Consider the following 72,089-nt stretch of genomic DNA (forward strand, 5'->3'; position numbering starts at 1 on the left):
ATAGAAAAAATCTGGAGCGCTGGATGACTTCATTAATTGACGTGGCAACATCCAATGGATTAGAAGCGCGCGCGTACCATTGTTACTAGTCAATGCGTCACATGCTGAATTAAAAAAAGTCATAACACGCAATGGTCAAGATTAGATATGGGAAGCTTGATCCAAAGGCCAAGATTCAAACGCATGGGAATGGTGGTGGAAACCATCGTCTTCTACGGTGAGAAGGCCAGTTCCGGCCACCAGTTGCAGGTTTTCAAACCTCAACCATAACACGCGATCTATACATCATTCGAAGAAATATGAGATAGAAAAATATGGTGTTCAATCTGAACTTGTTCAATTCACAAAATTAAGATCACAAATCAATTTCCTCTCACATGAGGACTTCAGAGATGCCAACCAATACAAATAATGTTCAATATCCAAAGAGATTCGAAGGAAAACAGTTGGAGTGAAAACCTTTGAAGTGCAGTTTGTGTGAGCTTGGTCCAATCCAAATCTTCAGTGCAGCTTGACCTTGAAGTAACAAGGAAGCAAGGCTAAGGAATTTAGAAGCCAAAGATCAACCAATGAAGTTGAAATTTGAGCTTGAAAAATGGAGAAAAAATTCAGAATTCCTTTAATGGAGGGTTGGGGAATTAGTTGTGCAGAGCTTCAGGCGCCTTTAGGTTAGTTTTCAAATGAAGCAAGCATGTCTATTTAAAGCCAAGGCTGATGCAATGTGTGGGAAACTCGTGTGTGCATGAACTTGGGTCCTCCATGCATGGGCCTGTACAGGCGCATGTGAGGCCCAAACTCAATTGCATTTGAGTGCTGATGATAAAACAAATGGATTTGGACGTGCAAATGGCAATGCATTGGCTTGTGCATGGAATTTTAACATGTTATGCATAATTGAACCTAAAACTTCACCTCTTCGAAAATGCCATTTGCAAAATTGAAACATAGGCATGTAGGTAATGGTTGGAAAGGTTTTGACATAAGGAACAAATGTTATGTTGAACAAAAATTCATTTGGATTTTGGAAAATATTGAAAAATGGCCATGAAGTTCAAGGTACAATACATGTATATGAGAATTTTGCCTAAATGGACCAACTTTAAGCCCTTTTGTTTCAATGATGCAAGCCTCAAATGAAAAAACCTCCAACATCAAAGTTGTATATGTTTTCCAGAAAATCAATTTGGACTTAAATTTTGCATCATTTGGACTTTTTATGAGAAAGTTATGGGCACTTGAAGTTGGACTTTTTCAAGATTCAATGGCTTTGGTCCAAATTGACCTATAATGTTTTGTATTATCACATGTATTTATTTTAGGATTATGAAACTTTTTCCAACATAACAATTTAATTAGACATCTTAAAATTTCCAATGCACTTGGTATCACCTCAAAATCATAAAAAATGAAAGAGTTAGGTCCTTGGGAAGTTGATCCAAAATTAGGGTTTCAGTCAAAATGACCTATAATGTTTTGAAATGAATGATGACCTTAAAAGTTTCAAATGGATTTTTGATGAACTTTAAAGTTGTTCATATGATTCTTAAGAACATATTTTCTCTTGGGGTAATCTTCATTTGACAAATATATCAAAAGTTAGGTCTCAGTGGATTTCAAAATAGTCAGATGAATTGACTGATCAACTTCTCAAGTCCAAACTTCAAATATTGATGAATAAATGATTGAGGATACTCACATGGGCTCATATAAGCATAAAATTATGAATGAAAGAACTTCCCTTGATTGTATTTGATCATAGGTTGAGGTTGCTTCATGAGCAAGGCACAATCAATGCACAGTTGAATTAGGGTTTCCTTGGGAAACAATCCTCAAGCCCTTTGGTTTATCTTGATCAAATTGACAAATTGAGATACTTGGGAGGAATATATGATGATTTAGAGCTTTGTGAACCATTGTCATGCTTTCTTTTACTTTCATCTAGCCACTTCAATGGGCATAGGAGCCTCCTAGGAGCCTTGGATCACATAACTGTTTAAACTTCAAAACAAACAAAGTTAGTGACATATTTTTGTGCTTTTGGTTAGTAAACAAAATAGGAAAATCAATAATATACAATTCAAGCATGCTTGGTAGTCCCAAACCACTCACACAAGTCCCAACCCAAGGGTAAGGAGCCAAAATGCTATGATCCTTGAGGAATATGCAATGAGCAATGATATGATGCCATGAGGGATCTTAGGGTCAAAATGAGGGTCTTACATTTACCTCTAAGAGTCTTAAATTCCTTTTGTAGCTCAAGGAACTGCTCCTTCATCTCATCCATCTTCTCATAAACATTAGGGCCCTCAAAGGGCTTGGAATGGTAGATGGTGTCCTCAACACGAGGCATAGTTGAACAATTGGAGGAGGGATGGACATGACTGTGCTAGATGCCGGCATAGAAGCAAATTTGGGTGCAAACCCTTCAGACATGAAATTCGGTGGAAAACCCCACGGGAATCCGGCAGGCATAGTCGGACCACATTGAGTAGTAGTAATGGGAACGGTTGAAGTAGCAACCTCTGAGATGACAGTCCTATAAGGAGGAGGAGTTGCAGGAATTGGAGAAGACTGATTCTGAGCAGCTAGAACTGACTCCACCATAGAAGTTAGATGAGAAATCTTGTCCTTTAACTCTCGATTCTCTTGCTCCAAATGTTCCATAAATCTTGGTTGATTGGCACGAGTGTTATATCGGTGAGTCAGCTTGGCTGAAGCACAGAAGAATAACCAATAAGACATGTGGCAGAAGAAACCTGCGATGTAAATTATGCATGAGATGCAATGTTTTGATTATTTTTATTTCCAATAAACATACTATTTTATTTGCAAATATATAATAACAATAGTAACAATTTGATTGACCATGAAAATCTCTTTTATTCATATAATTTGGAAGGATTACACTGAGTACAGTTTCAGAAACCAAAATACAAAATACAATAGGAAAGGAAACTAATCATTATAATGATCCCCTAACAACAGTGTCAGATGATCTGCTGCAAGCGCATACTTCCTTCAGATGTATCGAATCTCAGACTCAAAAGAAGTCTTCATCTGAGCCTTCTCGAGGACAAGCTGATCAACAATCTTCTTCCAAGCACTGGAAGGCTGAGGAATACTATAGGAAGATGGACCCTCTGGATATCTATGCCTCTTCATTGCTCGGTCTTCAAGAAGTTCAATAAGCGCATATTTGTCCTTAGACTCAAGTTACATTTCCTCATGCTTTCGGCTGAAAGCATGGAACCGCTCTTCCCACATATCTTTCTCTTACTTCATCTTGGCGAGTTCGTGTTCCAACTCCTCTATATCTTGGTTAGGGAGAGTTTATAGCTCAGCCACGACCATAGACATAGGTCTCTCACAAGCATACGACATCTTCAATTCCAAAGCTCTCTTCTTCACCCAAGAAGTGTAAGCTTCCAAAGCTACAGAGTTGCATGGACCAAGCTCGGATCTTCCTTTCCTATGCACATTATGCCAAGCATGTACCATATTTTGTTTCAAATGTTGGGGATCTTTACCCTCTTGATAGAAAATACCTTCTATCTGAGTGTTATTAGGTTTGTCTCTCAAGGGGAACCCAAGTTGACCACGAGCCAAAGCAGGGTTGTAGTTGGTTCCTCCTTATTTACCAATGAGAGGCATATTAGAGAATTCACCACAAATATCAATAATATCCAATCTACTTAATGAATAATCATACCAAACTATATGGTCATTAGTGAGAGACACGAGTCTCTGAGACCACCGTAGACATTGTTTGTTCTCCACAAAAGCAGGTGTCTGGGGAAAGTGCGAAATCAACCATTTGTACAGAAGAGGAACACAACACACAATAGTTCCACCACCTTTAGAATTCCTTAAATGCAATAAGAATTACACATCACCCAACAGAGTAGGCACAGGATTTCCAACCAAGAAGATTCTAATGGCATTAACATCAACAAAATTGTCAATGTTAGGGAATAAAGCCAAACCATAGATGAGCAACACAAAGATGGATTCAAAAGCATCCACACTACCGTCTTGATCAAAGGCAGTAGCTTTCCCAATAAGGAACTCAGAAGTCAGCACATATATTCCTCCTTTCTTTACCCAATAAGCCCCAATCTCAGACTTCTTCAAATGAAGAGCTTCACCTATAATATGAGGTCTGGGGATCTCCTCCAATCCACTAAAAGGCACCTTGTTAGACACAGGTATTCCCAAGAGATGGGTGTACTCCTCTAACATAGGCATAAGCTGATGATCGGGAAAAGTGAAGCAACGGTAGAGAGGATCATAGAATTGAACCAACACACTTAAGAATCCTTCTACTACATCAACAGACAACACAGATAGAAGCTTCCCATGACGTTGTTTGAAGTCCAAGGGGTCTAATACAAAAGAAGATAACTTCCTTATCTCTTTCAAGTCGGGACATCTAAAACTGTACTTCTTAGTGTTTCTTCGTCCATAATCCATGGTCTAAAAATATTTGTAAATAAAACAACAGTTCCTTTAAGTTATTCTTCATGTGATGAATGTTATGATGCGCATGAATGCATGAATGCAACAATCACAAATAAGGGATCACAAAAAAGGTAAACAAACAAAGGTCAAGGGATGAATCAAGTCATTGTCAAGATCAATCATCCATTTTGGTGGATTATGGTTTTCACCTTATCAACACCCAAGATCCATTGATATTGACAAGACTTGATTGGATCAACCAAGAATCAAGGGTTTGTTGTGAGTCACGAGCATTGAGTCGGGCTAAGAACCATCCCAAAGGAGAATAGTAAGGATAAAACTTGTAGATCATGTTCTAAAAAGTTCCCAGAGTCTTAATTCCATCTATCGGATATTATACGTTAGGATGACTGACTCATCAACCCATAATATTCTCAAGAGAAACTCGTCTAAGTGTAGTATCACGTAACAATGTTATCAAGTCTACACTTGAACAGTCTCCACACTACATCCTAAATAGGCGAAGTTGGGTTAAATGTTCTACGGTCCTCAGCTTCTCGGACCCCAAATCAGAGAAAGTAATGCCTAACCACAAATAACTTGTGTGACATCAATAGCTCCAAAAGGGTCTCCACTGAGTAGATGGGTCTCAAACAAACTTGTTAAGGACTACTCCAAACAATTCGAACATGATTATACCATCCTCCTATCTTAATTTCACTCAAGTTCAGGTTAGAACTTATCTCACCACTCAGAGATCACCAAGCACAACAAGCAGATTATATCATAAAAACAAATATACAGACATCAAATACACAATTATATACACATAAAAAGTAGGATAAACCTATTGAGGACTACTCCCCAGCAGAGTCGCCACTTAATTTCTATAGCGGTAAATTCATGACCATTAAGCTATGGGTAAACTTAACGTCAATAAAACTAGAGTTGCCACCGCGCTTTTATTGTTTCCAAAGGAAAAGGGAAAAGTACAAACAAAACCCAAAGATAAGAAGTTTTCAAATCAAAAATAATAAAATTCCAGAGATTACAGGTAAGGGGGTTGGTTACACAGAGGGAAGGTGTTAGCACCCAAAGTGTCCTAGGTACTCCTAGGGAGCCTTTTTTTATGTGTGTATGTGTTTTGGTATAAAATAGGTTTGCAATAAATAGAGTGTGGGGATGAGGAAAGAATTCATTAGTTATATTTTTGTGTTTGACAAGACCTTCGGACTTGTGCCTATGTACCAACATAAAAATGAGGGATCAAAACCTCATAGTTCGTGGTAACAATTTCAAAATGAGTGAGTTGTTTTTAACAAAAGTTTTAAATTTAAAAGAGGCACAAAGTGGTCTAAAAGAGTTTGAATGAGTGTTAGTTCTTTTTGTCTTTTGAAATTTTAAGTCAAATATGGTTAAGTTCATTTACAAGTTTGATTTAAGAATAAAGTTCAAAAATGCAATGGCATAAGGCCAAATTTTCTAATTTGCAAGAGAATCTAAGTTAGAAATCACAAGCAAAAAAGATTTTGAAAAGAGGAAGAGATTTAAAATTTTAGAAGTGGGAAGAGGTGAAGAGACTAATCCTAAGCAAAAAGTAAAAGTTAAGAGTTGAAAAGATTTGACCAATGGGATGCAATCCAATAGACAAGAATGTCATATAGAAACTCACTTTTCCTTTGGACTTTAGAATCAAGCAAATACCAATAAACAAGCAAGATGAAGAGTAAGGCATCAAATAAAGATATCCACATCCAAGCTAGCAACTTCATAGTCTTCTTCCATAATCCTCCCCATGTATCAGATGAGATACTCCTTGAATGGCTCAGAATAAGGCATTAGACACAGGTTCAAAATAAATTTTGCATTAAGACCATGTAGCAGATGAACTCCAAAGGATCTTAATATTTCCATCAGATGAAAGCTCACTTCACAATGACTTGGTTTCAGAGATGTTGGCATTGACCAAGTCCTTTTGCATAGGGAATATTGTCTAATTCTAAGTCCAAAGCTCAGATCAAATCCAACAGTCCACACAAACATTTTTTAGGGTTTTTTATTTATTTATTAGCTATTTTAAGGTCCTAATACCACAAGCACAATCAAAATAATAAAAACAAATATATACAATCACAATACGTGGCTCAAGTGAGCAAAGGGAAAATGACCTTAAACTAAAAATGTTAAATGATATGTATAATGGCAAATGATAAATGGCTTGAATTTAAATGGCATAAAGTAAATGACTTTAACGTTAAAGAAATTATAATAGAATGTTAGTGAAAGGTTAGTTGATTAGATGTTAGTGGAGTTTAGCTTTTCAATTGTTTAAGTCATTCTTTGGGGAACATCAACCCTCTATTCACAAGCATGGATCCTTGAACCAAGACATCTTCCAAAGGAAGGAAAAAATGCCAAGTTTCCACATAATACCATGAAAGGGGGGAGACTTACAATCTCACTTACTAGAATGTTATGCCTTTGGGTCAAAATTTAGCGGTATGTTAAGCAATCGTAATTGGACTTATGTAGAAGTCACAACTATCTGAGGTCGGGCAATAACATTTTGGTGTTAATACATGTTAGAGATATGGTATAATGAACCATACTCCTAAGACATACCACACACAAAAAGAAAATGATCATTGGCCATACTCCTATTCTCATCCATACTCATATTCTCATCCATACTTGTATTAGTTCATCTAACACAAAGTTATTGATGAACCAATTAGCCTTAGGATATGGAGACTTCATTGGCCAATGATAGGAATGGGATAGAAAGGGATTGAAGATGAAAAGGGAAGGGAAATGAGACAAACACAAATTGGTCATGGGAGGAATTTTGTCAAATTAAGATCATTCATTCATTTTGGGAGATGAAATGCACATTTCATCAATCCCCTAAATCCAATTATTTTAATCCAACAAAAGTCAAATCAACCTTGACCAAGGGTCAAACACATAGTCAAACATCACAAGTCAATAAAAATGGCTCAACTCAATTTTATTTCAATTAAACAAATTAAAAATCAATTAAAAATGCATAAAATTAAATTATGTTTTATCAAAAACCTAAAACCTCCTCCAAACACCATATAAATGGCCAAGAGATTTATCATAGGTCAAACAAGGTCAAAGGACCTTTGAGAAAAAATTTCATTATTTTTGAAAAGTCAGAAGTATTTTCAAACAATTAAAAATATGCACAAGTACAATTAAATCATGAAAAATATCAATATTGATCCAAAAACTGATTTTAATTTAGAAAATGAAAGAGAAAAATATTTGAATTTTTTTGGTGAAAGTCCCATATTTTTTTGATCAATAATGAAATTAATATGGATTAATGAAAATAATGCAAATAAATGAAATTACCAGAAATTCAAAAATACGTGGACCATCTGATCTCCCTCATTAATTGAGGTGGCAGATCAGATGGTTCAGCGCACGCATTCCACATGGTCCCTAGTCAACTGAGAAACATGCGTGGTAATCAGAACCAATGCACAAGATTAAAACAATTTAAAAGGATCCTATGGTTGAGATGCTTCCAACACATCGCCGGAGCCAGAGCTCCGGTCTTCCTCTCCGGTGGACCTCACCGGACTGGTCCACCTTCAACCATTACCAAAATGAAAAAGTAAGACATGGATTTAAAGAAAAATGCTTAGGAGCTCGAATCTGGCCTCGATTTTGTCCAATTCCAAGTATATGAAAAGATACAGGGAGTTGAATTTTGAGGATCATGAACTAAGTTGCTTCGATTTGACCTCAAAGCAACTCAATCTTGTTTCTTACATTGGTAGGACTTCAGAAAACCAAAAATCAACAAGAATAATGGATAATTGAGAGAGAATCGAAGAGGAGAAGTTTCTGAAAAAGCACCTTCGAGTTGATCCAATTTCACTTGATCTTGATCTGGATTTGATTGCTTTCTCCTCCTCATGCTTGCAGAAACCAAATGGAATGAAAATGGAAGTGAATTTCTGGAGTTTGAACTTCAAAATAGATGCTGAAGTTCAAGCTCGATTTTAAGAGAAATCTCAGAAAATTCTATGGCAGCGAGGGTTTGCAGTGGTCTAGCAAAGCTTGGGCAAGTTATTCCCCTTGAATATGAAGCCTTAAGCTTGTTTAAATAGGCAATTCATTTGATATTTACACCACCTGAAAATTGGACAAAATTAACAACTTCCTTGCATGGGTGCATGGGAAATCATTTGGGCCTTGAGGATGATGCAATCCACTTCCAAATTGTGTACAAAGTCTGTTGAAATCATCATATGCAAGCATGCAAAAGGAAGTGATCATATGAAGTTCAAACTTTCCAAAACATTTCCCATAATGAAGACATGCGCAAGTCCCTTAAATTTAGTCCAAATGAGATAATCTTGGATGTTTTGGAAAGGTGATAAAGGGGAACAACTTTAATGTTGAACACTTTTTGATTTGAAGCTTACATCATGATGAATTTTGAGGTGGAATTTTGAGGTGGAAACATATTTGAAAATTTTCTAAGTCCTAAGTCAAATGTTCACTTCTTCCACCTTGAATAACTTTTTCTATGGACTTCAAATGAGAAAAGTTCCTTCATCAAAGTTGTGGCTCTTTCAAATCTCTTTAATTTGGTCACCAATATGACCTCATTTTCATTTATCATGAAGGAGTTATGCATTTTATAAGTTGAGGAAAATCACCTGTTCAATGTTATTGGCCTAAAATGACCTATAATGTTTTCACTTGGCACATGCATTTTCAAGTTGAATTTGAACTTCCTCCAAACATAAAAGTTGAATTAGACCTCTTTAAATTGATCATGCAATTTTAATGGATTTCATCTTGTAGCGGTGTATTCGTCGCTATATGATTTATCGATTAAATCATAAGCAAGAGATACAATGAAATTTCGAGTCGCCACCGCACTTTTATTTATCCAAAGGACTGGCTAAAAAGCGAACAAAAGCCTAAGAAGTTTTACACGTAGAAAACTAATAAAAAGATCAGAGATTCTGGGTAAGGGGTAAATTACGCAATGGGAAGGTGTTAGGCACCCATCACGTCCTAGGTACTCCTAGGGAGCCCTTTTCACACTTGTTGTACTAAATTGTTATTTGTTATGATATAAAGATTGTGCAAACATGATTGGGATGATGAGAAAAGAATATACAAGTTAATTATTTTTGTGTTCGAACAGATGAACCCGCTGCCTACGTACCTTCCATCAAAGGTAAGGATCAAAACGCCGTAGTTCGGCTAAAAGATTTCCAAAAGTTGGTGGATTCAGTTTTAAACACAAGCACTGAGGCTTTTCATTATCAATGGGAGAACACTCGACCAAAAACAACATCCACCATGCGAGGATAGCTTCGACGTACTAGAGGGGTTAGCCCTGTTTTCAGTACGGAAGTCTTACTGTCAACTCACTAAGGATAGGCAAGATTTACATCAAACACAAAGATAATTGAAACCTATGGCTAATGTGAAAAGATTAATAATGGACAGAGCCAAAACAAGTGAATGAGTGAAGTTAATTGATTGTGATTATGAAAATGGAGTCAAAGTATGATTAAGATTGATTCAAAGAAGTATTATGAAATGGAGTTTGAAAAAAAAAAAAAAAAGGTCAAGGACTTGGGTCCAGGTTTTTAGTTAGAAAACATGAAGATGTTTGCACAATATCTATGTCAAGTTTGAAATCAAAGTGTGAAAAGGTCTAGGACACAATGGGGATGAATGGATGAAAATGGATTGTAAAACTTCTTAGAAGGTTCACTTCTTGAAATCATATAGGGGATGATTCAAGTGTGTCCTTTGGAATAGCAATGGATAATAACAAACAAACAAAGAAAGAAAGCGGATATCGGATGCCAATCACTGGGCTTATACCAATCTCCTAAAATAAAACTGGATGTCAGATGCCACTCAATGGTCTTACACTAATCTCCTCAAACAAAGAAATAAAAGGTGGATACCGGATACCAATAGATGGATTTATACCAGTCTCCTAAAACAGAAATGGATATCAGATGCCACTCAATGGACTTACACTAATCTCCTAAAACAAAATGAAACTTGGATACCGGATGCCAATCTGTCTGGACTTATACCAATATCCAACATATGATCATAGGAAAGCAAATGCCAACTTACAGGGACTTACAATTGCAACCTCACATAAACAAAGAAAAACAAAACATGGAAGTCAGATGCCAATCTGTCTGGGCTTATTCTAACCTCCATAGTATGGTCCTAGGAGTACAAATGCCAACTTGCAGGGACTTACAGTTGTATCCTCACATACAAACAAACAAAGCAACATGTGATCATAGGAAAGCAAATGCCAACTTACAGGGACTTACAATTGCAACCTCACATACAATCAACAAATGCATCAGGCAAAGATAAGATGAGTGGCCAAGGTGATGGTCTTATACTCACTTCCATATCATAGGAGCAATGGCCAATGAATGGTCTTACAATTGTCCTCAATTGGCAAACAACAATGATAAGTCACAAAGACAAATGATGATTATGCATTGATGAGCAATAAATGATGATAAATGCATAGAGCATACAAGCAAGCATGTGCATATGAAACAACAATCAATCAATGAAAGCAACCAGCACACACTATAACCAAACAAGGAGGCTCATACAAAAGGGTTAGGCATTGAAGCCAACTGGAATAGGGTTACAGGTGCTCTTAACCTTGCCATTGAGAGGCTAAGGTGAAGCAGATGAAAGGAGATGAGGGGTGTGCCTCATTGCTCTTATCCCTGGTCAGGGAGAGCATTTGAATATCAGAAGGTGTGGGAGTTCAGAAAGTAGGAACTCTCTCCACATATTATTGACTCGATTGATCTTGGGCTTGGATCTCAATGCTACAACCATGTAATGGGAGCAAGGAGAAGACTCACAGAATAGTAGGAGATAGGTTGCTTATCTCTTTGATCTACCAATTGCCTTATTTAAAGGACTTTTCCTGCTTGGGACAATTTTAAACACACACAAGCATTGCCTCTTAAGGAGGACTTCAGACAGTTTGCCCGGCCAAATAACAGACCGGGTCTCCAGACTACATGAAGAAGAAGTAATTATACCTCAAAAGCAAATTGCTAAATAGCAAAGCAAGCAAGTTCAAAGAACTTAAGCAACTAAAAGGGTACCTGAAATAGTCTAACTAATCAGTAAACAGTCCAACAGTTTAAATCAAAAGGAAATAGAATCAAACAGTTAAATCAGAGGGACCAATGTGCAAAGCACAAGACTCAAGTCACATGAGTCACACCTACAAAACAAAGGTTAGCACATGATATATAATCAAACTCAACCAAATTTGTATGGTTTCTTTGAAGCATTGATGCTTAACCTGAAACAATGAACTCAACATAAGTCCAAAAGACCACTAGGGCAAGCCTAGGGTCAAAAATAAAAGGAAAAAGTCAAAACAGCAAACAAATAGTCAACCAAAGTCAAGTTCAAGCATTTAAGAAACAAGCACAATTGGTTTCAAACTCAAATCATGCATCATTGTCATTTCATAGACCAAAGAAGTCAAAACATGGCAAATAAGAGCACACAAAAGGTCAACAGCAAGACCAAGCTCAAAAGCAAACATAATCAATCCCAAAAATTATGAAATAATTCAGGGTCAATCACAATCCATAAAATGACATGCATATAAATTTTCAACTCAATTGGATCATGGGAAGATAGTCAATTAAAATCAGGAAGTCAACACACATTCAAGTATGCACCAAGAAGTCAACAAAACATGTGTCATCTTCAAAAAATCATAACAAAATGAAAACAGATGAGAAATGGATGGGATTAACACCAATGCAAAGCTCAAGATGTCTAGTATGCACATGTGAAATTTCATGATCATACAATAAGGTATGAGAATTTCCCAAATGAAATGGCCAGAAGTATCACACAAAGTCAACATTTGACTAGGCAGGGAAGAAAATTCACAAACAAATAGGAAATGGCATGATTAAATCAAAGAAAATTCATACACAAACTAGACACATAAGAGATGATTCATGCAAAAATTCAAGTTATTTGAAGGCCAAGAAGCATGTGAACAAAAATCATGAAATGGCATGGCATTGGTGTGACACAAATTGTCACACCCTACTTCAGAAAATCATATCTCACACACCACATATGGTAAATGCACAAACTCTACATCAAAACAAAGGTGAATGAGTCTAGTTTCACCACAAAAAATTTCAGAACCATTGGATACATCCTCATCATTTCACAAAAGGAATGGCAAAAGGTGTCAATTAGGCATACATGTTAAGAAACCTAATAGCATTTAAAATCCAGCCACACAAAAAATAATTAAAAATCATGATAAAAATGTAGACATTCAACAGGTCATAATGCAAAAAATCTCATGATTTTTGGGGTTGAAACGAGTGAAATATGAATTTTACAAGTTGAGTGATCATTTGGAACAAACATGAATGCATAGCATGGTTTAATGAGTCAAAGGCGTTGACTGAATGGCATTTAAGTAAATAAGCGCCTCATTAAGCAAAGCGCTGCGTTTTGGCATGGGGAATGAAATGTTCTCATTGGTTGATGGCCAATGGAACAGTGCAGAGGGCCAATCGATGCCCATGTTTTCTGAGTTCAAAAACCCTTAGGGTTTTAGCAGCAGCAAACCATATTCAACTTCATGATTCATCATCATCATGCGAAATCCAAACAGCATGGCAGTGGAAATGGTTCATGTAACCACAAACAACAAACAGCAGCCAACACTCATGCATACATGAAACAAGATTTCTGGAAAAATACAAGGGTTTATCACAACAGCATGCTTCATGTTCATCAACAATGTTCATCATCAAACAAACAATTTCAAACAGAATCACTCACACAGCATGGCAATTAACAATGTTCCTCATGCAACCACAACATAAACAACAAAACAACACAGTCATAAGTCCATGTTCTGGGTTCTCATGTAAGGTTTATGAACAACAGCATAGCTTCATCCCTCTCATGCAATCGAAAAAATTCAATGTGCCCAGAATCAAAAATCAAACACACCAATCGAACAAGTGAAACATGTACAAGCATAACCCAAGCATGGTTTTCAGTAAATCATCATCATTAGAGCAAATCGATTAAAAACCTATTTGAACACAAAAAATGAAGTCCAGATTTCTCAGCCATAACATAACCATTTCAAGTGAGGCAAGTTGCAGTGTGTTCAGCATACAAAAACCTATCTTAAACATGGCATGGCATAGTAAATGGTGAAGGTCGAAACCTTACTTGTTTTTTTGAAGAAAAATGAACACAGTGATGGATTGATGTTGTTGTGCTGATACAACTCGAAACAGATGCTCACAATGCTTTGTAATGAAGGAATCTTGAAGCCATTTGGCTCAGCAAAGCTTGGAACTCTTCAAATCTTGTTTCACCATTGAAGGTCCATGAAGAAGACAGAACACGATGCTGCACTACAGATGATGAATAGTGCTCGAAAACAACTCCAAATGATGTCTAAATGAAGAATCAATGAAGGTTGTTCGAGGGTTTTTTGAGATTTGGCAGAAAATGCAATATGTGCAAAAATGCAAAAGTGAGAGAATGAATGTTTTTTCTGCGTGTGGCTGTGTCCCTAGGGTTGTTTGTGCAGAAAATGACTTTATATTGGTCTGTTTAGTTTTGGTTAATCAAGTGCTAAGCAAGATTAGCTTAAATGAAGCATTTTTGCCATTTTGCTAATTTGCACATAAGTGGATATGGAGGTGTAGTGTTGCACGAATTGGGCCCTGAAACATGCTGTAAACAGACCTCATATTTGCTGTTTTAAGTCTGCCAATAGAGTGCTAAGTTTGTCTTACTTCAATGAAACCAAAATGCATTATTTGCCAATTGTGAGCCAAAGGTGCATATGGAGGTGGTATGATGGGATGCTGCTCGATTTGGGCCTTAGACAAGTCCCAAATGACATTTAAACCAAGTTCCAAATAGCAAAAATGAGTGGAAACACTTAATTCACAAAAGTCAAATATTGGTCAAACTTGATTTTTAATGAAACAAGTCAAAAAATGCCATTTTGATTGGCAAGGTTTTGGTTCATGAAATTTATATTTTTGGAAAGAGGGGATGAAATGTGGTTTGTAGGAAAAAACCCCACCAAATTTGGCCTTATGGTTCATGAGATATGGCTTGTTGAAGTTCACAAATTTTTGAAATTGAATTGATCATATCTTGCAAACCATGCATGGGATTTGGGTGTTCTTGGACTTTTTGAAAATGGGAGAACACGATCTTCAACTTTCATGTTGGGCAAAAATTCATTTGAAGCTTGTATCATGATGTAAGTTGAGGATCAAGAAGTTTCCATTTTTGGCAGTTGAAATTACAGGTCCACCTTCTATTTTGGGAAATTTTCTGTTTGACTTGATTTTCTTCCATGATGAGGTTGGACATGATATATGAGGTTTATATAAGCATGAATGAACTCCTTCAAATCAAATCCTATCCATCAAAACACTGATTAAATCAACAGTTGACCAAGTTTGACTTCCTGTTGACTTTTCTAGGGTTTTGGATGACTGAAGCACTTCTGATGAATTCCAAACCCTAATTCCTTGAGAACTTGATTTCAAATGATGTCCCAAGTTGTATGAGCTCTTGATTATTGATCATGGTGCCCAAATTCTGCAAGAATGGCCACCATCCATTGCTTTGACTGACTGTGACTGATTTTGACCTAATTGGCTGATGATTGCTTCAGCTGCAAGTAACAAGGTTAAACTGACAATATTTTTGTACTTTTTGGTTAGTAAACATATGAAAAGCAAAGATATACAAATGCAAAGTATGCTTGGTGATCAAGAAACAAACTCACAAAGCAATCTACCCATTAGGAGGGAAACTAGGGCATGCAGTGATCCTTGAGGCCATGACATGATATGATATGGGCCATGAGGGATCTTAGGGCCAAAATTGGGGTCTTACAGATGCCCCTATTTAAGGTCATTCTAGCCGGAGAAGTGAAGTTTAGAAATCTTCATCTCGACGCGGTAGAATGGGCTTAAATAACAGTAATGAGACAAATTTTGGTCCTAAGAGACCTCATGATGCAAATGTATGCATGCAAAAGACAAAATTCTGTGGGGAATATAATTCACACAGAAGAAAAGACGATCCATCGGAGTAATACACTCACCAGGAACAGAGACTCTAACAAGACTCTAGTTGGGGATAAACAAAATTGACGCAGCGTGAACAATACACGACTCTGATTAGAAGATAACAGAAAATAGACTGGGGAACTCACTGGGGAGTGAAGGACTCACACTGGGGAAAAGGAAAAATTCCAAAGGAAAATAAATCCTTTGGAGAGACACAAGCTGACTCCTGGGGAGAAGCAACAAGAAAACTCCACTGAGGAAGCACCAAAGAAAATGAGATGTTACCAAGCATAAGGGTAACAAACTCAGGAAGGAACACCAAGGATACCGGTTACTGGGTATATAATAGGTGATCTACCAAAGACGTGAATTGGTGTGTGTTCCAAAACACTCATCATCCTGAAGAGAGCGAAAGCAAACTTGTTTATAGGATGGATATTTGATTCTGTAAAGAATGCAAATCTTACTCAGTTGGGGAAACAAACAAAGTGTTCGACAAGAGAGTGCATGAGATATATTATTCATAGCCGTCAAAACGTGAATAATATACTCGCATGGAAAGTTATCCTGAACCGGGTTGTAGGTTGTTTATAGGATAAAATCCGAAATCGTGAATTGGTGTGTGTTCCAAAACACTCATCACCCTGAAGAAAGCTAGAACAGCAGACTTGTTTATAGGATGGAAAAAAAAACGTGAATTGGTGTGTGTTCCAAAACACTCATCACCCTGAAGAAAGCTAGAACAGCAGACTTGTTTAAGGATGGACAAAAAACGTGAATTGGTGTGTGTTCCAAAACACTCATCACCCTGAAGAAAGCTAGAACAGCAGACTTGTTTAAGGATGGACAAAAAACGTGAATTGGTGTGTGTTCCAAAACACTCATCACCCTGAAGAAAGCTAGAACAGCAGACTTGTTTAAGGATGGACAAAAAACGTGAATTGGTGTGTGTTCCAAAACACTCATCACCCTGAAGAAAGCTAGAACAGCAGACTTGTTTAAGGATGGACAAAAAAGCGTGAATTGGTGTGTGTTCCAAAACACTCATCACCCTGAAGAAAGCTAGAACAGCAGACTTGTTTAAGGATGGACAAAAAACGTGAATTGGTGTGTGTTCCAAAACACTCATCATCCAAAACACAAACTGGTTAAAGGATGGATATTCGATTCTACAAAGAATACGAATCTTGCTCAGTTGGGGAAAATCAACAAAGGATTCCAACTAAAGAGCGCATGAGATATATTATTCATTACCGGCAGACCGTGAATAATATACTCGCAAGGAAAATTATCCTGAACCGGTTACTGGGTTGTTTATAGGATAAGATCCGAAAAGAAAGGCATCGGGATACCAGAATAGGTATATAATGATGACCAATCAAAAGGAGCAACAGACATTACCAACAAAAGGGTAAATGAAAGGCGATCTGCTGAGGATAATTTGCAAGCATCCGGCAATTATCCACAGGGACTAGCTGGGGATGCATTGATATACAATCAATGATCCGGGGAACAAATCACTAGCAAACGGTGAAAGGACCCACTGGGGATAAAATTGCTAGCATACGGCAATTATCCACAAAAGACTTGCTAGGGATATAAGTGCTGATCTGAGCAACTTATCCAAGCAAAGGAAAATCAACATCAAAGACTAGATGAAGATAACCACAAAATTAGGGTTTACATCTACCGAATACGGGGTAGAAGACCAACAACTCCGCGTGGGGATAGAACAAATCACAAATCCGCACGGGAAACCAAAATAGGGTTTATAACAAACCACAAACTGCTGAAGAGCAGGAAAAATAGGATTTACAACTACCGGTATGAGGGTAGAAAACCAAACTCTGGCTGGAGAATAAAAGGTGTATAACCACAAATTCTGTTAAGAAAGCCAGGAAAAGTAGGACTTATAACTACCGGTTTGTAGGTAGAGGCCCAAAAACATTCCGCTGGGGGACAACCCGCTGGGAAGCACAAGACATTTGACAAATAGCCAATTCGGGAATGATCCGAAAAGACAGACTGAATCAAGACACGTCCTAATGAGGATATAACTCAAATAGGAACATCCATCCCAATATATGTGTTGGGAGGAAACGGAAGAAACCGTCATCCACGAGGATATATCTCAGTGGGGAACTGCAGAAGGAAATACAGCATTTTCTGCTTATGGGGTTGACTCTATTATGGAGAGATTTTAAACACCCGACATCTGCTTGGGGAGATCTATAAAGAGATCTATATCACCATAGCAGGAGACACGACAAACAAAAGATATATGGCAAGAAATGCAACATGAATATCTGAATGTTTATGAATATGCGTGATTTATGTTTGATGAATGCTGACAAAACAGACAATTCTAACACAACAGGTTCAGGAACCAAACGTCCGGTATTATACTTCCAGGGGAAAAACCAGCTGGAGAGCAAATCTGCGGAGATCTTCATGCTGAGAAGCAAAGATCTGCGGGTACTGCTGAAGAAGCAGAGGATCGTAGATATCAGGAAACAACCCAATCAGGGTACAGAAAGTCACAACGGGCAAAACAGCCACCAAGACGAATCTGTCGGGGAACAAGAGAGAACCCAAGATATCTGCAGGGGATCCCAGTGTCAACTGAGAAACAAAGAGTGCGTTGCACAAGCACGAACTGCTGTAGAAGCAACTCCACAAAACTCCGCTGGGGAACAACCCACTGAGGGAGAATGATGTCATCCAAATAGAATCTAACTGCATAAGCAACTCTACTGGGGAAAAACTGTCGGCTACTCTCTTGGGGAACAAGCCACTGAGGGAGGACAGATAAAACAAGTAGATTCTGCAACGAACCACTCTACTTGGGGAGAATACACAGCAAACTGATCACAACAAGTAGATTCTGCAATACAAGCCACTCTACTGGGGATCACAAACAGTCAGGAAATTAATCCGTTCTCTGGATGCTTAGAGCCGTCATCCGACCATATTGGGGATTGAAGGAGTATTCAACGGGCAAAACCGCCACAACAAACGTTCTGCAGACTATGCTGAGGAAAAGATGGTTGCAATATACTGGGATGTCAACCCAAATCAACCACTGAGTAGGAAAATAAATCCTGCTCTGCTGAAGAGAAACTCTGATGGAGAGATAACAACAATTCCGCAGACGACTTCGCCGGGGAAAAGGTAAAGTAGTGGGTATCAAACCACTGACTTACCGAGTCTTCAAAAGAAAACGATCGTGCTGAGGAAACAGACAACTCCGCTGGCAACTGCACTGGGGAGAGTGACAACAACTCTGCTCGCGACTCCGATGGGGATATCAACAACAGCTCTACTCATGACTGTGCTGAGGAGACAAATAAAGTCTGGGGCATACGACCCACTGGAGAAAGTGACGGGGCACCAAGATGACAAACCATCAACCGCCGAAACTTCACAATAAAACACCCATGCTGGGAAAACTGCTGCTGGAGAAAACGAAGTCTTCAACAACACTCTGCTGTGACTATACTGGGGAACAACCCCAACAACAACTCTGTTTGAGGAACAACCCCAACAAAGATCTGAAGAAAGAAGATACAACCAAACCAGGAATATGAACCAATGTCTTACCTGTTGGAAATCATGCCACCCTCGGGAGAGCACTGAGACATTCTTGAGTATCCTTTCAATCTTGTGAATGTTCACTTTGTTTAAAACAAAAATTTTGAAAAATTTGATTGTTTAAAACAATGACATTTTATCAATTTAAAACATGCAAAACATTTGTTGAATTGAAACAAATACGAGTGCAAATAAATTGGATAAAAAGCTCAAATTGATTTGATGGAATGGTAGCCTGCAAATGGCAAGACTCCATAGATCTGTACAAATTTGAAATCAGTGATATATATTGGAAGAGGGCTACATTAAACATAATGATCCTTTCTCTACCAATTTGAATCTCGATGTATCCGAAGCTTCAGTTGACGACGAATCGAGAATCTTCTGACGAAATGACGACTGATGAACCAGAAAGTCTTGTCAGGATGCAGTTACTTGCCAAATCCCTAATTTTTGCCTAGATTGCCCCAGGGTGAGGTACTCAATCTAGCGGGATGCAAATATTCTCTTTTTTTTCAAGTCTCTAATTTTTGCCTGGATTACCCTTGCGGGCTCTCCACCGAGACGCTCATTTTTGCCTAAGCCGCCCTTTCGGGTTTTCAACTTAGCGAGCTATTCTGTTTTTTTCATTTGCATATACTTTTTTTTAGGCAAAGTATCTCTTGACTGCATCTGAATTCACAGGACGAGTGAAATCCTCCCCATCCATTGTTGTAAGCATCAAAGCTCCGCCTGAAAAGGCTCTCTTAACAACATATGGACCCTCGTAGTTTGGAGTCCACTTGCCCCTGGAATCGGGCGCGAAGGACAAAACTTTCTTGAGCACGAGGTCACCTTCTCGGAACACACGAGGCTTGACCTTCTTATCGAATGCTTTCTTCATTCTCTGCTGATATAACTGACCATGACACATGGCAGTTAATCGCTTCTCTTCAATCAAATTCAATTGGTCATAACGACTCCGAATCCATTCAGCATCAGTCAACTAGGGACTTGAGGGTATAATTTTCTTTTCCTTTGGAAAAAATTTTGAAATTTTTTTTTCCTGATTTTTGATTTTTTTCATCTTTTTCACCCTCTTTTTTCTCTTTTCTTTTTTTTTTTGATTTTTTTTTTTGTTTTGTTTTTTTTTAATGCCCCAGTTTGACTGTTTAGCTGATTCTCATGATACAGCTGAATGAGCTTCTTTGTGTGCTCAAGAAGGCGGGTAATCTCATCAGGAATCTCCTTCAACATCATCTTCCTCTGCCTCAAATACAAGGACTTCAAGATTGGGAGATGGCGTTGGATCATTATGTTCAATGGGTTTAGAAATCCCTGCATAATGATTCTGGATAATGAAAAGCTTTTGAATTTTAAACAAGCAAATCATTTATGCAGATGAAAAATGTTGTTTTTGTTTTTTCATGGTTTTTTGTGATCACTGATTTCATGCAAAAGCAAAAAGTGAAAACAAATGGAAAAACAAATGTTTGACAATGCATTAATTGAATGAAAACATCATTGTATTAAATGCTGCCAACAATGTCATCACTTCTCCTTTTGGCATGGGAGAAGGGTTTTGAACAAAGTGAACAAATCACGCTGACTTATGAATGACCGTAGGAACATCCACAGCGACCCAATTGTGGCAGACACCACCAGGAATAACAAAGTTGTTCACATCCTCTACATCTTCTTCTTCAATGATAGCAGCAGCTTCCTCTTCTTCAGGTTGATCGTCATGAATGAATCCTCCACTTGTGAACAAACCTTGCTCATTAAGTGCCCCAGAGCAGTAGTCAATGCCAGCCCGGGATCGGTTATCTTCAAGTTCAAGCACTTTCCCTAATCCAGCAACTGCACCACATTCAATGGCCAGCTTCGCATCACGGTAGGAAGTGAATGAAGGAGACTTCTTCTCGATTGGTTCATCAATAGATAAAGCTTGGAACTGAGTTCCAACTTCATCCTCTGCGTCAATGTACGAGAAAGAAGACAGATGGCTAACCAGGAGAGCCTTTTCTCCCCCTACTACAACCAATTTCTTGTTTTTGACAAACTTCAGCTTTTGGTGTAGGGTGGATGTCACAGCGCCAGCCTCGTGAATCCATGGTCTGCCTAAGAGACAGCTGTATGATGGGTGGATATCCATTACTTGAAAAGTAACCTGGAAATCACTTGGTCCTATCTTGATTGGGAGATCAACTTCCCCAATCACGGTCTTGCGCGACCCATCAAATGCTTTCACAACAACCCCACTCTGCCTCATAGGAGGCCCTTGATACGACAGTCTGGAGAGTGTGGATTTTGGCAATACATTAAGAGAAGATCCAGTGTCCACCAACACATTGGACATTGCATCAGATTTGCAATTCATGGATATATGTAAGGCCATGTTGTGGTCTCTTCCCTCCTCAGGGAGATCAGCGTCACAAAAGCTCAAAGTGTTGCAAGCGGTAATGTTTGCAACAATGCTATCAAATTGTTCCAAGGTGACGTCGTGATCAACGTACGCCAGATCCAAGACTTTCTGCAGAGACTCCCTATGAGGCTCTGAATTCAGCAGTAGAGAAAGAATGGAAATCTTGGAGGGCGTGTGTAGAAGCTGGTCTACAATATTGTACTCACTCTTCCTGATGAGCCTCAGCATCTCATCAGATTCTTCATCAACAATGCCACTTGGGCCACCTGAAGAAACAGGAGTCTTTTGTACAGATGAGGAGGGTTTGGCAACATCAAGTGCCGGATTCTGAACATTCACAGCGGTCCCCACAGGGTGCTCAACAGATTAAGAAACAGTAGCCTTAGCAGGCGCAGAAAATACACGACCGCTTCGGGTCAACCCACTGACGTCAGCAATGTTGGTGACGGAAGTGGAAGGTAAAGGCATTTCGACCCCATCCTGGACAGCAACAGGATTGTATCTGAAGGGTACAGCTTTGTCAGATGAATAGGGCACAGGGCCAGCTGGTTTAATGACCAAGGAAGGGGAAGCCTTCGGCTTGTTGCTATTATAGCGGATAACAACTGGCTCGGGAAGCTTGAACACTGGTGATATGACATTCACTTCAGGCTCAACTTCATCAACATTGCGATTCTGGAGAATCTCAATGGTACCTTCATTCAACAACTTCTGAAGTTCTTCGCGGACCTGGTCGCAACCCAAACGGTTAATTGAGCAAACGCGGCATTTGTCGTGGTTATGCTCCAAGTAGCTGTACTGACACAGCATCCGATGTAATTCAACCAACGACTGCCTGATGTGGCTGACATACTTGACCTTGTACTTCCCAAGGCATTCTTGAATCATGTTGACAGATTTCCCATGCGCAGGCAATGGGTTCTTGGTGACGTTCGGGCTTGAGTCCTCAAAACTCAGGATTCCACTTCTCATAAGGTCTTGCACCTTAGTCTTCAGCTGGAAACAATTTTCTATGTCATGGCCCGGAGCGCCAGAATGATAGACACAGTGCAGGTCAGGCTTATACCACCATTGAGGGTTGACCGGTATAGCCGGAGGATCTCTCGGAGAAACCAACTTCCGCTCTATTAGAGAGGGATATAACTCCGCATACGACATAGGAATCGGATCAAAACTAATCTTCTTCCTTTCATAACCCATGTTTGCTTGATTACTCGTACTCCCACGAGGCTGGTAGGCCTGTTGCTGTGGACGAGATTGTTGTTGATACTGTGGTTGCTGATATTGCTGTTGATGCTGATACTGTTGCGGTTGATATTGCTGACGTTGAGGAGTGTTGTCCTTGAAAACAGGCGCTACGTGAGCCACCTGGTGCTGATGACTGGAATGTCGTGTAGGCTTCCTCTGAACAGAGGGTCTTCTATGTTTTGGCTGAGACTGCACGGCATGTGCTTCACCTTCTTTCCTCTTAAACGCTCCATATCGTTTAGAGGAAGAACCATCATCTTTGGCCAACCGTCCTTCATGGACACCTTCTTCAAGACGCATCCCCATGTTCACCATCTCGGTGAAATCAGAGGGAGCGCTTGCCACCATTCGTTCATAATAAAATGAACCAAGAGTTTTCAGAAAAATCTTGGTCATCTCTTTCTCTTCCAACGGTGGAGTGATTTGAGCTGCCAGCTCACGCCATCTCTGGGCGTACTCCTTGAACGACTCCTTGTCTTTCTGAGACATGGACCTGAGTTGATCTCGGTCAGGAGCCATATCAACATTGTACTTGTATTGCTTGACGAAAGCTTCGCCAAGGTCATTGAAAGATCGGATGTTAACACTGTCCAGGCTCATGTACCATCTGAGCGCGGCACCAGACAAACTGTCTTGAAAATAATGGATCAAGAGTTGATCATTATCAGTTTGTGTTGACATCTTCCTGGCGTACATGACCAGGTGTGCTAATGGACAGGTGTTCCCCTTATATTTTTCAAAGTCTGGGACCTTGAATTTGATCGGTATTTTGACACCGGGAACTAGGCAAAGTTCGGCTGCTGACTTGCCGAAGAGATCTTTGCCTCTAAGAGTCCTCAATTCCTTTCTCAGCTCAAGGAATTGATCGTTCATTGCGTCCATCTTTTCATGAACATCTAAGCCCTCAGAAGCTTCAGAGTGATAGATGGTGTCGTCTACCCTAGGCATGGTATGCACGACAGGAGGAGCGGGAACGGGGACCGGGCTAGATGCCGGCATTTGAACAAATGTTGGAGCTGGCAGATCAGGCATGAAGCCTGGAGGCATCCCCCAAGGAAAACCGGGAGGCATGGCATTAGGCTGATGGGCACTGACTGGCACCGTTGAAGTAGCTACCTCTGAAATAACCGTCCGCTGAACGGGAGTTGCTGGCTGTTGAGCAGGCTGATTCTGAGCAGCAAGGAGTTGCTCCATCAAAGCGCCAAGTCTGGCGACCTCTTCCCTTAGATCTCGGTTCTCTTGCTCCAATTGTTCCATGATTCTGGCAGAGTTGACCCTTGTATAATACCGGTGAGTCAGCTTGTCTTCAAAATAAATGAAGAACAGAGGTTAGAACCAGAAGACCAGAAACAAAGGAGTACCTGTTTATGCAAGAATGATGCATGAAATGCTTGTGCAAATGCTTTGTTTTCAAGGAACCCTTAGGGTATTTTTTTGCAATATTTTGAATATTTAAACATTTTAATTGCTCATGGAAAATATTTCATTCAAAATATTAAGACAAAGAAGTACAGCATTCTTTTAAAATATTATTACAAAGAGAAAAGGTAAATGACATCCTATGGATCCCTAACAGCTCGGGATGCTGGAGTACGAGAAGTGCACAGCTTCTTGATCTCTCTCTCATAGGCAGCCTCCATATCAGCTTTCTCCTTAGCAAGTCGATCATACTTCCTCTTCCAGAATTTGGATGACTGAGGAAGCAGAGAAGTCCAAGTATCGTTCGGATCGTCGATCACTCGGTGCTCGAGAAATTCAATCATAGCATCCTTCTCCTTGAGCTGCTGCAGCAATTCCTCCCTTTCACGGATCCAGGCACGCGAAAGGTCTTCTTCTCTCAACTCCTCTACACGTTGGGTAGGGAGGGTTGAAGGCCCAGCCACATCCAACAGTGTAGGTCTTGGATGATCGTACGGCATCAGGTAGTTGGCAGCCCTCTGTCTGACCCAAGAGGTGTATGGCTCCAAAGCAATGCAGTTCTTTGGACCCAATTCGTTCCTACTCTTCTTGCGGATACTGCGCCATGCACGGACAAATCTGGCTTTCAGGCCTTGGGGATCTTTACCCTCCTGAAAGAACACACCTTCTAACAGAATGTTATTAGGTTTATCCTTTAGGGGGAACCCAAGCTGACGACGTGCAAGAATAGGATTGTAGGTAATCCCACCACATGTACCAAGGAGAGGCACATTAGGGAATTCCCCACAATAATCGATGATCTGAACGGTATCATACACGCGATCATACCAGGTGATATCATCATTGGTGAGAGACATGAGTCTCTGAGACCACCGTAGACATCCCTTGTTCTCCTTGAAAGCAACTGTCTGCGGCAAGTGCGAAATAAACCACTTGTACAGCAGGGGTAAACAGCAGACAATAACTCCTCCATTCTTCATATTCCTCAGGTGCAAGGAGACATACGCATCACCCAACAAGGTCGGAACTGGATTAAGGACTGAAAAGATCCTAATAGCATTCATGTCCACGAACTTGTCGAAGTTGGGGAATAGCACCAATCCATAGATGAGCAGAACAAATAGAGCCTCAAAGGCATCCTCACTCATGGCCTTCCCATAAAAGGTAGCTTGGGCAATGAGGAACTCGGAAGGAAAACCCTGAATTCCGCCTTTGGTAGTCAGATTAGCTCCAATCAGATCTTCATCTATGTGCAACAAGCTAGCAATCTCTCGAGCAGATGGAATACTCTCTAAGCCACTGAACGGCACTTGATCCAGAATCGGAATCCCAATAAGGTGAGAGTATTCTTCCAAAGTCGGCAATAACTGGAAGTCCGGAAATAAGAAGCAATGATGCAACGGATCGTAGAACTGAGCCAGAGTACTCATCAATCCTTCGTCAACCTGAGTGGTGAGCAGAGGCAGAAGCTTCCCATAGCGAGCTTTGAAACCCAAGGGATCTAATACATATGATGTCAGATTCCTTAACTCTTTTACATCAGGCTGCTTGAAGCTGTATTTCTTTGTATGCCTTTTCGATCTTTCCATGTCTGAAAATTTTGCAAATAACCCTTTAAGTTCCTTGAAAATTTCCTCTTTTGATGACATGAATGCGGATGAATGCGTGAATGCATGAATGCAACAAACACACTCAAGGATCAAGCAAAGCACACCAAACAAAGGTCGTGGGAAAGCTCTATGCATCCCTAATATCAATCATCCATTTTGGTGGATTTAGGTTTTCACCTTATCGACACCCAAGTTCCATTGATATTAACGGTACATGAACCGGTTCAGACATTCTTAATATCAACCAGCCGCTTTGGTGGATTTAGGTTTTACACCTGATCCGGGATCCATTGATATTAACAATGTTTGAATGACTCAACCACGAATCACGGGTTTGTTGAGAGTCACGAGCATGGGGTCTTGGTTAAGAACCACCCAAAGGGAGTGTACTAGGGTTTAAACCTGCCAGACATGTTCTATCAGAGGTTCCCATAATCATCGTTCCATCTTTCGAATATTATCGGAGGAACGAATACTCGTATTCCAAGAATATTCTCAAGAGAAACTCTTATGAGTGTAGTATCGCGTGACAATCGTATCAGAACTGACATCTGAACGACCTCCGCACTACGGTCCTAAAAATAGGCCAAGATGGGTTTGGTAAACTAAGGTCCTTGGCTTCTGCGGAACATGATTGAAAGAATAATGCCTAACCACAAATAACTTGTGTGACATTATTAGTTCAACATGACCTCCACCAAGTGAATGGACTCGCAAGTCAACTGGCTAAGGAATACTCCACACCAGTCAACAAGACTATGCCATTCTCCTATCCTAGAGAGCACTCGAGTTCGGGTACAGAACTCATCTCACAGATCACCAAAGCAAACAGCAATTGTATATCAAGCAATTCACACATTACAATCAATACAGTGATCCCAAATCGTACAAAAATATGTCATATAACAAATAATAATATAGCACAACAAGGGTGAAAAGTAGGCAATACCACCAAGGATTCTGGTGAGATATATCCCCAGCAGAGTCGCCACTTTTCTGTAGCGGTGTATTCGTCGCTATATGATTTATCGATTAAATCATAAGCAAGAGATACAATGAAATTTCGAGTCGCCACCGCACTTTTATTTATCCAAAGGACTGGCTAAAAAGCGAACAAAAGCCTAAGAAGTTTTACACGTAGAAAACTAATAAAAAGATCAGAGATTCTGGGTAAGGGGTAAATTACGCAATGGGAAGGTGTTAGGCACCCATCACGTCCTAGGTACTCCTAGGGAGCCCTTTTCACACTTGTTGTACAAAATTGTTATTTGTTATGACATAAAGATTGTGCAAACATGATTGGGATGATGAGAAAAGAATATACAAGTTAATTATTTTTGTGTTCGAACGGATGAACCCGCTGCCTACGTACCTTCCATCAAAGGTAAGGATCAAAACGCCGTAGTTCGGCTAAAAGATTTCCAAAAGTTGGTGGATTCAGTTTTAAACACAAGCACTGAGGCTTTTCATTATCAATGGGAGAACACTCGACCAAAAACAACATCCACCATGCGAGGATAGCTTCGACGTACTAGAGGGGTTAGCCCTGTTTTCAGTACGGAAGTCTTACTGTCAACTCACTAAGGATAGGCAAGATTTACATCAACCACAAAGATAATTGAAACCTATGGCTAATGTGAAAAGATTAATAATGGACAGAGCCAAAACAAGTGAATGAGTGAAGTTAATTGATTGTGATTATGAAAATGGAGTCAAAGTATGATTAAGATTGATTCAAAGAAGTATTATGAAATGGAGTTTGAAAAAAAAAAAAAAAGGTCAAGGACTTGGGTCCAGGTTTTTAGTTAGAAAACATGAAGATGTTTGCACAATATCTATGTCAAGTTTGAAATCAAAGTGTGAAAAGGTTTAGGACACAATGGGGATGAATGGATGAAAATGGATTGTAAAACTTCTTAGAAGGTTCACTTCTTGAAATCATATAGGGGATGATTCAAGTGTGTCCTTTGGAATAGCAATGGATAATAACAAACAAACAAAGAAAGAAAGCGGATATCGGATGCCAATCACTGGGCTTATACCAATCTCCTAAAATAAAACTGGATGTCAGATGCCACTCAATGGTCTTACACTAATCTCCTCAAACAAAGAAATAAAAGGTGGATACCGGATACCAATAGATGGATTTATACCAGTCTCCTAAAACAGAAATGGATATCAGATGCCACTCAATGGACTTACACTAATCTCCTAAAACAAAATGAAACTTGGATACCGGATGCCAATCTGTCTGGACTTATACCAATATCCAACATATGATCATAGGAAAGCAAATGCCAACTTACAGGGACTTACAATTGCAACCTCACATAAACAAAGAAAAACAAAACATGGAAGTCAGATGCCAATCTGTCTGGGCTTATTCTAACCTCCATAGTATGGTCCTAGGAGTACAAATGCCAACTTGCAGGGACTTACAGTTGTATCCTCACATACAAACAAACAAAGCAACATGTGATCATAGGAAAGCAAATGCCAACTTACAGGGACTTACAATTGCAACCTCACATACAATCAACAAATGCATCAGGCAAAGATAAGATGAGTGGCCAAGGTGATGGTCTTATACTCACTTCCATATCATAGGAGCAATGGCCAATGAATGGTCTTACAATTGTCCTCAATGGGCAAACAACAATGATAAGTCACAAAGACAAATGATGATTATGCATTGATGAGCAATAAATGATGATAAATGCATAGAGCATACAAGCAAGCATGTGCATATGAAACAACAATCAATCAATGAAAGCAACCAGCATACACTATAACCAAACAAGGAGGCTCATACAAAAGGGTTAGGCATTGAAGCCAACTGGAATAGGGTTACAGGTGCTCTTAACCTTGCCATTGAGAGGCTAAGGTGAAGCAGATGAAAGGAGATGAGGGGTGTGCCTCATTGCTCTTATCCCTGGTCAGGGAGAGCATTTGAATATCAGAAGGTGTGGGAGTTCAGAAAGTAGGAACTCTCTCCATATATTATTGACTCGATTGATCTTGGGCTTGGATCTCAATGCTACAACCATGTAATGGGAGCAAGGAGAAGACTCACAGAATAGTAGGAGATAGGTTGCTTATCTCTTTGATCTACCAATTGCCTTATTTAAAGGACTTTTCCTGCTTGGGACAATTTTAAACACACACAAGCATTGCCTCTTAAGGAGGACTTCAGACAGTTTGCCCGGCCAAATAACAGACCGGGTCTCCAGACTACATGAAGAAGAAGTAATTATACCTCAAAAGCAAATTGCTAAATAGCAAAGCAAGCAAGTTCAAAGAACTTAAGCAACTAAAAGGGTACCTGAAATAGTCTAACTAATCAGTAAACAGTCCAACAGTTTAAATCAAAAGGAAATAGAATCAAACAGTTAAATCAGAGGGACCAATGTGCAAAGCACAAGACTCAAGTCACATGAGTCACACCTACAAAACAAAGGTTAGCACATGATATATAATCAAACTCAACCAAATTTGTATGGTTTCTTTGAAGCATTGATGCTTAACCTGAAACAATGAACTCAACATAAGTCCAAAAGACCACTAGGGCAAGCCTAGGGTCAAAAATAAAAGGAAAAAGTCAAAACAGCAAACAAATAGTCAACCAAAGTCAAGTTCAAGCATTTAAGAAACAAGCACAATTGGTTTCAAACTCAAATCATGCATCATTGTCATTTCATAGACCAAAGAAGTCAAAACATGGCAAATAAGAGCACACAAAAGGTCAACAGCAAGACCAAGCTCAAAAGCAAACATAATCAATCCCAAAAATTATGAAATAATTCAGGGTCAATCACAATCCATATAATGACATGCATATAAATTTTCAACTCAATTGGATCATGGGAAGATAGTCAATTAAAATCAGGAAGTCAACACACATTCAAGTATGCACCAAGAAGTCAACAAAACATGTGTCATCTTCAAAAAATCATAACAAAATGAAAACAGATGAGAAATGGATGGGATTAACACCAATGCAAAGCTCAAGATGTCTAGTATGCACATGTGAAATTTCATGATCATACAATAAGGTATGAGAATTTCCCAAATGAAATGGCCAGAAGTATCACACAAAGTCAACATTTGACTAGGCAGGGAAGAAAATTCACAAACAAATAGGAAATGGCATGATTAAATCAAAGAAAATTCATACACAAACTAGACACATAAGAGATGATTCATGCAAAAATTCAAGTTATTTGAAGGCCAAGAAGCATGTGAACAAAAATCATGAAATGGCATGGCATTGGTGTGACACAAATTGTCACACCCTACTTCAGAAAATCATATCTCACACACCACATATGGTAAATGCACAAACTCTACATCAAAACAAAGGTGAATGAGTCTAGTTTCACCACAAAAAATTTCAGAACCATTGGATACATCCTCATCATTTCACAAAAGGAATGGCAAAAGGTGTCAATTAGGCATACATGTTAAGAAACCTAATAGCATTTAAAATCCAGCCACACAAAAAATAATTAAAAATCATGATAAAAAAGTAGACATTCAACAGGTCATAATGCAAAAAATCTCATGATTTTTGGGGTTGAAACGAGTGAAATATGAATTTTACAAGTTGAGTGATCATTTGGAACAAACATGAATGCATAGCATGGTTTAATGAGTCAAAGGCGTTGACTGAATGGCATTTAAGTAAATAAGCGCCTCATTAAGCAAAGCGCTGCGTTTTGGCATGGGGAATGAAATGTTCTCATTGGTTGATGGCCAATGGAACAGTGCAGAGGGCCAATCGATGCCCATGTTTTCTGAGTTCAAAAACCCTTAGGGTTTTAGCAGCAGCAAACCATATTCAACTTCATGATTCATCATCATCATGCGAAATCCAAACAGCATGGCAGTGGAAATGGTTCATGTAACCACAAACAACAAACAGCAGCCAACACTCATGCATACATGAAACAAGATTTCTGGAAAAATACAAGGGTTTATCACAACAGCATGCTTCATGTTCATCAACAATGTTCATCATCAAACAAACAATTTCAAACAGAATCACTCACACAGCATGGCAATTAACAATGTTCCTTATGCAACCACAACATAAACAACAAAACAACACAATCATAAGTCCATGTTCTGGGTTCTCATGTAAGGTTTATGAACAACAGCATAGCTTCATCCCTCTCATGCAATCGAAAAAATTCAATGTGCCCAGAATCAAAAATCAAACACACCAATCGAACAAGTGAAACATGTACAAGCATAACCCAAGCATGGTTTTCAGTAAATCATCATCATTAGAGCAAATCGATTAAAAACCTATTTGAACACAAAAAATGAAGTCCAGATTTCTCAGCCATAACATAACCATTTCAAGTGAGGCAAGTTGCAGTGTGTTCAGCATACAAAAACCTATCTTAAACATGGCATGGCATAGTAAATGGTGAAGGTCGAAACCTTACTTGTTTTTTTGAAGAAAAATGAACACAGTGATGGATTGATGTTGTTGTGCTGATACAACTCGAAACAGATGCTCACAATGCTTTGTAATGAAGGAATCTTGAAGCCATTTGGCTCAGCAAAGCTTGGAACTCTTCAAATCTTGTTTCACCATTGAAGGTCCATGAAGAAGACAGAACACGATGCTGCACTACAGATGATGAATAGTGCTCGAAAACAACTCCAAATGATGTCTAAATGAAGAATCAATGAAGGTTGTTCGAGGGTTTTTTGAGATTTGGCAGAAAATGCAATATGTGCAAAAATGCAAAAGTGAGAGAATGAATGTTTTTTCTGCGTGTGGCTGTGTCCCTAGGGTTGTTTGTGCAGAAAATGACTTTATATTGGTCTGTTTAGTTTTGGTTAATCAAGTGCTAAGCAAGATTAGCTTAAATGAAGCATTTTTGCCATTTTGCTAATTTGCACATAAGTGGATATGGAGGTGTAGTGTTGCACGAATTGGGCCCTGAAACATGCTGTAAACAGACCTCATATTTGCTGTTTTAAGTCTGCCAATAGAGTGCTAAGTTTGTCTTACTTCAATGAAACCAAAATGCATTATTTGCCAATTGTGAGCCAAAGGTGCATATGGAGGTGGTATGATGGGATGCTGCTCGATTTGGGCCTTAGACAAGTCCCAAATGACATTTAAACCAAGTTCCAAATAGCAAAAATGAGTGGAAACACTTAATTCACAAAAGTCAAATATTGGTCAAACTTGATTTTTAATGAAACAAGTCAAAAAATGCCATTTTGATTGGCAAGGTTTTGGTTCATGAAATTTATATTTTTGGAAAGAGGGGATGAAATGTGGTTTGTAGGAAAAAAACCCCACCAAATTTGGCCTTATGGTTCATGAGATATGGCTTGTTGAAGTTCACAAATTTTTGAAATTGAATTGATCATATCTTGCAAACCATGCATGGGATTTGGGTGTTCTTGGACTTTTTGAAAATGGGAGAACAAGATCTTCAACTTTCATGTTGGGCAAAAATTCATTTGAAGCTTGTATCATGATGTAAGTTGAGGATCAAGAAGTTTCCATTTTTGGCAGTTGAAATTACAGGTCCACCTTCTATTTTGGGAAATTTTCTGTTTGACTTGATTTTCTTCCATGATGAGGTTGGACATGATATATGAGGTTTATATAAGCATGAATGAACTCCTTCAAATCAAATCCTATCCATCAAAACACTGATTAAATCAACAGTTGACCAAGTTTGACTTCCTGTTGACTTTTCTAGGGTTTTGGATGACTGAAGCACTTCTGATGAATTCCAAACCCTAATTCCTTGAGAACTTGATTTCAAATGATGTCCCAAGTTGTCTGAGCTCTTGATTATTGATCATGGTGCCCAAATTCTGCAAGAATGGCCACCATCCATTGCTTTGACTGACTGTGACTGATTTTGACCTAATTGGCTGATGATTGCTTCAGCTGCAAGTAACAAGGTTAAACTGACAATATTTTTGTACTTTTTGGTTAGTAAACATATGAAAAACAAAGATATACAAATGCAAAGTATGCTTGGTGATCAAGAAACAAACTCACAAAGCAATCTACCCATTAGGAGGGAAACTAGGGCATGCAGTGATCCTTGAGGCCATGACATGATATGATATGGGCCATGAGGGATCTTAGGGCCAAAATTGGGGTCTTACACATCTCATAAAAATTGAGTTATTGTCTTGGGAAGTTGACCTCCAAACTAGGGTTTAGGCAAAAGGACCTATAATCTTGCACCATAAAAAATGAATTTCCAAGCCAAATTAGCTCTTGACCTCAACATGAAAGTTGTTTGTAATGTAATTTAGAGTAACTTGGCTCTTGGAATCATTTTCATATGACAAAAAGTGTAGGGGATAGGGTCTAGGGAACCTTAATTTTGTCTAGTTGACTTCCTCTGGTCAACCACCATGAATCGTCTTGCTAGCTTGACATTCTATTGACTTTTGGGACTCGTGTAGGATCATATATGCTTAAAATGATGTAAGGTGAAGTATACCTTGAATTATTTGATCAATTGTTAAGGAAACTTGTTGAAGAAGTCACATAAGATACCCAGATGAATTAGGGTTTCCAAGGAAAACCAACCCCAAACTTTTGATGATTTATTGATCAAAATAACATGTGAAGATCATGGGGATCCATATATGATGTCTAGAGTTAATGTGAACCTTTTATTGATTGAGCTCCTTGCATTAAGGGTCTCAAACCCTATATATGAACTTGATAGAGCATAGGTGAGCATGTACACTACCTACAAAAGCAACAAACTATACATTGACATATTTTTGGTATTTTGGTTTAGTGAATAAAGAAAAAAAACAAAATATGATACAATATAAAGTGCTTGGTGACCTCTCCCAATGCAAACCCTGTGAATGAGGGGTAAGGAGGATTCCAAGGTGTGATCCCAATGCTAATGCATACGATGAGATAGCATGAGGGATCTTAGGGTCAAAATTGGGGTCTTACACCCCTTACCTGTAATCTCTGGAATTTTATTAGTTTTGATTTGAAAGCTTCTTATCTTTGAGTTTTGTTCGTACTTTTCCTTTTTCCTTTGGAAACACTAAAAGCGTGGTGGCGACTCTGGTTTTATTGATGTTAAGCTTATCCATAGCTTGATGGTCATGAATTTATCGCTACAAAAATTAAGTGGTGACTTTGCTGGGGAGTAGTCCTCGGTGGGTTTAGCCTACTTTTTTATGTTTATATATTTGTATATTTGATGCTTGTATACTTGTTTATGTGATATAATCTGCTTGTTGTGCTTGGTGATCTCTGAATGGTGAGATAAGTTCTAACCTGAACTTGAGTGTAATTAAGATATGAGGATGGTATAGTCATGTTCAACTTGTGTGAAGTAGTCCTTAACAAGTTGGGTTGAGACCCATCTACTCAGTGGAGACCCTTTTGGAGCTATTGATGTCACACAAGTCATTTATGGTTGGGCATTACTTTCTCTGATTTGGGGTCCGAGAAGCCGAGGACTGTAGAACATTTAACCCAACTTGGCCTATTCAGAACGTAGTGCGGAGACTGTTCAGGTGTAGACTGGATAACAGTTGTTACACTATACTACACTCATACGAGTTTCTCTTGAGAATATTATGGGTTGATGAGTCATTCATCCTAACCTATAATATCTGATAGATGGAATTAAGACTCTGGGAACTTTCTAGAACATGATATATAGGTTTTTATCCTTAGTACACTCCTTTGGGATGGTTCTTAACCTAACTCCATGCTCGTGACTCGCAATAAACCCTTTGATTCTTGGTTGATCTGATCAAGTCTTGTCAATATCAATGGAACTTGGCTGCTGATAAGGTGAAAACCATAATCCACCAAAATGGATGATTGATCTTGATGATGACTTGATCCATCCCTTGACCTTTGTTTGTGTTTGCCTTGTGTGTGATCCCTTGTTTGTGATTGTTGCATTCATGCATTCATGCACATCATAGAATTCATCACACAAAAATAACTTCAAGGAACTAAGGTCTTATTTACAAATATTTTCAGACCATGGATTGTGGATGAAGGAACACTAAGAAGTACAATTTCAGATGTCCTAATTTGAAAGAGCTAAGGAAGTTGTCATCCTTTGTATTAGATCCCTTGGACTTTAAGCAACGTCATGTGAAGCTTCTATATGTGCTATCAACCGATGTGGTTGAAGGACTCTTTAATGTGTTGGTTCTATTTTATGTCCTCTCTACCATTGCTTCACTTTTCCCGACTATCAACTCATGCCTATGTTAGAGGAGTACGCCCATATCTTGGGAATACCCATTTCTGACAAGGTGGCTTTTAATGGATTGGAGGAGATTCCCAAATCTCATATCATAGATGAAGCTTTTATTCTGAAGAAGTCTGAGATTGAGGCTCATTAGGTGAAGAAAGGAGGAATGTTTGGGTTGACTTCTGAGTTCCTTGTTGGTAAAGCTACTGTCTTTGCTCAAGCCGGTAGTGTGGATGCTTTGGGAGCCATCTTTGTGTTGCTCAGCTATGGTTTGGCTTTGTTCCCTATCATTGACAATTTTGTTGATGTTAACGCCATTAGAATCTTCTTGATTGGGAATCATGTTCCTACTTTGTTGGGTGATATGTACTTATCTTTTCATTTGAGGAATTCTAAAGGTGGTGGGACTATTGTGTCATGTGTTCCTCTTTTGTACAAGTGGTTTATTTCTCACTTTCCCTAGACGCCTTCTTTTGTGGAAAACAAACAATGTCTATGGTGGTCTCAGAGACTTATGGCTCTCACTGATGATGATATTGTTTGGTATGATTCTTCATTGAGTAGTGTGGATATTGGTGATAGTTGTGGTGAATTCTCTAATGTACCTCTCATTGGTACACAAGAAGGAACCAACTACAACCCTGCTTTGGCTCGTTGTCAACATGGGTTCCCCTTGAGAGACAAACCGAATAACACTCAGTTAGAAGGTCTTTTCTATCAAGAGGGTAAAGATCCCCAACTTTTGAAGCTAAATATGATACGTGCTTGACATAATATGCATAGGAAAGGAAGATGCGAGCTTGGTCCGTGCAACTTTGTAGCTTTGGAAGCTTACACTACTTGGGTGAAGAAGAGAGCTTTGGAGTTGAAGATGCCTTATGCTTGTGAGAGACCTATGTCTTTGGTTGTGGATGAGCCATCAACTCTCCTTGACCAAGATGTAGAGGAGTTGGAAGCTGCACTCGCCAAGATGAATCAAGAGAAAGATATGTGGGAAGAGCGGTTCCATGCTTTGAGCCAAAAGCATGAGGAGTTACAGCTTGAGTCAAAGGACAAAGATGCGCTTATTGAACTTCTTGAAGACCGAGCAGTAAAGAGACAAAGAGATCCAGAGGGTCCATCTTCCTCTACTATGCCTCAGCCTTTCGGTGCTTGGAAGAAGATTATTGATCAACTTGTCCTTGAAAAGGCTCAGATGAAGACATCTTTTGAGACCGAGATTTGACGCATCCGAAGGAAGTACGCGCCCGCAGCCAGATCATCTGACATTGTTGCTAGGGGATCCTTAGGATGATTAGTTTCTTTTTCTCTTGTATATGTACTTTGGTTTCTGAAATTGTACTCAGTGTAATCCTTCCAAATTATATGAATAAAAGAGAATTTATGGTCAACCAAATTGTTATTATCATTATTATATGTTTGCAAATAAAATAACATGTTCCTTGAAATTAAATAAACAAAAACATTGCATTTCATGCATCATTTGCTTAATAGGTTTCTTCTGCCAGATATCTTATCAGTTATTCTTCTGTGCTTCAGCCAAGCTGACTCACCGATACAACACTCGTACCAATCAACCCAGAATCATGGAACATTTAGAACAAGAGAACAAAGAGTTGAAGGATGAGATTTCCCGATTGACTACCATGGTGGAGTCTGTTCTTGCTGTGCAAAATCAGTCTTCACCAACTCCCGCAAGTCTTCCCCAGAGGACTGTTATCTCCTAGGTTGCTACCTTAACCATTCTTGTTGCTGCTACTCAATTCGGACCATCTATGCCTGTTGTATTCTCGTGGGGGATACCACCAAATTTCATGCCTGAAGGGTTTGCGCCCTGAGACGTTTAAAGAGTATGCTCATAGATGGAGAGAACTTGCTGCTCAGATTAATCCTCCATTGGAAGAGAAGGAGATGACGAAGATTTTCATGAAGACCCTAAGTTCATTTTATTACATGGGGATGAGGTTAGAAGAGGGTGTCCGTGAAGGGCGTCTGTCCAAGGAAGAGGTGTCGTCTAGTAAGAAATATGGAAGTGGTTTTGCCAAAAGGAAGGAAGGGGAGACCAATTCAGTATCTGTAGGGAGGAAGAGAAGGCCTCAAGTCAGAAGGAATCCTCAACCGCGTCAGCATCAACATCAAGTTTCTTCAGTAATTCCAGTGTTTTCCAACAATCAATCAGTTCCGATTCAACAACAACAACGTCAACAACAACCGCAACAAAGAACCAATAACAACAACAACAATAATAACCAACAAAGTTTTGAGAGGAAGAAGGTATCCTTTGACCCTATTCCTATGACATATGCAGAGTTGTATCCATCTTTGGTTCTCAAGAACCTACTCCAACCAAGAAATCCACCACAAATTCCTGAGCCACTTCCATGGTGGTTCAAACCTGAACTCCGTTGTGCCTTTCACTAGGGATCCCCTGGCCACGACATTGAGAATTGCTACCCGCTGAAATATGAAGTACAAAATCTCATGAAGAGTGGAATGGTGTCCTTTGAGGACCGTGCGCCTAATGTGAAAGCCAATTTGTTGCCTGCTCATGGTAACGCCTCTGTCAATATGGTGGATGGTTGTCAAGGAAATTTCCGAGTCTTTGATGTACGATGTATCCGTAGGTCTCTGGTGGAGATGCATAGAACTTTGTGTTTGATCAGTGACTGTGAGCACGACCATGATGGTTGTGCAATTTGTAGTGTGAACCTCCATGGGTGTATGATTATCAAGAGGGATATCCAGAAGTTGATGGACGAGAATGTAATCCAGATTCAACAATCAAGGGATATAGATGATGTAATGTAATTGTTCCTGTGTTCAAGACCCCAGAGTGGGTAGTAATTCAGTTTGATAGTAGCAGCAACAACAACGTCAATAGATCGGTATCGTCGTTGGTAATACGGTTAGCGGGCCCCGTCCCGTATGTATCCGGTAAAGTTGTGCCTTATCAGTATAATGCCACAATGGTGGAGAATGGTCAAGAGGTTCCGTTACCTATATCAAGTTCTGTGGTGAATATAACGGATATAGCAAAGGTAACCTGCAGTGGTCGTGTGTTTGGTCCGGTCTTTCCGAAGGAAGTAGAGGATGTTTCAGCCAGTAAGAAGGTGGATGTGCCTATAATGAACCCAGTTAGTGCTCTAGTGTATCAGTCTGGTGAATCCAGCAAACTGAAGACTAATGATGATGATGAAGTATTGAAATTAATCAAGAGAGGTGAGTTTAATTTGGTGGAGCAGCTGCTCCAAACTCCGTCAAAGATTCTAGTGATGTCTCTGTTGATGAATTCTAAAGCATGCAGAGAAGCATTGCAAAAAGTTTTAGAGCAAGCCTATGTCTAGCACGATGTTATTGTGGATCAGTTCGACCACATTGTTGCTAACATCACTTCTTGCAATAATCTGAGTTTTTGTGATGAAGAGCTTCCCGAGGAAGGTAAAAATCACAATATGATGCTACATATTTCGATGAATTGCAAGGAGGATGTGTTGTATAACGTATTGGTCGATATTGGTTCATCTCTAAATGTGCTTCCGAAATCAACTATGTCCAGACTTTCCTACCAAGGCACCCCAATGAGGCACAATGGCGTGATTGTCAAAGCGTTCGACGGTTCTCATAAAACTGTCATTGGTGAAGTGGACCTTGAAGTTAAGATAGGTAGAAATGATTTCCATATTACTTTTCAAGTAATGGACATCCACCCAGCCTATAGCTGTTTATTAGGAAGGGCATGGATTCACGAGGCAGGAGCTGTGACATCTACAGTACACCAGAAGTTGAAATTTATGAAGAACGACAAACTCGTCGTTGTTGATGGAGAGAAGGCACTCTTAGTAAGAAATTTGTCATCCTTTACTTATGTAGATGCTGAAGAAGAAGTTGGAACTCCGTTCCAAGCTTTGTCTATTGCTGCCGAAGTGAAGAAAGCTGGGGCACCCATGTTTTCCCTCAAGGATGCTGATCAGTGCATTTTGATGCACATTCTTCTATAATTGTACTTAGGCATTTATCTAGTTTATTTTGCTTATATTACTATTTTATTGTGTTTTTAGATTTAAGCTCATGTTCGCCTTTAATCTATTTTCGTTTGCTATTTTCAGTTTTAGCGGTTATTTGATACATATCCACTGTTCAGATCATAACTTGACCTACGGGATGCCGTTTTGCAAGTTCTGACATGAATTAGAAAGCTAAGAGAAAGAGCTACAACTTTTAGGTTGAAGAAAAAAGCTGACTCGGAGTGCAGACATCTCAAATAATTCGTTGAAGTTTCGTACTTTAGGAAGTATTTCCGTTTGGGCCATTTGTTGGGCCGAATTTAGGTTTTCCGGCCCAGTTTGAATTATAAGTGAAACCCTTATTCTATTTAAAAGGGAAGCCGAGATACTATAGCAAATACACATTATTAACGATAACTTTTTGCTTTTGTGCGATCATGAAGAGGAACTAATCTTCTAGAGTCAATCTGCTGTAACCGAATTTCCAAGGTTTTGAGGTTTTTATTCTATCAATTTAATTTCGTTCTCTTTCAATTCTATTCTATGAAATTTCATTTGCTTAATTTATATTTTATGGAATGGTTTTGATTAAATTCGTATGATTGCATTCCTAACTATTAATCGTCGTTTTCGTCGCTTTGTCGTTAAATTGCATTTGTAAATCGTGTTTGCTTAATTCACGATTGCATTTATCCGTTTGCTTAATTCGGAATATAGGAATATAAATCTATCATATGTCTATTGTTCTTGTCAATCGAATTTGAATCGAATAGAGATCGAAGTCGCTTAGGAAATTGATAGGTAAAAACCAGTGATTAGCCGGAAACCGAAAATAGTAGATTGACTTATTTTATAATCACTTGTTTTAATCACTTTTTTTTGCTTTGTTTTCTAAATCGACCACTAAAACATAAACCCCACTTAAATCGATTTCATTAGGTTAAGAATATTACAAGAATCCTTGCAATACGATTTTCGAGTTGTCGCTTCCGCTAAACTACAGTTTTCTAATTACTCGTTTTGACCCGTGCGCGACAACGGATCAAATTGGCGTCGTTGCCAGGGATTCTTGTAGATTTTAACTATTATTATATTCTAGCTATTATTATAGTCATAGGTCTTGTGTTTTAACATTTTTTTGCCCTAACTTTCTTGTGTTCTGCTGTTTTTGCGTTTTAGGATAAAAAAAAATCTGGTTTTTTTAAAGAAAATTGTCTCAAATTATTTTTTATTCTTTGTCATTTAAATAGGAAAAATTAAAGGATAAAAACCCTATTTAGGGACTAAATAGTGGAAGTCATCCTAAAAACTTGAAATTCCTTATTTTTCTATTTTTTATGATTTTGTTTCTGTTTTGATAGTTTCAAAAATTTCCGAAAAAACTCTCAAAAATTTAATTGACGTTATTAGGTTAATTTTTTGTGTTTTTGTATTTTTTTTCTTTTATTTTAATAGTTTTTTACGTATTTCAATTGTTTGTTCTTAATAGGGACATTGTCGGTATTTTCCTATTTGTTGTTGCATTGTTGAATTAGTTATTTGTTTTCTCATTGTTTGTTTATTTTTTTTCTATTGAGTTTAATATGGATGACCAAAGAACTCTGAGAGAACTTGTTCTCCTGATATGAATTACAATGGTTTATGTATTGAATATGCTGATGTTACTGTTCCTTTTGAGTTGAAATCTAGTTTAATACACTTGTTGCTAAGGTTTAGTGGTCTTGCAGGTGAGGATCCACATAAGAATCTTAAGGAATTTCAGGTTCTTTGCTCTACACCATTGAGCCCTGAAGGAATCACCGAAGATCACATCAAGCTGAGAGCCTTCCCGTTTTCACTAGAAGGTGCTGCCAAGGATTGGTTATATTATCTTGAGTCGAATTCTGTCACGACTTGGAATGATTTGAAGAGATTATTCCTAGAGAGATACTTTCCTGCCTCTAGGGCTGCATCAACCCGAAAAGAAATATGTGGTATTAGACAGGGAAATGAGTCATTGGCTGAGTATTGGGAGAGATTCAAACAATTAGTATCCAACTGCCCTCAACATCAAATTATTGAACAACTACTTATTTAGTATTTCTATGAGGGATTGTTACCAATGGATAGAAACATTCTTAATGCTGCTAGTGATGGAGCACTTGTCGATAAAACGCCAGTTGCTGCTAAAGCCCTGATTGAGACCATGACACTCAACTCCCAACAATTCACAACCAGAAATAATTCTATGGTCCAAACAAAAGGTGTGAATGACATTCAGGTTTCCTCTTCCAACAAGGCTTTACAAACCAGAATTGAAGAACTTACTTCTTTAGTGAAACAAATGGCAGTGAGTAAACCTCAAACAACAAAGTTGTGTGGTAATTGTAATTCTACTGAACATCCAACTGACACATGTCCTATTCTTCAAGATGATTCAGTCACTCAGTTGCCTCAAGCATATGCAACTAACTTTTTCAACCAAAGCAACAATCAGATAGGGTACAACATTCCTGACTTGTCTACCAACAAATATCATCCCAATTGGAGGAACCATCCAAACCTTCGATATGGAAACCAGCAGCCCACCCAACAACAATTAGTCATACCCCTGCCACAACCACAGACCACTCCCCGAGTCTCCACCTCTGCACCTTCCGAACCTTCATTGGAGAATCTTATCAAACAAATGGCTATTAACAATCTCCAAGTTCAGCAACGAACAAAATCCAGTATTTAGACTTTGCAGACACATATTGGACAGCTTGCCACTTTGATGAATGTCATGCAGCAAGCCCAAGGATCAAACCAACTTCCTGCCCAAACAGTTGTGAATCCAAAAGGCCTTAATGCTAATGCGAGTGCAATTTTCTTGAGATCCGAGAAGGTAACAGAACCAGCCCCAGGAAAAAATAAAAAAATTCTTGAGGTAACACCTGAACCTTCCTCCGTTGTGATAGAAACTGAACCCTCTGTTATGGTAGAAACTGAAAAAGAAAAAGAGAAGGAGTATGTGCCACCAGTTCCCTTCCCACATAGAATACTGAAAAATAAAAGGACTGGTGATGGAGACAAGGAGAGAGAGATTTTAGATGTGTTCAGAAAAGTGGCGGTAAACATTCTGCTTCTTGATGTTATTAAGCAGGTTCCAAAGTATGCAAAATTTCTAAAAGACTTGTGCATACGTAAGAAAACGTTGAAGGGCAATGAGAGAGTAAATTTGGGATGAAACATTTCAGCCCTTATCCAGCCTAAACATTCACCTGAAAAAGCTACTATTTTATCCCTCAATCAGGCCATACCCCAAAAGTGAAAGGATCCAGGAGCTTTTTCTATTCCATGTACCATTTGGGATAGTAAATTCGACAATTGCATGCTTGATTTGGGAGCAGACATTAATGTTATGCCTACTTCTGTTTATAATAACCTTGATCTTAGTCCTTTACAGTATACAGGTTTAATCATTCAACTACCGAACAGAAGTAATGCTCTCCCTATTGGAGTAGTGGAAGATGTGCTTGTTCAAGTTAATGACTTGATTTTTCCTGTAGATTTCTACATTCTGGACATGCATGGAGAAACAAATTAAAGCAGATCGCCCATCATTTTAGGCAGACCATTCATGAAAACGGCGGAAAAAAAGTTGATGTCGACGATGGAACCATGTCCATGGAATTTGGTGACATTGTTGTAAAATTTAACATTTTCGATGCCATGAAACATCCCTTGAAGGAGCATTCTATTTTTCATACTGAATTGATCTCTGAGTTGGTTGATGACACTTTTTCTGAATTGTTTTCACTTGATTTTCCATCTCTATCTGAGTTTGATGATGTTTATTCATGTGATCATTGTACTGACACTAACCTTTGTGTTGTTTATGCTGAGATAGATGTTGCCTTGCAGGGTGATAGTATAAACGAAGTTGTTTATGTGGCTGAAGCTCTTGATATTCTGGCTGCCCCAAACATACCATCCATTGAACAACCACATTCTTTAGAGCCTAAACCACATCCCGAGGATTCATATTATTCATCAATATTTCAACTTAAGCAGAAATATAATAAGGGAATTGGATGGACCTTGGTTAACACTCGTGATATTATCTCATCCAGATGTATGCATAGGATCTCACTTAAATATGAAACAAAAGTAGTGAGGCAGCCCCGTAATCCTTTAATTCTTGATGTTGTGAAAAAGGAGATTAGTTTCACGTGTCCATTCAACACTTTTTTACTTATCGAAGATACTTTTTTGATCCTGGAATACAAGACGAATGCATTAATTAAAATTTCAAGGTCAATGGACACTACCCAAAGCTACTCCATGAGAACCCGACTTTGGAAGAAGAGACTATAGAAGAGCTCTCTTTGGGAAAGGCTGCTTATGCGATCATTTATCCGTCTTGACTCATCAGGTGTGTTCTTTCCTTTCTCTCACTCTTATTTTATATTTATGCTCTTTCATTGAGGACAATGTAAGTTTTAAGTGTGGGGAGGGAACCATTTATTTGTTTTGTTTCTTTGTTTTATTTTCAGTTTTTCTCTGTTTTGGTTTTTGTTTGCATTCTAAAAAAAATTGCATGCTTTTTCCTTTGGTTTTTGAGTTACAATTATGAGTATTTTTCTTAGTTCTCTTGACTAAAGTCTTGTGGTGTGATGTGAAAAATTAGCTGTGCATTCTTAGTATGATGGGTATGACTAGAGTCTAAATTGTATATCTTTAGCAGTAGATCATTAACCCTGGTGAGCTTTGAGCCTTATATGGATAACATACAATAATCCATCTCTTTCTTTCTTGTGTGATTCACTCATGTATGTTGGTCTCTAGAACTTGAATTGACTCTTGTTGATGCTGTTGTTTACTTGTGCACACTGATATGATAAAGGCAATTTTGTTTTCTTTTGTTTTTTTTAGCAAGTTAGCCAAAAAGCCAACCCTAAAATAATTGCATCCCTTGTTTGAAACCCCCTGAGCCTATTATCCTTTTTTTTATTTAAAACTCATTACAAGCCGAGAAGTGAAAAACAATGTTATCACCCTATTCAAAGGGTTGAAAGAGTCTTGTTTGGAGTTGTGTGGGGTTGAATAATTATGTTTGTAATATTTCAGAAGTTGGCAGAAAAAGAAAAAATAGAAGGATAAGAGGAAGAAAAAAAAAGGAATTATGTTTGTAATATTTCAATACATGTCAATACATACTCCTTCAAAAAAAAGAATAAAAAGAGGAAAGAGAAGAGAAAACAATTGCTATAGAGTTGTTCAAGTGAATAAAATATTTTGTAAATTCAACTCCCGCAGTTTCTTTCAAGTCTCTTTTATCTCTTTGAATTTTAGCCTAGTACCCCTTAGGATTTATCTCACCCTTATGTTGGCCATGTTACAATCAAATAAAAGTCCTTTTGATCTTTGTGTGCATGTATTTCAACTGTGGATGTTAGAGTCCTTTCAAGCTTATGGTAGTGTAGCGGTGTATTCGTCACTTTATGATTTATTGACTAAATCAAAAGCAAAGCATACAAAGATAGAGTCGCCACCGCACTTCTATTTATCCAAAGGAATGGCTAGAAAGTGAACAAAAGCCTAAGAAGTTTTACGCAAAGAAAACTAATAAAAGGTCAGAGATCTGGGTAAGGGGGTAATTATGTTGTGGGAAGGTGTTAGGCACCCACAACATCCTAGGTACTCCTAGGGAACCTCTTTTCACAACTTGTTGTAAAATTATCTGTTTATGAAATATTTTTGTGCAAACATTGATTGAAGGGATGAGAAAAGAATGTACAAATTAGTTATTTTTGTGTTTGAATGGATGAACCCATTGCCTACGTACCTTTTCATGAAAGATAAGGATCAAAACGCCGTAGTTCGGCTAAAAGATTTCCAAAAAGAAAAGTGAGTGGATTGATTTTAAACAAAAGCCCTAAGGTCTTTCATTATCAACGGGAGAAAACTCAACCTGAATCAACAATCCACCATGTGAGAATAGCTTCGACATACTAGAGGGGTTAACCCTGTTTTCAGTATGGAAGACTTACGATTCGATCACTAAGGATGCGGTGAGATTTACATCAACCACTATGATAATTCAAATCTATGGCTAATGTATAAAAACTTATCAAGAAGTGGACAAGGGCCACAAAAGCAATTGAGCGAGTGAAATTAACCAATTATGAGTATTCACAAAGATGGTCAAAGTTGACATTAGATTCAATTCAGAAGGAGTATTGTGAAAATGAAGTTTGAAAATCAAAGGCCTAAGGCCTAGGTTTCTAGTTTTGAAAACAAGTGAAAATGTTTGCACAAAAGTTTTCTGGTTTGGGTTAAGGATGAAAACAAGGTTCAAGGTTAAGCACAAAAGGGTTAAGGGACAAAGCCACAGGCAGGATTGCTTTCTCAAAATCATAGCAATGATTCAAGTAAGTTCCTTTGGAATGAGCACAGGGCAATAAGCAAAACAAATAAGCAAGCTCAAAGGAGCAACAAAACTAGAAATGGATTGCCAATAAATGGTCTTACATCCAACTCCGAAAAAAAACTGGAAACAGATAGCCAATCAATGGTCTTACATCTAACTCCTAAAATAAATGGGAAACGGAGTGCCAATAAATGGTCTTACGTCCAACTCCACAGAAGAAAACAGATAGGAAACAGATAGCCAATCAATGGTCTTACATCTAGCTCCATAGAACAAAACACAACAGGAAATGGAGTGCCAATCAATGGTCTTATATCCAGCTCCCCAAAAGGAACAGGAAACAGATAGCCAATCAATGGTCTTACATCTGACTCCTCAAACAGAACAAATAACAAATGCAAAGCAAACATATGAATGATGCACAAATAAGCGAACAAGCAATCAATTATCACACGCTATACACAACAAAGAGGCTCATGCAAGGCTGGGCTTTAGTCAAGGGGTCATATCAACCTTGACAAACAAGCCAAATACTGGAAGGGGTGTCAGGCTCTTAACCTCTGACATTGACCGTCAGGGTGAGCAGATGAAATAGGAGATGAGGGTTAGACCTCATAGCTCTTAACCCTGGCCTGGGTGAGCTTGAATCAAAGAAGGTGTGGGAGTCCAGAATGAGGAACTCTACTCCACATGACTGACTCTATATACAAGATTTTGGGTGTTTATTCAAATGCATCAGCATGTAGTGCGAGCAAGATGAAAGACTCAACTGAATAGCAGGGGATGGATTGCACATCCCTTCTATCTGCCAATGCCTCTTCACTTAGGAGTTCTTAATATGTAACCATGCCTCATTGAGGTCTTTAGCACAAAATTAAACAATCAAGAACATGGCCTCTTAAGGAGCGCTTCAGACAGGTGCTTGCCAAAGATAGCAGGTCTTCCAGACTACATGGAGTTAAAGAGATTACCTAAGTGGTATGCCAACCACAAGCAAAGCAAAGCAACTCAAGTAATGAGTTAAAGCTACTAAAGTACCTGTAAGAAAATCAAACAAGTCAATATTCACATTCAGACAAACCAAACAGACAGTCAACAGTGAGACAACCAATATACACAATGCAAGTCAACAATTCAAGTGAGTTAGCCACCCAAGGACCTACAACACAATCAACATTAGTTAAACAAAGCAAATTGCATCTCAAGCAAGGAGATTACATCATCCATTGGGACTTATTGCTTGAACCTGAAAGGCAAAGCTCAAATTGTGAGTACAAACCCCTAGGGCAAAGCCTAGGGTCAAAGGTGAAGTAAAAAGTCAAAACAGCAACCAATATTCAACATAAAGCTCATTTAATCAATCATGAACATGTCCTAAAAAGGACCAAGTCAAAAGCATTAAGCAAAGTCATCAAATGTGCAAGATGTGGCAAAGACAATTTCAAAGCACACAATTGGACATCAAGAATCAAAATTCCATATTAAAACAGAAATGAATCAAACAATCCTGGAAATTTTTATGTGCATACAACATGTCAAACACAATTATCATGCCAAAAATTATAATCAGAAGAGCTCATTTGACCTAGAAATGAAATTGCACAAGTATGATATCAAATTGTGTGACACACATTGTCACACCATATAATCATGTGTCTAAAATGAAAAATGCTAAAAATGCAAAACCAAGCCTCAAAAACCAAGCAACATGTTGGGAATCAGTGTGTAAAATTTCATGGCAATTGGATCATTATTGAGCATTTCACACTAGAATGAATGAAGCAATGTCACATTTGCATACATGTTCAATCAACAGTCCACAATCCAAAATCCAGAAATGATAAAAATCAGAAAATCACATCATAAAATGATAGACACTTCAAGGATCATGTAGAAAAAAATCTGGAATTATTTGGATGCATTTTCAATTTTTAATGATTTTTTGAATGTGATGAAAATATTTGAAATGAAAATGATCATGCATAGGAAATTATGGAGGGAAATGAGAAAAAAGGTTGAGAAATTTGAAAAAGTGTCGGCTGCAGGGATCGAAGCATGTTCATGCAAAAAGATGAGGCGCTGAACAAATAATCCAGAAATGTTACCAATGGGAATCGAAGCGAGGATGCATCAAAACGCATCACTTCAATTAAATGAAGTGGCGTCCACATCATCAGGTCCACGCACACTAGGCTCGGTCAAACAAAATGCAGCCAACCAAAAGGCCAACAGGCACGCATATGTGGCAGCCAACACAGGAACCCTAGCGCCAACTCTGCTTGTTGCAGACGGCGGCTGGTGCGGCGAGGCAGGGTGGTTTCCACCGTCTTCTTCGCGAAGACGACGGAGCTACAGTAACTCATGGCAAAAAAAAACCCAAATCCAGGCGAAACTTATATGGTTCGAAAGCTTAGCTCATGTACATTCCAAATCCAGTATCAATTCACATTAAATCAACATAACCAAAGCAAATCGAACAAAAACATTATTGGATTCAAAACTTCAATTCACCATAACTTGCTCAATACACGACCAATTCAAAAACTACTTATATCAGCATGCTCAGCGTTCAAAGGTCTACCTAAACATGGAAAAAGAATGGAGAATTAAGAGATTCGAAAAACCTACCTCTTGAAGAGCAGTCACTGAAATCAGCAGATTCAAGGCCTGACAAGTGTGTAGATCCAGTCCTGAGATGATGTTATGAAGCTTTGTGAATGAATTGAATCTTGGAGAGGCGTGGATCTAGCTCAAAAGTCAGTTTCCATTTCCATGTTCTTGAGCTTCATATGCTTGATTCTTCACCAAAACCTTCGATCCACACCTTGATCTGCACTAAATGAGGATCAGAGAACAAGAATATGCAAGAAAATCACTAGCTTATGTGAAGAAAATTCGAATTTCAATGGAGAGAAAAATTTGGAGGGAAGAGAAATTTGAGATCTAGAATGTGAAGTTATGAACAATTCTGTTAGGATTTAGCATTTATACCATGTGTTAATCCTACTGAAAATGTAATTAGGCATTGGTTAATTAAAGATTAGCAAAAAATAAGGTGCATGACCAAAATTGGAAAGTGTGGAGGTGCATGGAGAATTGGACGTGAACAGTACCACATGCATGATCAATTTCACTTGAAATCATCTCATAAGCATAATGGCAATGGTAATTAGCTCACGTGATTAACCAATTTTGAATTTGCAATTTTCCCTCCAAAATGGTCATGAAGGAGCACATGATCATATGATGAAATTTCATGCAATGTGATGAATGATTTGGAAAATACATGTCATAAGGAGTAATATGCAAAAAGAGGCACTCATTTTGGAGTTATGAGTCCAAAGTTATGGCCTTTTGAAGTTCCATGCACACTTGGCAATGATTGGATCATATCTCCGTACCATTCATCAGATGCTCATGATCTTGGACGTTTTGGAAATGGGAGAGAGAGATCTTCAACTTTCATGTTGGAAAAAAATTCATTTGAAGCTTCTTTGATGTTGGAAAGTTGAGTTGAAGTTGGTCTAAAAACTTTCCATTTTTGGAAACTTGAAATTATAGGTCACTTTCCATTTTGGGAAACTTTTGACTTGACCTCAAAATCTTCAATGCAGAGGTTTGACATGATGAATAGGCCTTGTTTGAACATGAATGAGATGAAGAAATTCAATTCTCACACTCAAAGCCTTCAATTTGACTGTTCAGTTGATTGTATGGTCCTCAGATGACCTGAAATTGCCTGATGGACTTGGGCCTTTGCCACTTGGGGAATTTGCTCCAAAATGGACCTATAGCTCATATAAGCTCAAAATAATGATCACATGATCCATATCTCAATGGAAACCTCATCTCTTGCACAAAGGATTCACTTGAATGTGCCTTGACCTGTTGACTGCTTAAGCTGCAAGTAACAAAGGTTAGATGACATATTTTTGATACATTTTTGGTTAGTGATTAAAAGAAAAGCCATGATACACAAATGCAAGCAATGTTTGGTGATCAAGAACCACTCTCAAGAAAGATCCCACCCACAGGGAAGGAAGCAAGGTGTCCAATGATCCTTGAGGCTATGCAATGCTATGATATGATGCCATGAGGGATCTTAGGGACAAAATTGGGGTCTTACAGATGCCCCTATTTAAGGTCATTCTAGCCGGAGCAGTGAAGGTTAAAATCTTCGTCTCGACGCGGTAGAATGGGCTTAAATAACAACAATGAGACAAATTTTGGTCCATAAGAGACCTCATGATGCAGATGTATGAATGCAAATCAAACAAACTCTGTGGGGAATATGAGTCCACAAAGAAGAAAAGAAAATCAGAAGAAAAGACAAATCCACAGGAATGATGTACTTCCTAATGGAACAAAGACTCTGACGGGACTCTTATGGGGATAAGAAAAGAAAAGAATGCGTGAGCAGGACACGACTTGAAACTGGAGACTTTACTGGGGAGTAAAGGACTGACACTGGGGAAAAGATTTCCAAAGGAAAACACATCCGATGGAAAGACTCAAGCTGACTCAAAAATGTGTGTATTGGGGAAAACTCCAACACAGCAAAACTATCCACAAAGGATACTTCGGATCAAAATCCGGACTCAGGCTGGGGAAAGATTCACACAGAACCTCCCTGCTGGGAAAAATTGCATATATTGGGGAAAATGCCAATACAGCAAAAGCGTGAATCACAACAACCACTCCGCTGGGGAAATCTGAAAAAACCATCCAGGGGAAGCAAAAAGAATGAGATGTTACCGGTTAGTGAGTAACAAGCTCAGGAAGAATGAATATCTAAGACCTGTGTACGGGTGAGAGATATCGATCGACCAAAATATCTGAGGAAGACCTGAAAAAGGTGTATTTCAACTCAGGAAAATCTGACTCCACAGGGGACCAAGGTCATAATAGGGAGCAGAAAGGAAGGAACACCAAGGATACCGGGTTGTAGGCATATAATAGGTGACCGACCCAGATGTGAATTGGTGTGTGTTCCAAAACACTCATCATCCTGAAGAAAGCTAGAAAAGCAGACTTGTTTATAGGATGGATATTCGATTCTGTAAAGAATGCGAATCTTACTCAGTTGGGGAAACAAACAAAGGATTCAACCAAAGAGTGCATGAGATATATTATCTATAGCCGTCAAAACGTAGATAATATACTCGCATGGAAGATTATCCATAGTCGGGTTGTAGGTTGTTAAAGGATAGATCAACCGAAATCGTGAATTGGTTTGTGTTCCAAAACACTCATCATCCTGAAGAAAGCTAGAAAAGCAGACTTGTTTATAGGACGAACATTCGATTCCACAAGGAATACGAATCTTACTCAACTGGAAGGACGAGACTTCGACTGAAGAGCGCATGAGGTATATTATCTATAGCCGTCAAAACGTAGATAATACACTCGCAAGGAAGATTATCCATAACCGGGTTGTAGGTTGTTAAAGGATAAATCAACCGAAAAGAGAAACAATCGTTACCAACAACAAAAGGGTAGACGAGAGATGACTCACTTGGGATAAACTGCAAGCAAGGCAATCACCAGAACAAATGGGGTAAAATATTCGATTTCGCAAAGGGACAACGAATCTTACTCGACTGGGGAAACACGAAAGGCTTCGACCGAAGAGTGCATGAGATATATTATCTATAGCCGTCAAAACGTAGATAATATACTCGCAAGGAAGATTATCCATAACCGGGTTGTAGGTTGTTAAAGGATAAATCAACCGAAAAGAAAGGCATCGGGATACCAAACTAGGTATGATAATGATGACCAATCAAAAGGGACAACAAACATTACCGGCAAACGGTGAATGAAAGAGGACCCGCTGAGGATAAAATTGCTTACTCAGAGAAAATACCCACAAGGGAGGGGAAAACCCGCTGGAGATAAAATTGCTTAATCAGAGCAATTATCTAAAAGGGAGAAGGAATATCAATACCGAAAACTAGGTAAAGATATACACAAAGAGGGGATTACATCTACCGGGTAGTAGGCAGAAAACCACAGAAAAGTAACCGCCATCGGTTGGGATGAACAACAAGGTTAACTCTGCAAGGAGAGAAAATAGGGTTTACAACTACCGAGATGATGGGTAGAAGACCAAAGATTCCGCTGAGGAACAAAGCGAGAAAATAGGATTTACAACCACCGGTTAGTAGGTAGAAGACCACGAAATCCGCCATCAACCAGAATGAACCACAAAGGTTACCTCTGCTAGGGGATAAAAGTAGGATTTAACTACCGGTTAGTAGGCAGTAAACCACACATATAGGACTTACGACTACCGGTTAGTAGGTAGAAGGCCACAAAATCCGCCAACGACCAGAATGAACCACAAGGGTTACCTCTGCTAGGGGATAAAAGTAGGATTTAACTACCGGTTGGTAGGCAGTAAACCACACAGATAGGACTTACGACTACCGTTTAGTAGGTAGAAGGCCACAAGTTCCAACTGAGGATAAGATGAATGAGTGCCGGTTAGTAAGCAACTATCCATTTATACCACAGGGAAGCACAAGAGACAGCCACAAAAGGCCGATTTAGGAACGATCCAAAAAGGCAAACTAACTCAAGACTCATCCTAATGAGGAAAGAACTCAAAAGGGAAAACCCATCCCATTATATGTGTTGGGAGGGAACGGAAACAACCGTCATCCACGAGGATATAACTCAGTGGGGAAATGCAGAAGGAAAGGACAGACACTTTCTGCTTAAGGGGTTGACTCTATATTGAGAGAATAGACACCCGACATCTGCTTGGGGAGATCTACTGGGGAGATCTATATCACCACTTAGCAGGAGACAACAATCAAAAGATATATGGCAAAAGATGCAACATGAATATCTGAATGTTGAAAGTATGCATGAATATGCTTGATTTATGTTCGATGAATGCTGACAAAACAGACATTTCTAACACAACCAGGTCCAGGAATCGAACGCCCGGTACTATATCTCGAAAGAGAAAGCCAGGATCACCGGAGAACAATCAATCTACCCGGATCAAAGACGACACAATCATCTGCAAGGATGGATCATCAGTCTCAACTAGGAAAGAGAGCTCGCTGCACAGGCAAGGACTGCCACGAAAGCTACTCCAAGCAACTTCACTAGGGAAGACCCATCTGAAGGAGAAAAGATCACACAAGTAGATCCTGCCACACAAGCCACTCTACTAGGGATCGAAGATATGAGGAAATCACCAAATCTCTGCAGGGGAGAAGGCCTCAAGAGGTTTCCGGAGGGATCGTCAGTCACAACCGGAGAAAAGAGTTCAATGCACAGGCAGAAACGCCGCAACAACTCACGCTAGGGATCAGAGATGCCATGAAGCAACCAGATCTCTGATGGGGATAGATAGCACAGATGAAGTTCATCATACCAACAACTCCGCTGGGGATCTATCCGAGGAAAATAACGAAGTACCAGGATGTCAATCCACCAACTACCGAATCTTCCAAAGAAAAGCACCCATGCTGGGGAGAGAATAATGCTGGAGAGGAAAGTTGAAGTCTTCAACAAGCACTCTGCTAGGGACTGACCCACAAAAGCGTTCAAATAGCACTCTACCGGGGATGAAAACCACAATAGGGCTAAAACAAGCACTCCACTGGGGATGAAAACCACCATAGGGCTAGTAGAGGCTAGGAGGAAGAATGCTGTATTGCCGGGGAAATGAAGCTGAACAACTTCAACCAACACTGCACTGAGCAACCTTGCTGAGGAGAAACCATAAAAGGTTCTACAGGAAAAAGATGCAGTTATCTCAAGATATGAACAAATGTCTTACCTTGTTGGAAATCAAACCACCCTTGGGAGAGCACTGCGGATCTCCTAAGTATCCTTTGATCATTGTGAATGTTCACTTTGTTTAAAAGCTGTTTTGTAAAAAAATTGTTTATTTTGAAAACAATGATATTTTTATCAATTAAAACATGCAAAACATTTGTTGAGTAGAAACAAATAAGAGTGCAAATAATTGGATAAAAGCTCAAATTGATTTGATAGAATGGTGTAACACCTCAAAATTTGCCCTCCTCTCTTGGGACTAGCTTTGCATTTTTACATATCATTTGTAGGTCATTAGGCATTGCATATTTGCATAACATGTGGCTACACTGAGCAAGTCATCCTCCTAAGTCTTGGTCAGAAGATAAGAAAGGTTAAGATTCAAGTTGAGGGTTCATTGAATTGATTATTAATCATCTGAGGATGTGTGGTACAAATTAGGGTTTCTTGGTTGTCAAGGAGAGTGAGATTGATCTTGGTTGAATTGGTACATCATCATCATCATGGTCTTGATATCATCCAAGAGATTGATCATATACCTTGGGATTAGGGTTTTGACCACTGGTCAACCCTAATCAGTTGAATCATCTGCATTGGGCCAATCAGGGCTTGGCAAGGAGATGGGGTCTACAATGGATATGGGGATCATTTCATGATTATATTGAGCTTATGGAAGCTAGGGTTTCATCATTGAGCCATTTCATCAGGAGTTTGAGGCTCAAGTTCATCAGCATAGCCAAATTCATCTATTAGTCAGAAAAGTCAACTGTGGTCAATTGTGCCTGAATTGATGGATTTGGAGGTGGGAGAGGGTTGGATATACTTCATTCATGTCTAAACAAGTTTCATTTGGCATTTCAAACATCAAGAATGAAGAAAATAAAGTCAGATGAAAAGTTTCCAAAAATGGCAGGTGACCTGTAATTAGAAACTGCCAAAAATGGAAAGTTTTTCACCTCAAAATTACGTGTCCAAAAATGCTTCAAATGAAATTTTGTCCAACATGAAAATTGTAGATCTTGCTCTCACCTTTCTAAAAAGTCCAAGAACATGAATTTCTCATGTGTGGTTGGCAAGTTATGATCAAATCATTTTCAGAAAATGTTGATTTTCAAAGTGGCATAACTTTCACATGGAATGGCCAAATTGGGTGATCTTTCTTTGAGAAAACCACATTTGACATGAAATTTCATGATGCATTATTACATTTCATCAAAAATCATCATAGCAAAATGGCATTTTTCAAGTGTTCAATTTTGAAATTGGTGGGAAAAATAGGCAATTTGAAAAATACATGTGATTTCCATACAAAGCTCATTCCAACACATCACAAACATCATTTTAGAACTTGTTTGCACTGGTTTTTACTGTTGCATTGGCTGATTTTGCAAAAGGACATATTGGCCATTTCACTTGGAAATGCATTTTGCTAATTTCATTTGATTTTGTTAATTGTGATTAGCAAGTGGGTTAAGGCATGGTATAAAGTGTTAATTGTAACAGAAAATCATAATCACACTTCACATTTTCAGATCTAACAGATTTTCCCTCCAATTCTCTCCAATTTTCTCCAAAATTTTCCACACTTTTTTCATCATTTTCATCAAGATTCATCATCTTTTGCACTAGTTCTTGTTGGATCCATCACCTACCAATGCTTGTGAAGAACTGTTTCAACAAAATCGTGGCAAAATAGTGAAGAATTTGGACTGTTGAAAGCTCACACATCCATGGCATTTTCATAATTCTCGGATCTGGAGCATGCTGGAGCTAAACTACTTGTTGCATTCAACTTCCACATCATTAAGCTGCTTCTTTTTTGGTATTTTGGACATTGAAAAGCACGATTCAATAGCTGTCATCATCATAAGGTAAAATTTCGATCTCAACCATCGCTAGAATCTTGATGTGGTTTAGGTAGATCTTGTGATGTAGAACACACTGCAATTCAAATCGTGCATTTTAGTTGAGAATTGAATGAGATATCATGATCTGAACTTTGACCTAGGAAGTTTCTTTTGCTCGATCCGGTTAGCATAGGTAGATTTAGGTCAGATGATTGTTGGTTTAGTGATCTACATGACTTGCTGATTCGATTGGTATGCTGCTTGAACATTTTGGTTGAGAATTCGTGCATGTTGAATTCTGGAATGATGAACACAATGAACACTCCATTTTTCCTTTCCAAAACGCGTTTTGATCCATTTTTGCCTGGCTGCGTTCAAATTTTGTGTTTCCCGCTACCATCAACCAATCGCGTGCTGCCAGGGCGTTTTAATGAAACGCCGCGTTTCATTGTGGCAAGGCGTATTTACAAAAATGCCATTTCAGCATTAATTCACATTATTTCATTTCTTTTTTTCCAATTTCATTTCATTTTGATCTTGCATCTTCAAAAATTCACATCTAATTCATTTTTAATCCAAATTTGATGAGACTTTTTTCATCATTCTCCTTGTGATGTGTAGTTTTTTATGGTGATTTTTAATATTTTTGTGCACGTGTAGAAAAATAAAATGCCTAGAGATTGTTTGAATGTATGCTTCATGTGGATGTTGTGCCATATTGATCATGAAATCTTAATGCTTCCATAGAAATTGATGAAATTTTACATGCATGTTCTAGACTCTTTGCTGGTGATTTTGATATGTGGTTTGCAATTTTTGAGTCCCTGGTTGATGAGATATGAATTTTTGAATAGAGGTGTGACAATTTGTGTCACACCATGCTTAGTGCAATTTCATGATTTTATTTGATGTGCTTAGGGACCTTGGATTGAGCTGGATTTTTGCATGATTGAGCATATGTATGTTGAGAATACATGAGTATTCTTCTGGATTTATTGCTTGCATTTCCTATTTGATTGGGATTTTCTCCCCTATTTGGTCATTTGTTGATTTTTTGTGACACATGTTTGTATTTGGCTTGTGAAATTCTGGTCATTAATTGGATGGATGTGAAATTTGACATGTGAATTCTAGACACATTATAGGTCATCTTGGTTTTGATTCCATTCATTTATCATGTTTTGTCACTATTTTATGATTGATGGAAGTTGATGCTTGTTTGGATGCCTTGTGTTGGCTTGCTTTAACTTGTCTGGAATTTTATGAATTTAATTTCCCTACTTCCACTTGTCCAAATAGCATGAAATTTGATATGCTACTCATTGAATGTGTTCTGGTTAGGCTGGAATTTTTGTGGAATTTATTGAGCTGTTTTGATATTGATTTGATTGAGATCATTCTGTTTGCTCTATTGTGATTCCAAAATGCATAGTTTGACATGTTTTGTTCATAAAATGGATTTGGTGCATAGTTTTGGTGTGAGACCAATTGGATTCTCTTCTTGTTTGATAAATCTTGATTTTGGATAATTTTCACTTGCTGTTTTGAATTTTTCACCTCCTTTGGACCCTAGGCTTGTCCTAGTGGTCTTGTTTCTCACATTTGAATGTGATTTTCAGGTTGAAGAAGCAAATGTTTAAAGGAGATTAATGCAAGTTGATTGAGTTTGGTTTATATGCTTGTTATGAACTAACTTGGTTTATTTTGTAGGATGCTTGGCTCACTTGAGTTGATTGTGCTTTGCACATGTGATTGATTGTGTTGTCTGTTGATTCTTATCTTGTCTGTTTTGACTCTGTGATTGGTATACTGACTGAATTAGATTGATTTCAGGTACTTTAGTCGCTAACAGTTCATCTTTGAACTTGCTGTGCTGCTGCTTGGTTGTATAAACCAATTGAGGTAGACTCTCTTGTCTCCATGTAGTCTGGAAGACCTGGCTTGTTATTTAGCCAGGCACCTGTCTGAAGTCCTCCTTAAGAGGCGATGTTTGTGATTGTTTAACTTTGTCCCCAAGCAGGAAAAGACCTTGATTAAGGCAATTGGCAGAACCCAAGGGATGTGCAATCCATCCCCTGCTATTCTTGTTGAGTCGTCCCTCTGCTCACACCACTGTGTTGATGCATTGGGACATTAACCCAAGATCAGTTGAGTCAGAGTCTTGAGTGTAGAAGGGTTCCCCCATTCTGAACCCACACTCATTTGTCTGAAGCTCTCCCTGGCCAGGGATAAGAGCTGTGAGGCACACCCCTCACTCCCATTTCATCTGGCTTCACCCTGACTCTCAATGTCAGGGTTAAGAGCTAATATCACCTGACACAGTTGTGTTGCTTTTGCAACTTACCCCTTGATTGAGCCCACCTTGTCTGGATATAGCGTGTGCTAACTGTGAATGTTTGATTTGTTTTGTGTATGCTTGCATGCTTTGCTTTTTCCTGGTTAGGATTAGCTTGTTGTTGTGCAAGTAGGTAGAAACCATAACATAGGGCAATGATGCATGATAACATCTAGGCTCGAGTACAGCTCCCTAGTAGTGTGTCTCCCTTTGTATCTGGTTAGAATTTCTTTCCCGTTCAGGGAAACTACGTCGCCCTGATCCTCATACCAGATGAGGTACGTAGGCAGGAGACCGTGCGAGGTCTCTCCGGGCACCCTTTTTCTTTTTGTGTGTGTTTGCTTGTTAACCCTTTTGTATGTCAGGATATGGATGTAAGCCCAGCGATTGGCTGTCCGTATCTTGAGTGTGTTTGCTTGGTTCGGAAGCCGATGTAAGTCCAGCAATTGGCGTTCGGGTTCCAGGTTTGCCTGTGTTTGTCTGTGTCTTGTTTGGCGTGCGTGAGCCAAACTACGGCAGCTCTGATTCTCGTTCCTTTCGAGATACGTAGGCATAGGACGCGATGTCCTAGCGAGCCCTCTTCCCCCTTCTCCCACCTGTGTTTCTTGTGTGTGTGATGTTTGTTTTAGCAACCTTTTCTTTCTTTTAGAGCGTGGATCCCGTCGAGTACGACGGACGTGAGGGGTGCTAATACCTTCCCCTTGCGTAACCGACTCCCAATCCCATCTCTTTGGTCGCGAGACCATTTCCTTTCCCAGGTTTACTTCGAGCGTTTCCTTTCCCTCTTTTGGGATAAATAACGCACGGTGGCGGCTCTGTGTTGTTTTTGTTTCAGCCCGCCGGTTGTTTTTCGCGGATGCGACAGCTGGCGACTCTGCTGGGGAATTAGTCAGATGTTGACCTGCGCTGGTCCATCTTCCCTAAGCGAATCTCTCCTAGCGTTCTAGGATAGTTTAGGTTGCTTGTGCCGCTTTATTTATTGCATTTATTATTCTGATTGTGTATATATTTGCATAAATGTTTGCATGCATCATACTATCATGTTGCCGTCCTCTGTGCAGGTGGTTCCTCTGTTTTGGGGTGGGTGTTCTGAGTGGGGCTAAAACCCAGGACCGAGTATACACCTAGGATTAGTGTGGTCTCACGTTCCTCACATGCCGGTTGGGCATGCTGTTGCGACGTGACATACCACAAGCCGGACGAGGTTCATCTGAGAGTGCTCTTCCTCAGTGGGGTTTTCCACTTTGGTTGGGTTACCTTTTTTGAGCTATTGACTTCGGTGACCGATCATTTCCCGGATCTTTGGTTTAGACGATCTCAGGAGAGCTACAATGGCACACCCGAAAGGGCAAACCCATTGAGTATTTCTGCCCGATTGTCGAGACTATTGTCCGCCTTAGGATGACCTGATTAGAATCTACCTGTGAGGGGAGGGTGTTTCTTTCAGATGCATGTGCAGATGGTGACTTTGATGGTGACTTTTGGTTCCGTGGATCAGAATCATATTTATAAGTCGGATTTATGGCCGTTTGTTTCTGTGACACCGAAGTGCTGTCCATGTTATTTATCAGTGGGGATCCGTTTATTTCAGGATTCCCCGGGCCGATTCAGAGATCAGGGTTATCTGCTCAGAGATTGTCTGATGATGATGATGATGGTGTATCTTTCAGTTCCGTTTATTTCGGAATCCCTTGAGTCGGATTTGTGGTTACATACTCCTTTAGATGGTTGTGATCAGTTCAGAGATCAGGGCCGTGATTCAGTGCAACAGATGTTCAGATGACTTGGAGGATGGCAATGCATTGCATTCATTCATCAGCATCATCATATTCTGCATTTATCTAACACATGTTTATCCATATGCAGGGACATTTTTGATCGAGATCCTGGTTGAGAGACTTCTTAGACATGAGGAGGCCCGGTTTGAAGGACGATGTTGCCTATAGCTTCTTTGACCCAGAGATCAGTGTGCTGAAGGATATGATAGCTTTGATTACACCCGACCATGTGGGGATGTTTCGAGAGGCATATGGGGGTATTCTGAAGATGGTTTTCAGACTCACTGACAGAGATAGGAGCGTCATTCATACTCTCCTCCAGTTCTATGATCCTGGTTTGAGGTGTTTCGTCTTCCCAGATTACTTACTCGGGCCTTTGATGGAGGACTATGCTGATATTTTGGGCATTCAGATCAGAAATCAGGTTCCTTTCTATGCTACTAAGGAAGAGCCTGATATTGGTGGGATTTCCCGTGCTCTTTATTTGAGTCCGGAGATGGTTAAGGGGAGTCTGAAAGAGAAGGGGAAGTTGCCTGGTTTTCATCTGAGTTTCCTAGAAGCTAAGGCCAATGAGAAGGCGGAGTTGGGTAATTGGAACACAGTCTGTGCTTTGATTGCTGCGGGCATTTATGGGATCATTCTGTTTCCTATCCCTACTTTGATCGGAGATGTCTATTACTCGGTCCATAACAGGAACGAGAAGCGGCGTGGGGGATTGATTCGATGTTGCACTCAGTTGCTATACAAGTGGTTTATGGGATATTTGCCTACCAGGGGTGCTTTTGTTCTTCTTGGCCAAAATGTCAATTGGGCAACCAAGCTGATGGGTTTGAGGGCCAAAGACATAGCTTGGACTCACAGTAGTGGGGTTGGACAAGACTTCATCTGCAGTTGTGGGGGTTTTCCCAATGTGCCGCTTATAGGAGTTCAGGGTTGCATTAATTATAACCCGACACTTCTTAAGAGACAAATGGGATTCGCTATGGAGCTTCCTCCGTTCAAGAGTGAGGTTCAGGAAACTTTGTACTTCCCAGTTGAGGGCAATCAGGCCAGGGTGAAGCAAGTATCTGATGCATGGCGCAGTATTCAAAGGAAAGGCAAGTTTTCTTGGGGTAGAGCCAATAACAGGTCTTTTCCTCCGTTTGATGACTGGCTCAGTAAGATAGTGGAGCTTACTTGTCTACTGTTTCCTATGGTTGATCCTTGGTATCCGTTGGTTGAGGAATCTCCTTTTTCTGTTAGTATGGAAGAGTTCCTAGAGATGAAGCGGGAGAGAGATCAGTTGCTTGCGGAGAAAACAGAATTGGAGATGAGTGTCGCTCGGGTTCAGATGGCTAATCAGGAGATCAGAGTGAAGATGGAAGATCAAGGCAAGCGACATGCCTTGGAAGCAAAGCGCTTTGAGATGGATACTGCCTACTATGGGAAGGTCAGTCAGGCTTTGGCATCTTCAACAAAGGAACACGACATCACCAAAGAGAGATTGGCTAGAGCTTCAAAGGTCATTGAAAATCAGAAGAGGAGGCAAATTCTCGTGAGGGATCAGAGGGATGACAGAGTCAGAGTTCTCATTGCTGAGTGGGAGGCCAAACTGAAGATTAAGGAAGCGGAGAATGTGAAGACCATCGCTGAGAGAGATCATTACATCGTCGAGAGGGATCATTACATGGCTAAGAGAGATCATTACTTCAGGCAGATGAAGATTCACCAGAAAGAGGTGGGGAGATTACAACAGGAGAACACCGAGCTCAGGTTCGCCGCAGAGTTCGCGAAGATGGTTGATGAGATATGGCCTTCTGTGGGACCCTCATCAGGCTAGCCTTTCATTTGTGTGGATTACCGTCAGGCTTGTTGACGGAATTCATTTTGCTTGTATTTCTTTCCCGATTCTGGAAGATTGTATTAGATTTGTATCTGATTTGATGTATGACTATGACACTTTTTGTGCATTTTGCTATGTGATGGTTATTTTCATTCAGTGGTTGATTCAAGCTTTATTTGCTTTCCTGTATGCACTCACACAAGCACACACATGGTTGGGGGTATTTTGCTAAATCATATATCTCTGATCTGTATGATGAAATCAAATGCTGAATATCAGAATATTGCTGCTGGGTTATCATTTGTCTCGATGAAGCCAGGATCGAGAGACAAAGTGTTCCTCATGGGGATAAACACTGCATTCATGCATGATCATAATAACGTGTTTTTATTTTGCAGGTATCAGTTCTAACGTGCTTGATTGTTGCAGGAATCATTGCTCATGCTCGCAGAGTTGTACCTTTGCACTCAACCCGTCCTCACAGATACTTCACGCGACGCAATACTCCCAGACTGATGGATCTCCCAAATTCAGATATTCTTGAGCTGAAGGACAAGATGAATGAGCTGATCAACATCATGCAAGGTTTTGCAGTTGGTCAGAAGGCTCTAGCTGATAAAGTTGAGAAGCTCGAGCGGGCTTCAGCGGCAAATAGTGGTGTGAACCTGGATGGTGTCTCCAACCAGGGGCTGGGTGGTTCTCGAGACGGTGGTAAAAGAACAACCGTGGGTATAGTGAATAATGTTGGAGGTTTTGGTGCTGCTGGGGGTCAACCTGGTCAGAATCTGAAGGACAGTCTGTTCCCGCCTTTCTTCGGGGTTGATGACGATAGAGAGGAAGACCGAGAGGCAGATCAGTTCTCTATGCACAATGAACCGTTCGGTCAATACGGTGCCCCACCACAAAATAAAGAGATTCAGCTGCTGGCTGAGAAGATCCGAGCTTTGGAGAGCTATGCCACTCCTCGGGTGGTTAATATGTCAAATATGGGGCTAGTGGAGGGGATTGTGATCCCGCAGAAATTTAAAGCGCCCGCATTTGATAGGTACAATGGGAGTTCCTGTCCCGAAACTCATTTGCAAGCGTTTGTTGGTAAGATCTCTGCATACACCATGGACCAAAAGCTGTGGATGTACTTCTTCCAGGACAGTCTGTCCGGAGGCTCACTGGAGTGGTACACCAAGCTCAAGTCCTCAGATATCAAGAATTGGAAAGATCTTGGGGACGCATTCTTTAAACAGTATCAGTTCAATGCTGATATGGCCCCGAGTCGTACCCAGCTGCAGGGTATGTCTCAGAAGAATAATGAGGGGTTTAAAGAATACGCTCAGAGATGGAGGGAATTGGCTACCAGAGTGCAACCTCCACTAGTTGACAGAGAGATGTCTGATCTCTTCATGGGAACCCTGCAGGGGGCGTTCGCCGAGAGGATGGTTGGTTGTCCGGTGACGAACTTTTCAGACATAGTGGTGGCTGGTGAGAGGATAGAGAGCTGGCTGGAGCTCGGAAAGATTCAGGGTAATGCTTCTTCTTCAGGGTCGAAGAAGCCCTTCGGTAATGGTCAAAGGAAGAAAAAAGGTGATACCAGCGCTGTGTACGCTCAAAGAGGACCCAGTAGGGATCGTTACTTTCAGCACACCGCTGCGGTAACTATTCCTGCTGATAATCAGCAACAACAGCAGCAACCTCAACAACAAAGACAACTGTTTCAGCAGAGGCCTCAGAGGGCTGGTTATCAGGTGCGGGGAAGGATGAATGATAGGCAGTTTGACAAGCCTCCTGTAACCTATTCCTTTTTGCTGAAGAAGTTGATGGATTTGGGGCTGGTACAACTCAGGACTTTGGCACCTTTGAGACCTGATCAAAGGCCAGCCAATTATGATGAGAGTGCAAAGTGCGAATTCCATTCGGGTGCTCCCGGACATAACGTAGAGAACTGCAAAGCTTTTAAGCACGTGGTTGGGTTGTTTACTGTTGATCAGTTGAAGACTCTGTTGGCTGAGGTTAAACGGCAGTTGATGTTGAATGGGGTTCACCCGGGCTGTGGTATTGATTGTGCTGAGTGCACTGTTGTTCATAATGGGTGTGAATTATTGAGGAGGATTGTCCAGGGTTTCATGGACAATGGGAGTATTCTGATCGAGAAGGTTAATTTGGGGAAAGATGAGGTCTCCACCATAACAATTTATTTTGATCCGGTGGGTTTGTCTACTCTTGCTGAGGCGGCTCCAGTTACCATCACGGTACCTGGACCAATTCCGTATGACAAAGATGATGTCGTGCCTTGGCATTATGGTGGAGAAGTGTACTGTAATGGTGAGAAGGTAGAAGATCAGACTACAAGTGAAACCACCGTTTCAAAGGTGGATAATGTCGGTACCAGCGGTTTCACTCGCAGTGGAAGATTGTTTGCTCCTGATGCCTTGAGGGGAGGAGAAGGAGAAAAAGAGAAAAAAGAAAAGGCTGAGGCTTTAGCCAGGGCGAAAGGGAAAGCAGTAGTGAATAATGGTACTCCTGATGTGACACCGACGCCCGTGGGGTCGGAAGAGAAACTTGATGATGATGCAGAGGAATTCTTAAGGATCATCAAGAAGTCTGAGTACAAGTTGGTGGACCATCTGCAGCAAACTCCTTCCAAAATATCGATTCTGTCGTTGTTGTTAAGCTCTGAGGGGCATAGAGAGGCTCTGTTGAAAATCTTGAAGAAAGCCTATGTTCCCCAAGAGATAACCATAAACCAGTTGGAGACGGTAGTGTCTAATGTGCATGCTAGCCATGGGTTGGGTTTTACTGACATGGACCTGACTGTGGATGGGAGGAATCATAACCGGGCATTACACATAGCAATGGAATGTAAAGGGGCCGTGCTTTCGCATGTGCTGGTTAATACCGGCTCCTCACTAAACGTGTTGCCAAAGAAAGCTCTGGCTAAGCTGAATTGTGATGGGCTGATTCTGACTCCCACTGATTTGATAGTAAGGGCGTTCGATGGGTCGAAGCGGGCCGTGTTTGGAGAAGTTGAGCTTCCAATGAAGATAGGCCCGGAGGTGTTTAAGTCGACTTTCTACGTCATGGATATTCAGCCGGCATACAGTTGCCTGTTGGGTAGGCCGTGGATTCATGCTGCTGGGGCAGTGACCTCGACTTTGCACCAAAAGTTGAAATATATTTGGGAGGGCCAGGTCGTCACTGTGTGCGGAGAAGAGGACATCTTTGTCAGCCACTTGTCCTCATTCAAATACGTTGAGATGGATGGCGAGATATGGGAGACGCCCAGTCAAGCATTTGAAACCGTCAGGGTGGAGAATGCTTTGTTTGCCAAAGAAGAAGAGAAACCGTCCATTGCTTCGTACAAGCAGGCCGCCGAGGTGGTGAAGAATGGAGAGGCTCCTGGTTGGGGCAGGATGATGGATATCTCTGCAAAGAAAGACCGCTTCGGAGTGGGGTATCAGCCGGGCCGAGGCTCAGTACAAGGCAGAGGACGCCGTACGTCAGTCACCTTCACTAGTGCCAGAATGCTGGATCCGGATCACATCTGCATGATGAGTGATGAAGCTGATAGTGATTGTGAGATAGACCAATGGATAAAGCCGTGCGCACCAGGGATGGGAATCCAGAACAGGAAGGCTGAAAGGATCATCCGGGTCACTCTGCTTGAAGAGTAATATTTTTCCTATTTTTGATTTTATATGCATGAAAGCCATACGTGTTGCCCGACACGTAATGGTCCATTGTAAGGGCCACCTCATGTTTAAAATTTGCAAATTTGCATCATCAATAAAAGGATGTTTTTCAGTTAAAAGCGGTGTTCCCTGTTTTTCATTTATTTTTGCAGTTTTAAAATAAAAACAAAATAAAAATGGCAATGTTTTCATTTTTCTTTTTCAATTTGTCTTGTTCCGGTTCTAAGCAATGCATGAATCCACATTCATGCAGATGCGATCATTCTCCGGATCTCATTGATAACAATCCTGTTACACCCTCGTATGACTTCGACAATCCGATCTATCAAGCTGAAGAAGAAGACGAAGAAGATTGTGAACTGCCAGGGGAATTAGCCAGGTTGTTAAAACAAGAGGAGAAGGTGATTTAGCCGCATGAAGAGCAGATTGAGATTGTGAATTTGGGTACCGACGAGGTCAAGAAAGAGGTGAAAATCGGGGCTGCTTTGGAGGAAAGTGTCAAGAGCAGAATGGTAGCATTGTTGAAAGAGTATGTCGACATCTTCGCCTGGTCTTATCAAGATATGCCAGGGTTGGATACCGACATTGTTGTGCACAAGCTACCGTTAAGAGAAGATTGTCCTCCAGTGAAGCAGAAGTTGCGTAGAACTCGACCTGACATGGCGATGAAGATTAAAGAAGAGGTGCAGAAGCAGTGGGATGCTGGTTTCCTTGCTGTCACTAATTATCCGCCATGGGTTGCAAATATCGTGCCAGTCCCGAAGAAGGATGGGAAGGTGAGAATGTGTGTGGACTACCGAGATCTGAACAGAGCTAGTCCGAAAGATGATTTCCCATTACCTCACATTGACGTGTTGGTAGATAATACAGCTCAATTCTCGGTGTTTTCCTTCATGGATGGCTTTTCTGGCTATAATCAAATCAAAATGTCGCCAGATGATATGGAGAAAACAACGTTCATCACACCGTGGGGCACCTTTTGTTACAAGGTGATGCCATTCGGTCTCAAGAACGCCGGTGCTACTTATCAGAGAGCCATGGTGACTTTGTTTCATGATATGATTCATCATGAAATTGAATGCTATGTTGATGACATGATAACAAAGTCCCAAACAGAAGAGGGGCATTTGGTAGATCTGGCCAAGTTGTTCGACCGGCTGAGACAGTTCAGACTCAGGTTGAATCCGAATAAGTGCACTTTCGGGGTGCGGTCTGGTAAATTGTCGGGGTTCATAGTAAGCGAGAAAGGAATCGAGGTTGATCCTGCGAAAGTAAAAGCAATAAGAGAAATTCCTAAACCGAGAACAGAGAAAGAGGTTCGTGGTTTCTTAGGTAGATTGAATTACATTTCACGGTTCATATCTCACCTAACAGCCACGTGTAAACCGATTTTCAAGTTGTTGAGAAAAGATCAAACGGTCAGGTGGAATAATGATTGCCAAGCGGCATTTGAAAAAATAAAAGAGTATTTGCAGGAGCCTCCGATTCTGATGCCTCCTGTGGAGGGAAGACCGTTAATTCTGTACTTGACGGTCCTCGAGGGGTCTATGGGGTGTGTATTGGGGCAGCATGACGAGTCTGGTCGAAAAGAGCATGCCATATACTACCTTAGCAAAAAGTTTACCGACTGTGAAACAAGATATTCACTGCTCGAGAAAACTTGTTGTGCTTTGGTCTGGGCTGCTCGCCGACTAAGGCAGTACATGCTGGTTCATACCACTTTATTGATTTCCAAGATGGATCCAATCAAGTACATTTTTGAGAAGCCAGCATTGACCGGACGGGTTGCGAGATGGCAAATGATTTTGACAGAATATGATATCCAGTATACATCTCAGAAGGCGATCAAGGGGAGTGTATTGTCTGATTACCTCGCCCAGCAACCCATTGAGGATTATCAACCGATGAAGTTTGAATTCCCTGATGAGGACATCATGTTTCTCAAATCGAAAGATTGTGAGGAACTAATCCCGGAGGAGGGGCCTGACCCTGAATCCGAATGGATTCTGATGTTTGATGGGGTCGTTAACGTGAATGGTAGCGGTTTTGGTGCTGTTTTGGTTACGCCGAAAGGATCCCATATTCCTTTTGCTGCCTGGCTAACATTTGAGTGCACCAACAACGTGGCTGAATATGAAGCTTGCATATTGGGGATTGAAGAGGCGATTGATTTGAGGATCAAGAACCTTGTCATATATGGAGATTCAGCTCTGGATGTAAATCAGGTTAACGGGAAATGGTATACACATCAATCTCATTTAGTTCCATACCGGGATTATACGAGGAGATTGTTGACATTTTTCACCAAGGTGAAGATGCATCATGTGCCTAGAGAGGAGAATCCTTTGGCGGATGCTTTGGCTACTCTGGCTGCCTTGATTAAAGTACAATGGTGGAATCAGTTCCCCAGTGTGGAAGTGGGACGTCTGGATAGACCGGCTTATGTGTTTGCTGTGGATACAACGCCGGACTATGAGAAGCCGTGGTATTACGATATCAAGCGCTATCTAGAGACTCAAGAATATCCTGAGGGAGCATCAAAGAAGGACCGAAAGACTCTGCGGAGGTTGGCCATGGTGTTCTACCTGAATAAGGATGGGGTTTTGTATAAGAGAAATTTTCATTGGGTCTTGCTCAGATGTGTTGATGATAGAGAAGCAAGCCAATTGATGAAAGAGGTTCACGAAGGATCGTTCGGTACCCATGCCAGTGGGAATGCGATGGTAAAGAAGTTGCTGAGGGCAGGTTATTATTGGATGACAATGGAGGCCCGATGTTTCAATTTCGTGCGGAAGTGTCATAAATGCCAGATTTATGCTGACAAGGTGCACGTGCCTCCAAATCCGTTGAGCTTAATGTCGTCTCCATGGCCGTTCGCTATGTGGAGCATTGATATGATCGGGAAGATAGAGCCTACAGCTTCGAATGGGCATCGGTTCATATTAGTGGCTATTGATTACTTCACCAAGTGGGTAGAAGCAGCCTCTTATACGAACGTGACGAAGCAGGTCGTTGCCAGGTTTCTCAAGAGAGACATCATTTGCCGATATGGGGTTCCTGAGAGAATCATTACTGATAATGGTTCTAATTTGAATAATAAGATTATGGCAGAGATGTGCCGGGAATTCAAAGCATCACAATTCTTCTCCCTATCGTCCGAAGATGAATGGGGCGGTTGAGGCAGCCAATAAGAATATCAAGAAGATTGTGCAGAAAATGGTGGTAACCTATAAAGACTGGCATGAGATGTTGCCGTTTCCATTGCATGGGTATCGAACGTCGGTGCGCACATCTACTGGGGCAACGCCTTTCTCATTAGTATATGGAATGGAAGCCATGCTACCGGTTGAAGTTCAGATTCCCTCTTTGAGAGTCCTGATGGACGTGAAATTGCAAGAGGCGGAATGGGTAAGGACCCGGTATGAGGAGTTGAGTCTAATAGAAGAGAAGAGGCTGGCAGCCATTTGTGATGGGCAGTTATACCAGCAACGAATGAAGCGTGCTTTTGACAGAAAGGTACGACCTCGGGTATATCACGTAGGTGATATGGTGCTGAAAAGGATCCTTCCTCCTCAAAACGATCGTAGGGGCAAATGGACACCCAATTATGAAGGTCCATTCGTGGTCAAGAAGGTTTTCTCTGGCGGAGCCTTGTTGTTAACGACCATGGATGGCGAGGATTTTCCATCCCCTGTGAATGCAGACGCAGTTAAAAAATACTTCGTGTAAAGAGACCCGCTGGACGAAAAGAATGAAATAGTCCAGGCAAAAATGGGCATCCCGGCGAACCAAAAAACAGAAAGAAAGGTTCGGGCAAAAATTAGGGATAAAAGTGAAAAAGTTGTACACCCGGCAAGTCGAAAACCTGAAAAGGCGACTTGGGCAAAAAAGGGTATCCCGGTGGACTGAAAACCCGAAAGGGCGGTCCAGGCAAAAGAGGGATTGAAACGAACAACTGCGTCTGGCATGATCGTTTGCGCTTTGGTTAAGGCATCATGGATAATACCCGGTAGGGATCAATCAGAAGCGTCTTGTTCAGAAGGCAGAAAGTAAGGAGAGTCTGAGGACATATGGGGTGTAACCGAGCTGGAACTCGATGAGATCACGGGTTTCGCATTGCCATTAGGATAGATTTTTCCTTTTGGGCGCAATTACCTCTTTTCAGGAATTGCTTCCTTTGTATTGCTCAATTTGAGCCACACTTTTCAATCAATAAAATGCATATTCAGTCAAATAATTTTTGTTTTTTTTTTTCATTACCGCTTTGATTGCAAAAACATCCGATTATTTTTGATAAAGAATCTTGGCATTTTAAGACATACAGGTCCCTTCCAATGCATGTTTATAAGATTGAAAGCTTGAAATCTTATTCGGAAGGTTGAGTGACCCAAGTGTTGAAATCTTGACACGCCTGGGGCACGGTTTTATCTAACGATCTCTTTTGCAGGTACTGTTAGATATTTTCACTCACTTGCAGGTTGTGAAGTGGAAGCTGTTGACAAAACAAATCCCCATGGAGTCCAATCAGGGACGAATGAATAGAAGAACGGTGAAAAGACGACGAGGCGTACGACGATCCTGGATTATAATCAAGAAGACTCTTCAAAGTCTGAAAATTGAAAAAGTCTGTATAAATCCCGGGGGTTCGCTCTCCGTCGAGCGCGGAGCGGTCAAGGATACAAGATGATGGAGCAGAAAAGGTCCAGACGAGTCTGAGAGTTCTCAAAATGGGAAAGCTGACAATGGGAGTTGAATGATGAATGACATGGTTCGACGAGTCGACGGGTGTTCAGAACCAGAGTTTCCTTATCTCCCCAAGCAAAGTCGTGAGGACTAACTCCACAGCAGATCCAAGGTTTGTAGCTTCCCTGGCAGGGTCCGGATGGTTATCCCCCAGCAGGTTTCAGATCGATGCTTCCCCAGCAGCCAGGCCTGAAGGTTGCTGTTTCCCAAACAGAGCCTGGAGTGTTGTATCCCCAGCAAGTCAAGACTGTTGTATCCCCACAGAATGCGTTGGTGGTTACTTCCCCAGCAATTCCTCGAGCGGATGGGGTGCAAAGGAGGTTATCCCCAGCAAGGGTTGCCTTTTCCCAACAGCAGCGCTATTCCCCAGCAGGGTGGAATTGGAGTGGTGGCGAGTTCCTTAGCAGAGTGTCTCGAGCTCCTCAGAAGAGTCCCTTGAGGGGGATAATTTTTATACATACATCATGAAAAATGGCATAGCATATTGCATAATAAATCGCGTAGCATTTCCATAATTGTGGAGCATTACGCAGAAAAATCAATCATGCATCATATTGCAAGCATGAGCTAGTCTCAGACCGTGGTTACCGTTTGAGAAGTGGTTGCCTGAGGGTGAAGGTGTTGCTCCGAGGAGTTTGGCACCGTTTTTTTTTATCAACAGTACTTCCCCAGTAGTGCGATACTGGAGGAAACTTTTCCGTCGGACAAAGATGGGAATGTTACGCGATCAGTGCGACTCAAGTCGTGGTTACCGCTTGAGATTTAGTTTCGCCGGATGGTGAAGGTGTTACTCTAAGGAGTTTAGCATCATGATGTCAGATCAGCAATGTTCCCCAGTAGTGCGATACTGGAGGAAATTTTTCCGTCGGACGGAGATGGAAATAAAATCAAAGGACGTTACGCGATCAGCGCGACAATCGGGGTTCAAGCGGAGAGAGGGAAATGTTGAGACATTTTCTGGAGATCGGGGTTCAATTGGAGAAAAGGAAATGTTGAGGCATTTTCTGGAGAACGGGGTTCAAATGGAGATTGGAGTTGAAGAGTATATCCGGGATGAGGTCTTCAGGATTATCTTCTGTTCATGTGTCACCTTAGACTTTCGTTGAGGCCAATGGAAGTCGTTATGGGTGTCTTCTGAGGAAGAGATGCACATGTTACCTTCCTTTTGTGAAGGTGTACCCTCTGATATGTCGCCATCAGAGTGGTGTTTTGGTGTTATTTCCGACGTTGCCAGCGGAACCATCACGAGAGATTGGAGAGCGGGGTTCAAACGGAGAAAGGGAAATGTTGAGGCATTTTCTGGAGATTGGGGTTCAAATGGAGAAAGGGAAATGTTGCGGCATTTTCTGGAGAATGGGATTCACAATGGCGATCGCAAGTTATCGTCAGGCGACTAGGGTTCAAATGGAGAATGGGGTTCATTATTTTGGCAAACAAGATGTCGGGGTTCAAATGCAGTGATCTGGGATCATTTGCGCAAAGAGAAAAATTTCGGGGTCCAAGGAAATGAAAAAGAGAGCAATTATCAGAAAATTTAGGGGTTCAAGAAAAAAATAGAAAAGAAGAAAGGTAATAATAATCCCCAGCGGATGTGTGGTGTTCAGGCCATGGTTATCCCTGCGTTACCATTTATTTTGGCATCCAGGTCGACATGCTGTTTCAGTATTCAGGCCGACTTTCTCCGTACCAGATGGGTGTTTCTTTGAAGATTGTGTTCTTTGCCGATTCTGACAGGCATTGTTAATTATTTTCCCATCAGAGTGCAAATTGTTCGTCTGTTCTTGGTATTCAATCACTCTTCAACCTGATCATCTGAAAGCCGAGGCTGTTCATATCGACAGGTTCACAGTGGATTGAATAGGGGCAGCTGTAACTCCTCAAAATTTGCCCTCCTCTCTTGGGACTAGCTTTGCATTTTTACATATCATTTGTAGGTCATTAGGCATTGCATATTTGCATAACATGTGGCTACACTTAGCAAGTCATCCTCCTAAGTCTTGGTCAGAAGATAAGAAAGGTTAAGATTCAAGCTGAGGGTTTATTGAATTGATTATTAATCATCTGAGGATGTGTGGTACAAATTAGGGTTTCTTGGTTGTCAAGGAGAGTGAGATTGATCTTGGTTGAATTGGTACATCATCATCATCATGGTCTTGATATCATCCAAGAGATTGATCATATACCTTGGGATTAGGGTTTTGACCACTGGTCAACCCTAATCAGTTGAATCATCTGCATTGGGCCAATCAGGGCTTGGCAAGGAGATGGGGTCTACAATGGATATGGGGATCATTTCATGATTATATTGAGCTTATGGAAGCTAGGGTTTCATCATTGAGCCATTTCATCAGGAGTTTGAGGCTCAAGTTCATCAGCATAGCCAAATTCATCTATCAGTCAAAAAAGTCAACTGTGGTCAACTGTGCCTGAATTGATGGATTTGGAGGTGGGAGAGGGTTGGATATACTTCATTCATGTCTAAACAAGTTTCATTTGGCATTTCAAACATCAAGAATGAAGAAAATAAAGTCAGATGAAAAGTTTCCAAA

This window comes from Lathyrus oleraceus, chromosome 4 (genome assembly GCF_024323335.1).
Source record: "Lathyrus oleraceus cultivar Zhongwan6 chromosome 4, CAAS_Psat_ZW6_1.0, whole genome shotgun sequence".
In the NCBI taxonomy this organism is placed as follows: domain Eukaryota; kingdom Viridiplantae; phylum Streptophyta; class Magnoliopsida; order Fabales; family Fabaceae; genus Lathyrus; species Lathyrus oleraceus.